The 72,089-nt window shown below is 40.9% G+C and overlaps 1 protein-coding gene across 4 annotated transcripts; it reads left to right on the forward strand.

Annotated features, from left to right (window-relative positions):
* Nucleotides 1-5,080: 5,080 nt before the first annotated feature.
* Nucleotides 5,081-42,276, forward strand: LOC148034102 (C2H2 and C2HC zinc fingers superfamily protein). Of its 4 annotated transcripts, none has more exons than XM_087682109.1 (6): nucleotides 5,081-5,467; nucleotides 5,550-5,611; nucleotides 15,296-15,371; nucleotides 40,974-41,054; nucleotides 41,758-41,883; nucleotides 42,031-42,276. In XM_087682109.1, exons 1-5 carry the CDS (start codon nucleotides 5,338-5,340, stop codon nucleotides 41,862-41,864), a joined length of 456 nt encoding a protein of 151 aa, XP_087538235.1. In that variant the 5' UTR covers nucleotides 5,081-5,337; the 3' UTR covers nucleotides 41,865-41,883; nucleotides 42,031-42,276. The 4 variants fall into 4 exon arrangements, with proteins under 4 accessions (XP_087538235.1, XP_087538234.1, XP_087538237.1 ...); XM_087682108.1 differs by having other exon boundaries at nucleotides 5,085-5,467; nucleotides 42,036-42,276; XM_087682111.1 differs by lacking the exon at nucleotides 40,974-41,054 and having other exon boundaries at nucleotides 5,092-5,467.
* The last annotated feature ends 29,813 nt before the right edge of the window (nucleotides 42,277-72,089 follow it).

The raw sequence follows: 72,089 nt of genomic DNA on the forward strand, positions 1-72,089 counted from the left end.
GGTATGGTCTTCAACATACCATCTCCAATGAAAAAAGAAATATTGCAAAGAAGATGGTATGGTCTTCAACAACGAGGCATGTCCGTTCGTGATTACTCTAACATATTCCTTAATCTTTCCATGTACATTAAAGGAATTGATGATTTGGCCAAGTTAAACAAATATATCTTTGGTCTAGATTCAACCCTCTCTTCGGAAGTAGGTGAAATGCAGCCCAAGACAATTAATGAAGCCATTTTATATGCTGAAAGGTATGGGCAGAAATATAGAAGAGATTCAATGGGCCTAATCAGCCTTCAAAGGTTGGAGCACATTTCAACAAGCAAAGGGATGTTTATAGGCAACAAAGCAAGGGAACTAGTAACTATAGCAGTAATTACAACAAGTTCCCTACATATCCAATGGTCTATGGATCAAAACCAAGTGGAGGAAATGGTTATAGACCAATGGTTGAAGCAAAACAGATCTTTGCAAGGGCTGAAAATGCACAAAAGGGATTTCAGAACAACACTTACAGTAAAGTTATTTCAAATGAACAATTTAAAGACATGAGGGTAAAAGGGTTATGCTTCAAGTGTGGAGAAAAGTGGACACAAGACCATAGACTGAAATGCAAATCCAAAAATAGCAAGCTTAACTTTGTCATCATTGATGAGCCAGATGAGGATGAAAGTGAAGAGGGGAATGTATTTCAGGTAGAAGCAAACCCTATAGTTGAAGAAATGCATTACGAAGATGAAGGAAATAATGATGAATTTTATGATATTTTGGATAATTTTTCTTTTGATCCACGTGGTTCTTTATGTGCAATTTCTCATGATACTTGGACCGGTTGTAAATGAGAAAACAACCTTAGACTTGAAGGGTTGATCAATGCCAGAAAAGTTTATCTTTTGATTGATATGAGTAGCACCCATAGCTTCATTAATACCAAATCTTTGCATGGGTTGAGATTGCTTCCTCAACAAATACAAGTGCCATTGAAGATTCAAGTTACTAATGGAGCTTATGAATCAAGTAATGAAGTATGCCTACACACTCCTATTACCACATGTGTTATGGAAGTGGACTTGATCCCTTTGAAAATGGGTCCCCTAGATATTGTCATTGGTTGCGATTGGTTGAAAACCATTGGAAAATTTTCTTTGGATTTGGAAAACATGCTCATAGAATTCCAATGGAATGGATAGCCTATGATATTGAAGGGCATTGGTCAAAAGCAAATGGAACTCATCTCTAGGAAGAAGATGGGTAAATAAATCAATGCACGGTCATGCATATTCACTCTTTTGCTTGCAAAAGTGGATGAAGAACAGTCACCAAATAAGCCATCATCTTCTTTAGAGCAAAAGGAACCAAGAATAGAAGAGCTATTGGAAGAATACAAAGATTTATTTCAGCAACCATCATCTTTGCCTCCAAAGAGAGAGGTAGACCACCCTATTGACTTGCTACCCAACACAAAACCCATCAATAAACCTCCCTATTGCCTATCAAAGTTTGAAAGGGAAGAAGTGGAAAGACGAATTAAATAGTTGTTGTAAATGGGTTTATTTCAACCAAGTCAATCTCTATTTGCTTCTCTTGTGCTCTTGGTAAAGAAGAAAGATGGATCTTTTCACATGTGCATTGATTATAGGGAGCTTAACAAGTCCACGGTGAAGAATAGATACCCGATTCCTCGCATTGATGACCTTTTGGATGAGCTCAAAGATGCAAAGATCTTCACTAAGATTGATCTTTGTTCGGGTTATCATCAAATTCGAATGAAGGGGATGAATATAAAACAGCCTGTAGGACTGAAAGAGGGTTATATTACTTCTTGGTTATGCCATTTGGGCTTTCAAATATGCCTGCTACTTTTCAAGCACTCATGAATAAGATATTCGCAGTCTTTCTTGTTCAAAACAGTCATTGTATTCTTTGATGATATCCTCATTTATAATAAATCCAAGGTTGAGCATTTGATGCATGTTCGAGAGGTCTTTGACACATTAAGAAAACATACATTCTTTGCCAAAATGTCAAAGTGTTCTTTCATGGAAGATGAAGTTGAATACTTGGGTCAAATTGTGGGAGAGCAAGGCATTCGTGTGGATCCTAACAAGGTGAAATGTGTCAAAGAGTGGCCTACTCCTATGAATTCTACTTCCTTAAGGGGTTTCCTTGGATTATCTTCCTTCTATAGAAGGTTTATAAAAAATTATGCTCATATGGTGGCTCCTTTGACCAATAGGCTGAAGAAAGAAGCTTTCTTTTGGGACTACATACCCGACAAGAGTTTCAATGAGTTGAAATCTCTATTAGTTTCAACACCTATTCTTGTATGCCCGGATTTCTCTAAGGAATTCATTATATGTGCGGATGCTAGTGGACGAGGAATTGGGGCTGTTTTGTATCAAGACCATGGAGTTATAGCCTATGAAAGTCGCAAGCTTGATAACAAGGAATGTCAACTACATGTCTATGAACAAGAAATGTGGCAATTTTGCATTCTATCAAAAAGTGGCATCACTATACATATGGCAACCATTGAAAGGTGAAAAGTGATCATCGTATGCTGAAAAACTTCGTTTTCCAAGCAAATTTATCCCCTAAACAAAAGAGGTGGTTAGCTACTCTTCAAAGCTATGATTTGGAAATATCCTACATGGCTGGAAAAGATAATCTTGTGGCGGATGCTTTATCACGTATGTGGGCATGTTCTTTATCTTCAATTTCAATCATACATAAGGATTGGATTCATGACATCCAAGAAGAATATTTGCTTGATGAGCAAGCATCAAAGATGATGATGGAATTTCAGCAAGGAAAATGAGAAGAATATCCCAATTTTAATTGTCACAATAGTCTTTTGGGATATCATGGTAGAGTCTACTTGACACCACAATCCTCTTTCAAATATCGTATTTTGCATGAGATGCATTCTTTACCTTTAGCGGGTCATCATGGGCTATTCAAAATATTTGACAACATCCATAAGAGCTTCCATTGGAAGGGCATTTGGTGGGATGTAAAGGATTATGTAATGCAATATCTTTCGTGTCAACAAAATAAAGACTCGTCTCTTCAACCTGGCAGCTTACTTTAGCCACTTCCTATTCCTCAAGGCAAGTGGACTGATATCTCTATGGATTTCATTGTGAGATTGCCTACAACTAAGCATGGGTGGAATAGCATTTATGTAGTAGTTGATCGGTTGAGTAAATCAATCCATTTCATCCCTAGAAAGGCCCAATTTACAGCAAAGCAAGTGGCTCAACAATTGATGGAATGTATTTTCAAGCTTGATGGTTTGCCAATGAAGATTGTATTCGATCGCGGCACTAAGTTTATGGGCAACTTTTGGAAGAGTTTGTTCTCTTCAATGGGGACTCTTTTGACTCCTAGTACCGCATGTCACCCGCAAACGGATGGGCAAACTGAAAGAGTTAACAAATGGTTAGAGGTTGATTTGAGGCACTTTTGCCATGATACACAAAATGTATGGGATCAATGGCTCCATCTTATGGAGTTTTGTTACAACAATACTCACCATATGAGCATTGGAATGTTTCCTTTGAAAGCCTTATATGGCTACAAAGTACAAGTATCCTCTGCATTGTTTCATAAAGTTGCAAATTCACAAGCACATGAGGAGTTAGAAAAGATGGAGGCCTTGATGAAGCAATGGAAGGATAACATTCGTAAAGCTCGAGACATTGAAGGTCTATGCGGATGAGAAAAGAAGACATGTGGAGTTTGAGGAAGATGAATGAGTATTTTCGAAGGTTCCTAAGTCACGTTATGCTTTTCTTAAAGGAGGACACAACAAACTTGCTCAAAGGTTTTATGGTCGTTATCGTATTGTGAAGCGAGTTGCAGATCTTGCTTATCAACTAGACTTACCTTCAAACACAAGAATCCATAATGTCTTTGATGTGTTTGAGCTTAAAAAGTATGTGGGACCTCAAATTCAAGTTCTTGAAGAACTACTTCCCTTGGATGAGGATGGTTTAATCATCTGTGAGTCCAAGAAGATTATTGGCAAGTGGGAGAAAGTTCTAAGGAATCATATTTTTGTTGAATACATTATCAAATAGAAGGGTTTGCCTATTGAAGAGTCTTCATGGCAACAAGCATCATATTTGGAACAATTTCCATGGCTTTACCAAGGGGACAATTTATAAACAGGGCAGTAAACAGCTTGCTATATTAATTTTCTGAGAGAAAGTAAATTGTCTTATTGACTTCAAAATTTGATTTTGAAGGCATGGCTGGATACTATATGTTGTCCTCTACATTTCAATATCTCACACATGGAAATCGGCCACTTCTAGCTCAAGATATGGCCAATGTTGTACTACAGCCAATTTTGGACAGTTTACAATAGTCTATTCCATTTATGTGGTCCATCTTCATCAACATGGAGCTTTATTTCAGCATGATTACAAATGCTTGAAGTTATCTTTGTAATCATCTTTATAATTTGTTTCCAATTCAGCTTTGAAGACAAAGCTCTTTTAGGTTGGGATGACTTGTAATAAAGCATAAGTCACCTTAGTCTAGAGTAGGCTAGGGTTAAGTATAAAAGGTGGAGATGTAATTTGTGAGGGATCTTTTTTGCCATTTCAAGCAATATATATGCTTTGAGGTTTCTTCCTCCCACCAACTAAGAAGGTGTGTGCTCTTATCCACCAAGATATGAGGTGCATACCATATCCCACCTTGACATAAGGTGAGTATTCATGTTATAGCTTACATCTATGATTCTCAGCCTTTCATGGCAATATTATTTCATGCCTAGGTACTTTGGCTATTGCTACCTTGCAAACATGGTGTATTTCTTGTATTTCTTTGCAAGAGTGATGCATTTCATGAATTTTTAATTATTTAATTTGTTATAAATATTGGTTGATTAGAGAGAGAGAGAGAGAGAGAGAGAGAGAGAGAATGAATAAAAAATTAAAAACGGAGAGGAAAAAAAAAGAGTGAAAAATAATAAATAGATTATTGAATGAAGTTGCTGTGCTATTGTTTGCCGCTTCGAGACAACAAAGTTGCTGCGAGACAATCTAATGTTCCGTATGCACCAAGCGCGAACAAAATGCTAATGTAGCCCAAACGAATCATTGTGGAGATAAGGGAGACCCAAAAACGTTACATGAGATGATACGCACAGACATGGCGGACTGATTTACTTTGTTCCACCGCTTCCTAACTTTCAAGGCAAGCGCTTTCGATTCGAATGTGAACACCTTGTTTCCGAGATTCCAATGCCACCACTTGCTCTCAGACGAGAAAAGTTGGGAAAAAGGCCGCACATTCCGTCAAGTTTACGCCCTCCGAGCCAGAGCCATGCCTGTGGCGAAGTATTACTGCGATTACTGCGACAAAATGTTCCAGGACACCGTCGTGGCTCGGCGTCGCCATTTGCAGGGTGCCATGCATCAACGCGCGAAGAGACTATGGTTCGAGTCATTCAAAGGTAATACACTTAAACGGTCTCCCCCTTTTGAAACGCTTCTTCCTGCTCTTGATTGTGCAGTTTTTCTGTCTGTTTTATGTAGAATCGGTTCGCTTTGAGGCAGAGGCTGCAACTAAAGCACTGTGTATGCAGTTTATGAGGAAGGTACCGCTACTTGTTCTTTTGATTCCTTGATGCTGAGCGGGTTTCACGTATAGTGCGTCATCTAGTTTGCGTTGAAGGGGTTAAGTGCATTGCGCGCCACTGTCTATTCATGCCAGTTTAGTAATTGGGTATCTTCAGAAAAATCGTGTCATGCAGAGTGTTACGATTCAAAGACCTGTCTATCAAAATCTTGTGTCGCAGAGAATATTATGATTGAAAGAAAGAAACAGTAGGCTTGTGAGAATGGGCAGTGGAGGTGGAGATGGAGTATGCTGTTTAGAGTTGAACGGCATCTATTCTTCCCACCTTACTTTGACATTCTTGATGGAACTCAATGAGCCCTTTGTGGTAATTTGTGATACCGACAATGTGGTTATTGGAGTAGTGTTGCACGGTAGGGCCATTCAGTGGCCTATGAGAGTTGGAAAGTTAAGTGGTCAGAGTCAAATTTACCACCTGAACAAGAAATTGTCTCCTATTGTGTAGATCTTGAAGAGATTGAGTTATAAAACTTCAATGGATAGGATTTTTTTGGATTATGATGCCCTACTCGTTCGCTCAATTGTCACGACTAATTTTGCATTCGTTGAAGGTGGTGGCAATTTCTTTCCTAGTTGAACTTTAATATAGGATATGTTTGGGAAAAAAATTGAGTGGCAATTTATTGAGCTAGGTAGCTCCATTTTGTGATGTTGACCTCTTTAATGGGGTCCAATTTCTTTGCTCCTTAAAGTGCTCTATGAGGCTGATCTTGATTTGGTCCACAGATGGATGATTACCAATAAGGTCTTTGTTTTGAGTTTGTGCTTAGGGATGGGTCAATATATTACTAAGATTGACTTTGTCTTTTTGTTGCAAGACAAAACATGCCTATTATTTGCCAAGAAGCATGTGATACGACCAATTATAGAGCATGGTGCACTAGTGAAGGTCCTATACTTGAGAAGTTATCTCCACATTTGTTTTGGTCCTCATGTTAGGGAACGTGTGTGGAGCAATGCATTCACTTGTATATATGGAAAGCTAGACTCTAGAGGATAAGGTCTCAAAGTGTCGCAAGTAGAAGATAGAAGGTACAAGAATAATGAAGATCACTAGTTGTACCAATCTAGGGAGGAGTGAAACTAGCGAACATAGCAGTGGAAATGATGAAGAATAGCTAGCCATTTTGTGAGGACTCAAAACGCAACAATCTAAAGTGTCTAGTAATGATGAGTGATGTGAAGAGCCCTCTAGAATGGAATTGCTTGTGAAGATATGCTAGGGCTTGCATTGAGGAAACATAGCATGTACGACCAAGATCGAAACACAGAGAGAAAAAACTTTGAAGTGAATGAATGCTGTAAATGAATGTAAGAGTGCATAGAATGCCCAAGGGCAGAGTAATGCAATGTTAGAGAGTGACGTCCACCAGAGATGGATTCCAAGTGCTGTGACTATCAATTGGAGTGTTAGAGTGCAGGAAATACCAAACGCTGTCCACCAAAGTGTCAGAGAATTGAGGTGATCATAGGAGAGGTGTTTGCTTATGTAGACGGCTTGTTGGACAACATAAAACGCAGGTATTGTAGTAGTCACATGGTGGGAGAGATGGCGGTAGCCTGTCGCCTAGCACCAAATGCTAAAAACGCGGGTTGATTAGGTGCTATGATGATGTAGCATGTGGAGACATCTAAACAGCGAGGCAAAAGCTGAAAATAGGCTGTCTAGGGTTGGATAGTGATGCGTTGCAATAGTTAGTGATGGTTGGATAGTAGATGATAGGTGGCTAATGGCTGAAATCTACACGGTAGAGTGAGAAGCTTGCACCAAAGGATGAGACTAAATGGTGGTTAGTACATCTATTTATAGATGTTGAAGGATGCCCCAAAAAATTAGGGTTTTGGAGGACCACTGAAACTCTCTTGAACCATGCATTAAATTTGCATTTTTTATTAATGAAGCATGTTTTGGGATTGTTTAAAAATGCTAATCAGCTGTAAAGTGTGTTTTAGCTCAATATCCCTTCTTAGCTCAAAATTGAGCCGAAAAGAGAAGGTTGACAATGTTTACCTCAAGGCATTCCACCCCAAAGTAGCCAAGGCATCGGAGAAAAAGTGCATGTCAGCTGCCCAATGGCCTACTAAGACTACAGAGGACACAAAGACTCAGACAGAGATAAGCAAAACTCAAATTCTAAATGCAAAGCGTAAAAGCTCAAAACTCAAACATAGAGAGAAAAAACTCTGAAGTGAATGAATGTTGTAAATGAATGGAAGAGTGTATAGAATGCCCAAGGGTAGAGCAATGCAATGTGGGAGAGTGACGTCCATTGGAGACGGATTCCAAGTGCTATGACTACCAGTCGGAGTGTCGGGTGCGGGAAACACTAAACGTTGATTACCAAAGTGTTAGGGAACTAAGGCGATAACAGGAGAGGTATTTGTTGATGTAGATGACCTGTTGGACAATAAAAATGTAGGTATTATAGCAGTCGCATGGTGGAAGAGATGGCAACAACCTATCACCTGGCACCAGATGTTGAAAACGCATGTTGATCAGGTGCTATGATGAGACAGTAGATGGAGATCTCCAAACAACAAGGTGATGGCTGAAGATAGGCCACCTAGAGTTGGATAGTGATTGGCTGCAGTCGGTGATGGTTGGATAGCAGATGGTGGGTGGTTGATGGCCGAAACCTACACAATAGTGTGAGAAACTTGCGCCAAAGGATGAGACTGAATGATGGGCAACTTGTCTATTTATAGATGTTGAAGAGTGTCCCAAAAAATTAGGGTTTTGGGGGACCACTGAAACTCTCTTGAACAATGCACCAAATTTTGTGTCTTTCATTAATTGAGCCTGTTTTGGGGCTGTTAAAAAATGCTAATCAGCTGTAAAGCATGTTTTAGCTCAACATTGCCTATTGGTAAGGAATCATTATTAGTTGGACAGCACATGAATTGAGATATTTGCATGGGTAGTGGTGTGGACAGCTATGGTACAGGGTTGAGGTTGAAGGTGTGATGGGGGGATGATGAAGAATGAATGAGAGAGTAAGTGCGAAGTGAAGATGGATAAATGCCCATGTCATATTTATAGGCACATGACTCCATGAGTTTTTGAACTCTCTTGGGTGGCACCTTGACTAAGTTGGGTTACATCGAGACACAATAAATGATACAAATAAAGTCTTCTTGGGGTTATAAATGGAAACAAAATAGGAATCAATGGAATACAATGAACTTAATGACTTTGGTATCTTAACACCTCCTCTCAGTCTTAAAAGGGTGCCTAGGAGGAGTTAAAGAGACATTCTCCACTTTGTAATCCAAGTATTTTGCTTTAAGGATACCTATAAGGAAATATAGTAGATAGGGTGTGCTGATGGCGATTGAAACTCACCCTCAGGGTAGGAGCCACTAGCTCCATGCTTCCATGCTAGTAGAAATGCGAAGGTGTAGGCAACGTGTCATGGTTGAAACATTCAAGGCCTCGACCTAGGTAGGATCTATAGATCTTGGATATCAATAGGTGAGATGGTAGCTCGATGTTGACCATTCCATCCAAGGGAAGATAAAGAAAGGGATTGCAGGATGAGTGGTGACCCCCTATGAAACTAGAGGGAGTTGACCCCCTTTTGAAGATTGAAAAACTAGAGGGCCTTGATTGTAGTCATTTCAATCAGCCAAGTTGTTGAATAAATAAAATATTCATCCTAAGCTAGGGGACATAATAGACATCGTCCAATGTAGCGAGATCAAGGTCAGTGTTAGGATAAAATTGGATGTAGCCTAGACCTTGTATCTTGACCAAGGAGTTATTCTTGTTAGTAGTCTAGATAGCTCATGTGTGAGTTTGAGCTATGCCAGGCATGGCTAGGTATTTTAGGCATTTTTTCTATGGTCATTATGATGTGTATTTGGGCATTTATTGTTGGCTGACGTGTTGCTATTTTTGGCAATGTTTTGTCGTTTATACACCGGGCTCCCTTCTTAGTTAGTCATATCATCACCACAAGTTTTGTTGGAGAGAGGGAGCTGGCACTAGTGCCTATGAGCCAATGACTCACTGTTGCACACATCATTCTCATGTTTGGTATATGGATTCCATTTCTTGAGCATTCTTTTGAGTTCTCTTCTTTGCAGTGTTCTTTTGTGTTTTTCACTTTTGTCCTTGTGTTCAATAGTTTATTATAGCATATGTTTATGCTTCCATTGCTGCATCCACTTTTGACATGGTATTAGATTTTAGGATCAGGGTTCTTGCTGCTATTTTCTACCATTTTAGGTTCGAGTTTTGGCTTTTTTGCTGCTGATTGGACTTGTTCGTGATTGCTGCAACTGATTTACAGCCCGGACGACCATCTTTTGATGATTGTCGATTTGTTTCCATTAGTGTTTTTCATACTGCTATTGGCGGTTTGAGTTTTTGGGATTGTTTCAGGGCTAGGGACTTGCTTCTTACCCTTCCACATCAGCATTTTGGTGTCTGCTGACTAAGGCGACTTGTTTCTTGGCTAGACAACTGCATTTATTGCAATTTATGTCTGCGTTTTTGTCATCAGCCTTTGTGTTTTGATTGCTTGTACTCTCTCTCTCCTCCTCTTCTTTTCTTTGTTTTCTATTTCTATTCTCTTCGATGGCTTCCCCACGTTGTTCCATTGATGACAAATTACGTGGCCCTAATTACCTAATCTGGAGTGGTTGCTATGAAGGCATGGTTTGTGCAAAAGCTCTGGAGTTTTCGAGTGTCCTTTGCGTCCTACTTTTCTTCTAGCTGATTTCTACAAGGACAATTGTGAAGAAGCTCTATTGACATGGGATAACGATGATGCATGTGCTTATTCGACTCTTCTTCATTTTATCTCCAAAGAAGTCCTTTCGACGGTCACTTGTTGCAGGACTGCTCTCGAGATTTGGGCGAAACTTTGGATGTTGTATGAGGTTCCTTCGCCTATGCGTGCACGGTGTTGTCACACTCTATGGATAACCCCAGCAGATGAAGTTTGAGCTGAAGGACACTAATGAGTCTTTCTTACTTCGTATTGCACAAGTATAGGTCAACTTTGACACGTGTAGTTCGCCCTTCCAAAGGCTCATCTTGTGGGGATTGCTCTACAAGCTCCCTTCGTAGTTTGATGGAGTGACCAATGCTTTCAGGGCTCAGATGTCATTGACACCTGTAAGTTTTCTATAGATAGCTTCAATGTTGCTTGAGCATGAGATGTCTTTATGATTACAAGGGAGACTTCCATCGTAGTCTAGTGGTTCTAGTAAGGCCTTTACAACCTTAGAGAGAGGTGATAGGAAGAAGATGTCGAAGGCCCAGTGTTATCACTGTGGTAAGAAGGGACATTTTTGCAAGGATTGCAAAGAGTTATTGGCTTTGAGGAAGAAGACCAAGAAGAACAAGAAGCTAGATTTGGACTCCTTTTTTGAGTCATTCTCTTCCTTAGACTTTGACTCGCATCCTCCGACCCTGGTGAAGGCCAAGGCTCAGAAATGATCATCTTCTTGAGATTGCGGGAAGGGCTTGGTAGCCCCTCTTGCTTTTTAGTGTAGGTGATGCGGTCATCTCTCATGACTCTTCATTGCTAGAGGGAGTGTGAGAGGATGGTGAGATGAGGGAGGTGTTGTCAAGAATGGTGCAGCAATGAAAGCATAGACAACATGCTGAAACAAACAACTGAAACACAAGACAAGAGAAAGAAAGAATGAATGAATGAACACAAATACAGATGAGAACTTAGCTGTATGCTCGGGAAACGGAATCCATATCGAACACGAGACAACAACATACAACAGTGAGTCACTAGCTGTGTGAGCACCCTGGCATCGGCTCCTCTCTCCCCAGAAGAATCCACAAATGATGGTTGAAGTACACAGAGGAGGAGGATCCCTAGCAATATATAGGCATAAAACGGAGGGATCAATAAATGCAGTCGGCCAGCATTAAATGCTCCCTAGCCCTAGACAACACTCCAGAAAATGCCAGATAAACCTATATAAAATGCTGTAGCCTCTACAACACAGACTCACACCTGAGCTGACTATTCTGCTAACACCCTCTCTCAGATTAGGGGTGATCTGATACAATACAATAGTACAATGATAGGAAATCATAAACTATACAACATAGAACCACCAGAAGAACCATGGATATCCAAGCACTGAGTGGCCAGCCCACCACCAAGATGCCTCGGAGAGTATCTGACGTCGATGTCGAGCATAATGGCACCACCTGAAAATAGAGAAGAATCATACCAGCTCTATGTGTTATGTCACTCAGGACATACAAGACCAATCTGCCAAACATGTCTTTGAACATGTGACCATGGAATCCCCGCCTTCGGCCAAAACCGCCAAAGTGTCCCCTCATGTGGGCTCCCTACGAAAGCTGCCCACTCTCTGTCAAGTAACCAGCCCATCATGAACTTGGATGTCAATCCTAGCTCCAGTATTTGTACCTACCAGACTTCGGTCAATGCGTCAGGGATGTCACTCTTTGGATCCTGTGCATCTGTATAGACATATAGATGAGGCATGGCTGCCCCATCTCACCACCCTTTCACACTCCCTCTCTGGCATTGGAGAGTTGTGAAGGATGTCCGCATCACCACCACTAGAAAGCAGCTGAGGAAGGGACCACTAAGCCCTTCCCACTATCCGAAGAAGAGGATTCCTTCTGCGCCTTGGACTTTGCCGTGGCGGGAGGATCGGAATCGGAAGCTGAGGCAGATGATGACTCGTCGGAGGAGTCCGCATCCTGCTTCATCTTCTACTTCTTTTTCTTCCTAGAAGGCGCTAACTCTTTGCAGTCCTTCCTTAAATGACCTTTCTTGCCACAGTGTTAACACTGGGTCTTCGAATTCTTCATCTTCGAACCCCTCTCTGAAGCTGCGAGAGTCTCACCTGAACCTCCATAATGTGACGGAAGCCGCCCCTGTAGTCGCAAAGTAGCCTCATGCTCAAGTAGCATGGAGAACATGTGAAGAAAACTGATAAGAGTTGATGGCTACCATTGAAGCTCGGGTTGAAGCTCTTCAAATCCGGGCTGAAGAGAATGCTGGGCAAGCTTCAATACCTTTGCTCCGATACCAGTTGAAAGGGAAGTGGAACCCAGGAGGAAGAAGCTTGGCGGTGAGAGCTATGGCGGATGGAGAGCAAGAGCCAAGAGAGTGAGAGACTCAAAAGTGGGAACTCCAACAACCACAATGTGTGGCCGAGCCTTCCTTTATTCAAACTGTCACTAAAAGAATAAATAATAAGTGATTGTGAAGGGTGCTGCCACTTGCAGTGTGGAGTGGCGGGTGCTGTCAGTGTAGTAATACACGGGCGGCTAGGCGGAGGTGTCTATACCCCCAACAAAGTGCTTGGGAGGGTGTCCCATGCGATGAAAATCCTTAGTGTTAGGTGGTGGACGACCTTCCCCATGGGTGCATTTGCACCACCTAGGTGTGAAAGCATAGAGGTTCCAAGGGGAAAGGAAGTGCCTAAATTTAAAGAATCCCCTAGTGTGGTGTGCGATGTCATATGTGAAGTGTTGAATGGAAATGTGAATGAGGGTGTAAATGTAGAGTGAGATGTAGTGGAAGAGAAGGGTGGGATTGGAAATCGTGGTGTTGACAGAATTTATGTGAATAAAGATGCATTGTTTTTAGGAGATTGAAAAGTAGATAATGATGGGAATAATGATTGAAGTGATGATGATGATGATGCAACGACTTTAGTCTGACTATTCGAAACAAAACTTGAAGAAAAATTGTACTTCTTGCTGGTTTCTTCCATAGGATTTCTAGTCTTATATGGAGGTTCCATCCATTGTAAAATCAATAGTCTTGTGCATTGGATCTAAAGGGGGATAGTCAATGATCATGGAGCAGAGCTTGAAGATAACTACACTATCTTGGCTGATCAGGTGGCAACACTTGTGGGTGAAGATCTCTCTGTGTAAGTGGCTGTAGACAGGCAATTGTTGGGCAACCCTTGAAGATAACTATACTATCTTGGCTGATCAGGTGGCAGCACTTGTGGGTGAAGATCTCTCCATGTAAGTGGCTGTAGACAGGCAATTGCTGGGCAACCCTTACAGATGAAGAAAACTGAAAATGCAGGTATGGATATAGGGCTGATAAAGAGGGTGTAACCTGCTGTAGACGGCTTGAATTTGCTTCCATAAAGTGGCTGATGGCTGGGATTGTTGCTCAGGTACTGGGGTGGCAGCAATAGTTGGAAACACACAATAACGATGAAGATGATCTGCTGTACCAGTCTGGGGAGGAGTAAAATCAGCAAATGCAGCAGTGGAATTGATGAATAGGTTATTAGGCTATGTGGACTCAAAACACAGAAATCTGGAATGTTTGGACTTGATGGCGATGTGAAGAGGACCTCTAGAATGAAATTGTTTTGCTGCTAAGGCATCACGATCAGCTGGACAGTACCAAGAATTGAGATATCCACCAGGATAGGGGTGTGAACAGCATTGATAGAGGGCTGAGGCTGAAGGTATGATGGGGGAATGATGAAGAATGAATGAAAGAGTAGATGTAAAGTGACGAATGCTCATGCACTATTTATAGGCACAATAGCATATGCCATGTCACACATGGGTGGTTACTTGTGTCATGATCCAGGTGATGAGCATCTTTGCTTGGCTTAATCTCGAAGGTTGGTGAGACTTGACACAAGCACAAAGACTTTTTCTTCCCTCACTTGCATGAACTTCCATGCGCTGCTCTTGCCTTTTGCTTTGACTTTAGTTTTCTTGTCTTTTAAACTTGTTTGCGGTTTGTCCTGTTGTTTTCCTGTGCATATATATTTGCTATCTGCTTCTCCTTTGCTTTCATTTACCTTGCCCATCATTGGATACCCTTCCTAGAAGGTTGAAACAAGCAAAATCTTCCACCTTGCACCAATTGACAGTGTGTGATCTGCTCTCCTTGCATTGTAGTGATGACCTTTGTGATGGGTGGACCTGTGCTCTGTTACCGTGAAAAGAAACACGAAACTCTCTCTTCCTCACTGGATGATTAAAGGGAACAAGTGAAGGAACAAACACTGACAATGTAAAAATTAATGTAAAATGATGTCCTATAAATAGACAAAACATGGAATGCCATTCAAGGTGCATCGTTGTGCCAAAAATAGGCTGCCCAAGGACTGAAATGGGTATGGACACACTATCTGAAATCCTTGTCATGTCTAAGCATCCTAGAAGATAGCGGATGAAGCTAGTTGGGTTTCAAATGCCTCTTCTCTATCAACACTTTGGGTCTATGGCTATGTTAGGAAAGTATAACCAGTTTTTAAATTTGGGTTTGTGAAACTAATGTTTTCTTGATCCCAAAGAGAAGGCATAGTGCCATGGCATTCGTTGCTGGTTTGGCTATCATACAGTTTTGCTCGAAATACTCTGTCTTTGATACTCATTGAAGTTTTATTAATACTCTCGAATAGACATGAAGGCTTAGACAATGCCAGTGTAAGTAATTTGATCAAGTTAGTAGACGGAGAGCCTGAATCTTCTGATTCACATTCTTGCCAAATTTCCTGCATATGGTATTAATAACTTTAAGTAACACTTGCCGGTCACTCTAAGAGAAATATGACCAGGGATAGAGTTTTCAAATATAGCTTCTATGAAAAGTGTGAAATAAGCTAAGTTTCTCTAATATGTACACAGTGTGTTATATAATGCCAGGGGTTTTGTCAATATGGCAAGCATTGCAAATATCAACATGTGCCCCCTTATCAATCTCAATTTCTAAATCAGTCAGGTGTGTATTGTCAAACACATGCATTCAAATTCTAAATTATCTGGATTCACTTGTATGTTCAAGTATTTTATGTTACAAGACATCAAGATATGCTGACATGATGAATTGTTTGCTGTAAAAACACACAAAACACCCATGCTCACCACTGAAAATCATATACTACGCACCCCAACCCCCGGTGTGACACCCTGCGGGCCCGTGCAGCTATTTTCCCTTGTCAAGAAAAGGGTGTTAGGGGGGCGGGGTGTGGTGGAAAAGAGAAAAAGAATCCTTCCCTGTCCCCCCTTTCTCAATCTCTATTTTCATATCAGCTAGGTATGTTTTGCCAAATGAATGTGTGCACGATGTACAGTGCACATGCTGCATTCACCTTGTGTGGTCAAGCATTTAATTTTGGACAGATGATTGAATACTGACATATTGGATGGATTGTCCCCCCCTCTGCCCTGCCCTTTCCTCTTCTCTCTTGCTTCCAATCCAGCTGTGGATGCTTTTATATGTATTGTAGCTTAAGTTGTGAGTCCTCAAGAAGCTAAAAGATTAAGGGAGCTGTTTTTATAAGTAGAGTGGAGATAAGAAATGCTGTGGCATAGTGAAACACGGCATTGGATACAAAAATCGATTGTGCTTATAACCGAATGCACGTGCAGATAGCTTTTGAAGACTTAGACATGGCAGCTATATGGTATGGTCAGCCCATCAAAGTTGCTATGAATGGATACACTGACTATTTTAGGGTATTATGTGTGCTCAATTGGCAAATGGATCACATTTTTGGGCCTTAGCTTATGCTGATTGTTTATTCTCTATGACTAATACCAACCCAAGGGATGAATAGTATAGCCCACTATTTGGACTAGAGACATGGTATTTAAGTAGTCACGGGATGAACAGCATCAATTAGTTTCTAAAAGGATCCTGAATCTCATTCGAGACTATGGTGAGTTTGTACATTTCGCAAATATCAATTGTCGGGCTTGAATCTATTGCATTATCTATGTTCTTAATTCTTATGTAAAGTGCAAATAGTCTGGTGTTTCAATCACGTGAGGTTGTTGCTTGGAATGAATGCTTTCATTATAAAAGCTCTAGGATTTCTCAAGGATGAGATCATTTTCTGATGGAGGATGCATGTAGGGCCTGAATATGCTATATACCAATTGACAGTAAAGGCAATGTTCAATGCTGAATGCTTTACTCAAAATTAGCTAGTGGCTTGACATGAAAATGAAGGCTTTTGGAATATCATTACAATACATAAGGATGTTTTCTTGGGCAAATTCAACAGTCGAATTCTTGGCAGTCCATCTTACACTTGCTTAATCCAAGATTGGAAAAGATCTGTTTGATGTCAAATGGTTGTGAAGACCACTTGCATGAAGTTGGAAAGCTTTTTTTGGTGCAGTATTTTAAGTGCCATGAGAGCTACACTAGGCTGCTCCCTGTCTCCTTCATAGTTCTTATATAGAATATGGGCTGCGCATGTACCATTGACCAATTCAGGGTAAAACAAGAACTATTTTCTGTTCATGGAATTCTTCGACCTGAATCTACATGCATATTGTATCCATCTGTGGGTCAATTAGTGTGATGTGGATGCTTTGTGGCATTTAGCAGAATAACCCTCAAATGCATGATGTGAATGCTTTGGGGCATTGCAGAATAACCCTCAATTGGACTGATTGGATAGACTTAGAGATTGGAAGAGGAAAATCACACTTGCTTGTTGTGCATTATCTTTATAAGCTATGTCTTTCATACAATGTGTAACCATACAATGCGTTTCATTGGCCTTGAAATACAAAACACATGAAATATGAAATGTCTAAAATGTTTTATTGGAGCATCATCAACGCCTAGAAACTTATTCTTCAACTATGTCAATAAACTACCTCAACTACCTCTCCAAATGGAGTCTTATAGAAGAGAAAAAAACCTACTGAAAAAAAGTAAGTACCATGTCCATCTTTCAAATTAGCATCTAAATGCACATACAACCAATTTAGCAAAGCTCAGGTAGCCAGGCAATGCCAAAGTGAAAATGCTAGAGCCTCTCAGTGCACGTGCATCTCAAGCAACATGTGTGAAAGTGATGTTGCACAAGACAATGCACATCCAACTAGCTTTGAAATCTCAAGCAACATGTGTGAAAGTGATGTTGCACAAGACAATGCACATCCAACTAGCTTTGAAATTTGACGAAGTACATAATTGTAGATTCGAATCAGCATAAAAGCAAAACATTTCAGGCTAGAGCCTCTCAGTGCACATCAAAGTGAATATGCTAGAGCCGCTTAGTGCACGTGCATCTCAAGCAACATGTGTGAAAGTGATGTTGCACAAGACAATGCACATCCAACTAGCTTTGAAATTTGACAAAGTACATAATTGTAGATTCGAATCAGCATAAAAGCAAAACATTTCAGGCCCTAAATGTTTTACCCTAAAAACATACTTTTTCACACTGGAATGTCTTACCCTTGGTTCGCAGTGCTTGCTAGGATTTTTGATAGTTCTTCAAGATAGAACATTGTGGCACATTGAATGCTTTGCATGCGGATACAACACCCTTTGACCAACTTCCACAGGAGCTTTGCATGCTGATGTGAGGGTCTCAAACAGATTGATTAGCGTGACTGTTGAGAAAGATGGCCCAGTACATGGAGTGATTTTGGACACAAGTGAAGCCTTAGAGATTCCCAAGCATGATGCCAAGCCCATGATGCACAACCGGATACCAGAGAGGTCATCAAGCCTCTTGACTTCCACCCTTAGCATGGCTTCAGTTAGTACAGACAAACCTGCACATTCTGAATTCTAGATCCGTAGGTACCAGAGAGTTCTGATGCCAACCACAGCCTCTACTGTATTCAGATGCTGGTACCTCTACCTTGGATGATGCCAGAGTCCATACATCAGACCTTGGTTTTGATCAAAAGGTCCTATTTGCGAACCTTGGCTGTAGATTTGGTGTATGACTATCAACCATGTTTCCAAACACCTTGATGGTAGGCACGAAGTTGTGGAATAAGGTGAGCAAGTATATGCACATGTTTTGGCAGTTTTGGTGGAATCTTGTACACAATTACTGATGTTATAGAATTAGGGGAGTGGATGGAGGCATGTCTGGATGGTCATCCACTGTTTGAAGTGGTTTCCTTAGAGGAACAAGAGGCAGATCCTGTAGTTAAATTGCTGACAAATGCTACAAAGGAGGGGCAAAAAGTGGAGAGGAACAATGGGAGACTTTTCAGTCAGTTTACCACCATGTATCTCTTCTAAATCATTTTTTTTGAACTAGGCTGACACCACATTCCAAAACCTTTGATAAGAAGTATGAAAATGATTCTTGATGGACACATTCTTTCAAACCTAGTGGCTGACATCACATTCCAAAACTTTGATAAGAAGTAAGAAAATGTTTCTTGATTAATCAATTGTCAGAATGTAGGTCTCTTTCTCTGAAATGCAAAATGGACAATCTTTCAAGCACATTGTTTGATATACCATTGAGCACACAGTACTCACGCTTTCAGCCTTCTTAATGATCTCATATTAAACTGGAATTATCATTCTCAAGATCTAAATGGAATAGTTGGCGTTGTAGAGCTTCCTACTTGGAGTATGCTTGGCTTTATATATGGATTAACATACTATATACCTCTTTTTACCAATATTTTCTTGAAATTATAGCAATTTAAGCTATTTTGGAGAATCTCATATATGCACTTATTGAAGGTTATTTTTGGTTTCAAGTGTCACTTGTTACCTATCCAAGTTGTTGATTTTAGTTAATGCCGAAGGCTTTCGGATTTTAGGTACTACATTAATGATTTTTTCAATGCCATGTGGGAAAGTTTCTCATGCTGGAAATTTGAGTGCATGAAATGTTTAAAATATTGTAGGATAGTGGTATTAAAATGCACGAAAGGATTCAGCATGTTTGACATTAGAGAGGATATAATGATTTTTTTTTTTGTAAGTAAAATGTGTGTGATTATATTACTAAAAAAAACTGATTACAACGGAGTGCTCATGCTCAATAGACTAACTGGAGCTAATGAAAGTCACAAATACATCATGTATATAAGCCTCTCAAGGCAGTTTGGGGGGGATGGGGGCAAGAACTCATGGAAGGGGATGTATCGTCATCTGGGGCTCCCTGCCTGCATCACGAAAAACAGGTCTTGGCTGCCCCAAGTGCTCATGAAATGACATCCGAGCTCCTAACGAGCCCTAGACACTCCCTGCATCTGATCCCATCGCCCGTGGAGGGAGTGGATGATGGAGGTCCAGAGCTCTGCTAAGGTCGCCTGTACTGAAAGTCTCTCTCCGCCGAAAGCCTCCTGACACTGCGCCTTCCAGATATGCCAACCAGCAAGACTCCCTATGATCTCCCATATTTCAGAGCGGTGTGCTGTGGGCTCCAATATTTGGCGGATGGGTTGAGTCTCCAAATCGACCACTGTGCACGACCTTGCCTCGATAATGAATATCGTGTCCTTCATCTTGGCCTCATACAGAAGGTGACGGCTTGGCTGATTGCCTGCTAGTAGAAAGCTCCCCATGAGATACATCCAAGGTTGGGTACTATACGGCGAAGGATGCGGCATGCATCTCTCCACACGAGCTGCGCCGCCTCACACAACCAAAGTCAGTGCTTTGGGGTTTTCAAAGGCTGCTGTGTACAACGGTTACAACCTCCCTCTTGCATCCGGGCAAGCCAACTTCCCACTGCCAAGCCTCCATGTGCCACCAGCCATAAGAAATACGATACCCTCCTCAGCCTCCAACTATCCCATAGTCGGCGCCAGAAGGTTCGTCGGAAAGGCTTCGTGATGCTGTGCTCCGCCCAATGCCTGCTACGTGACGTCGCTCAATCCATATCCTTTTGTATCAGTACGTGTCTGCCAATCGTGGCAGTGTACTCCAGGAACCTCGATGGCTTCTTGGCGACCGTAGTGGCGCTATAGCCACTCTCCCAAATCCCACTCTAGCTCATCAAGTGGCCTGCCCTTCCAAATCCAGAGGCGCCACTCCTTAAGCTCCTGCCAGAATACAAAAAGGGTTTAGCTGCCATGTCTTCCCCTGAAGGCTAATCACCCGGATCCTGCTCCATGAAAGGACAGCTATTCCCTCATCTTGCTGTTCTCTGTCAAGAGCTATACGCCCCTCCTCCTGTACGGTGAAGAGGGTCCCAGGTGGAGCGCCGCCCACTCTATCTGCCACCTGTGGGGGAATGCTTGCTGGTAAAAACCTAGCGACCCATACCTTCCCGGGCTCTATCAGCTCTCGTATCGGGGGAGCAAGCCACTCCTGAGGTATGGCTGCGTCTATCTTCCTTCTCCTCAGCTCCACTTCTCTCTGGTAGCCCGATACTCACTGCAGCACCTCCTCGTCCACCATCTTGTACACCTCCTACCAAGTCCTGATGGTACAAGCCGGGCCGGCCTCCCAACCAGCCCATTGGATGTGGGGGCGCTCGCCAATCTATGCGCCTTCCCGGTCTTTGACTTGAGGGCTCCAGATCACTGATTGACGATCTATCTCCTCCTGGCAACCTGGGGGGCCCTGGATTAGGGCCTTACGGAGCCCTTGCCACACGCGGAGCAAGCTGCGTAGGAAAGGTGATCTGGGTGGGGTGATTTGGGTTGACGTGAGGATCCATCTTAGGGACGGCCTTTCCTCACCGCCAAGCCTCGATCTACAATCTTGAAGACCCTCCTGCAATAGGAACTTCCATGTCTGCCCTCCTGGTGTGAGGCCGTGGACAATTAGCTTGCCCAAGAGGGCCATACTTTGATACTCGTGGTCTATGATCTCCAGGCCTCCCTCTGACCGATGCCGTATGATGGTCGTCCATGCCACCTTGGCCTTGGAACCCTTGGAGGTGTCTTACCTGGACCAAAGGAAGTTCCGCACTAGGTGGCAAAGTTGTACTATGCAGGATGAAGAGAAGTACCAACATGAGGCGATGTACGAGGCCGTCGCTAGGACCTGGTTAACCACCAGGGCTCGGCCTATTAGTGAGAGGCGAGCCGTGCTTTAGTAGATCAGCTTCCTCAGAATAGAATCGAGGACTGGAAGAAACTGTTTGGCGGGAGTGATGTCGAGTCCCACATGGAACCCTTGGTAATGGACGGTCTGCCCTCTGCTCACTCATCTAAATCCCAGGTGGTGCCCCACTTTGTGCTAAAGTCCGGGTCTGTGAGGAAACCAACTAACTTTTACCAGTTGATTTTAGCTCCCGCTGCAGAAGAGATCACCTCAAAAGCCAGCCTCACTCTCTCCAGCATCAACTCATCATCCTCTATGTAGAGTGCTGTATCATCTGCATACTCTGAGTCTAATAACCCAGTCTCCTCTCTCACGAGAAGTCGGAGGTTGTATAATCCGCTCACACGTGACCTAAGAAAGTGTGACATCGCCTCTGCAAAGAGTAGAAACAAGTACAGGGCCAGGGGTAAGCCCTATCGGACCGATCTCTCCAGTCGAAACTTCTCCCCTTACCTACCATCTATGAGAACCCTACTGGTGGCCGATCTGTAAAGTGCGGAGACCCCGCGAATCCAAGCTTGGGGGAAGCCCAACCTCACCATGGTGCCCTCTAGAAAATCCCAGTCCACCTTGTCATAAGCTTTCTTGAAATCCAAGAGTAGTACGGCCAGTCTTTGCTCACTGTGTTGAGCCCACTTTGTCTCCTCAAAAAAGGTGAATACATTGTCTAGGATGCTCCTATCCTAGACAAAGCCTGTTTGTGTGTCATGGATGATGTCTGGAAGCACGGGGCATAGTCGGCTACCAATCATCTTTGCCAGTGCCTTATAGGCCATTGACAATAAGGTGATCGATTGGTCTCCACTGGGAAAGCTCCAACTGGTCTCCCTCTTTGGGGAGAGGACTGATAAGGCCTGCCGAAAGATTCCCTGGCATCTGTCCTGAAGTGAAAATCTCCTGGAAGGCCAATTGGTAGGGGGTCCTTCACCACCTCCCAGTAGGTAGTGAAGAAGGCCTTAGAGAGGCCATCCTCTCCCAGGCATTTCTGCCCGTCCTGTGTATGGAAGGCCTCCTCTAGTTCCTTCTCTATGAAGGGGGACTAGGAGGGAGTGTCCCATCTCCTCTGTGACGAGGGACGGGATGTGATCCCAGACTTGCTATCTACATCGCTGTCCTCTAGCTGAGGCTGTCTCCTGCTGCTGGAAAATGTATTTGTAGTAGTCGATTGCAATCTCCATAACCTCGTCTGGGCTAGAACGAGTCCTCCCATACTGATCTTGAAGGCTATGTATCTGCTCTCGTGAGGTGTAAGGCTGGTGCACCTGGAAGAATTCCCTGCACATCGTGTCCCCCTTCCGTGCCCAGAAAACTGCTGAGGTGCGGAAAGAGAGCTCCGAGTGCCTGTTCTCTAGGCCATCAATGGTTGCTCGCACGTGCACCTCTTGTGCTTGGAGGGTGGGATCCCCTGCTGCCTCCTGCAATAATTCTGTGTGGCTGCAAGGTCCTGCTGGAGTGCTCTCTCCTCCTCCTAGCTCTGCTGCCTGGCTTGTATGGCTGCCTCTTGGCAGATACTACTCAACTCGGCTAGGACCTTTGCAACCTCTTTTGCGATCCGGTCCCTCTTGCCCCACTCCTTGGTTCAAATCTGCTCTATTTGTCTCGTCATCTCCTCCCTCCTATAGATTGAGTCAGGTTTTCGACAGGATCGTGTGTCTAGCGCAGATGCTGGGGGATCAAGTGTGAGGAGAACTAGGCAATGGCTGGACAATGTGGTGCCCACCAACTGCCCAATCTGGCCTCCATGAGAGCCTCCCCACTCTCCCACATAGAACCTGTCCGACCGCTCCAGTAGAACTCCATCTAGCCGCCTGTATCCCCAAGAGAAGTCCAATGATCTCTCCCTCTTGTGGAAGCTAGGGTCTCTCCAGGCATCGCGTGCTCCTACTACTAGTAGAAAGACCTCCCATGCCTCTTGCTCCTCCCCAATTATGCCTTCGTAGTTTTTGCCTTTGCTCTACTGGTCCTCCAAAGCCTCCAAGTTGAAGTCTTCTCCAATGATCCAGGAGTCCACCTCTGGGAGTCCATCAATGATCTCCACCCAGAACTTGCTGCATGCCCTAACCTCCATAGGGGCATAGACATTGAGGACTGCAAGGCACGAGTCCCCAATATCCAGTCTGATCCATAGAACCCTCCCTGCCACTATCGTCTTGTGATCTCGTACGTAGGCGGTGAGACTTAGGCCAATAGAGGTGCATACGCCTCCACTCCTGTTGTGGGCACCTATGGCGTGCTCCCAATAAGTGTGCGAGCTGCTCGAGAGTATCTTTCCTACCCGCTGGGCCTGGGTCGGGAGTGAGCTTGTGCTCTTGTAGAAGTAAGATGTTGATCCGTCCGGCAAGGGCAGGTTGCAACTCCTACCGAACAATCAACTTCCTAGAACCACGCACCCCACTATAGTGGAGACTGTTCACATTCCAGGATGCAAGGTGTAAGCTCATGGGGAAACCTGTGATTGACCAAACATGCATCTATTCAGTGTGGAGGTTGGTGATGAGGAGGAGAAACTATGGGGGATGCAAGTACACGCTTTGTCGTAGGTTTGGACGGCGAACTTTAGTCCCCCATGGTGGCCCTCGGCCGGAGCATAGGGGTGATAGATGCTCCAGGTGATACTATCAATGTATCTATCAGCCATGTTGAGAGTTGTGACTCTGTACACTGGTAGAAACGGGCCGCCTGTGCCAATGGCCACTCGATCACATCGTGCGGAGCTCTCCACTGTGGAGGGGCTTGAAAGATAATGCTTAAGTGTGGGACCTCGGTACTAGGCCACCAGTTGATGTCCATCATGCAATCAAGCCACTGTTGTGCAAACAGTGCTAGTTCTTCTTGTCCCATCCACTGGGAGATGTGGTCTACCACGTGACTCTTCAACTCCTCCTCTATCTGTGTCCTCGTCCAATCTCCCGAGTGAGAGGTTTGAAAGAAAAAAAGTGTACTTTGGTCCATCCGGTGGTGCTAGTAGATGGACCTTGCCTCTCCTTGACTTACGAACCACGAAGATCCCCACCTCTAGAGGTAGTGGAAACTCTCTGTGCTCCGCAACTCTCAGGCAGGACCATGGGCCATTGCGAAAGAACTCCTGTGGCAAGAGCTGTGCCTGTCTTGGGAAAGTGTGATGGGCGGTAGGGGCAGATGAGCTAGTGGTGGCTGTGTGGGAGAGGGAAGACTGCTGGTACAAGGAGAATGTAGGCGCGTGTGGCTCATCACCTCCTGTGGGAGGAGGGGGGTGGGTCTTGGGGGGATCGCCTGAACTGGGTGTGGATCACGGGGGTGCTCAGCAGGGGAGGTGGGTGTGGGGGCTGTGGGATCTCAGGTGAGGTAGTTTGTGGCGCGGTGGTGGATGTGGGGGACTGCGGTCTTCCTGGGTGGGGCGGGCAAGGGGGGGGGTTGCGAAGTGCTTTATCGAGGGGGCATCGCTCGCCCCACCTACTCCTTGTTGTCGAGGCTGCGTTTGAGGAGTTGGCTGCGGCTCCCCTTGTTGTCTCCCTCTTTGTCGTCTCTGGACTTGTATGAAGCCGTCAATGTCCACCTGTGGGCTTGTTGACGGAGCCGCCTTGGCTCCGAAACACGTACAATCTGCTGCTTGATTCCCAAAGTCGTGGCAGCGTAGGCACTGCCTTGGTTGCCCGGTCACAATGACCTGTTGCCTAAAGGAGTGACGTCCTACCTTAATCTCCAGGAACTTTGGTATACTCTTTGTGTCTGACTGGGGGGGGGGGGGGGGCACTCGCAAGGTGTTTGACTGGGGGGGCACTTACAAAATGCACCGGCGTCTGACCAGAGGTTTCCATTGCGCGACCCTATCGAGGACCTACCAATCACGCTATAGTGGAGGGAGCAATGGTGGGGGGGGGGGGGGGGGAATGCTCTTTTCTTGGTAGTGGGGTAGTCACTGGTCTCCACGGATGGCTGGAACACGACAGAATATGTGAGTGGGGGTTGCCGGACGTGGGCCTTGTGGCTATGGAGATGGGAGCACCACACGCGGTGGGGGGGCAATTACAAGCTTTGGACCGCACAGGAAGTCTTGGTGGCCAGCAAGGCGGGGGGGGGGGGATTGTGCAACGCGTTAGGGTGGAGGGGAGGGGGCGGTAGAGGAAGAGCTGGCGGAGGAGGGGGCTGCTGATGGGAGTTGGCGGAGGAGGGCGAGTGGATGGAGGGGGAGGGAAGGTTGGGCGGAGGGAGGAGGGGAGGTGAATGCTATGGGAGGCGGGGGAGGCTTTGGGTGGGCACAATGGTAGCACTGGATGGGTGCGACGAAAACAGAGGCGTGGCGGGTTCAAGCTATCTGGAAATTTCTCAACGTTATGTTGTTGGATTCTAGAGAGGATATAATGATGAGTGTGTGATTTTGACCTTGATAGTGCATAATCATCACATGGACCTCTAAGAGAGGCTCTATGACAATACCCTACGGAAGAAAGGAAAGATGAGCGAGGGCAGAGAATAATGTTGTGGGGTGGTGACATTAAAATTCATGAAAGGGTTTAGAATGTTGTTTAGTAGTGACATTAGAGATCCCTCTTCATTGGGCTACTCATGTGGTCACCATACTCATGCCTAGTTAGTCCATACCCACATTTGAATGCACTATGCACACTTCCCACATGCATGGTGGGCACTCTGGGATTAATTCCCAGGTGTGCTTCAATCCCCCACCCTACCCACCCTATGCCCCTTGCCCACATTATCCTTCTTATAGCATTACTACTCATGTTGCTATGGCCAAGAATGCCTTCATGGATAAAACTCGTTTCAATGGGTCACATTTCACCGCTTGATCGAACTTCATGCAACAAGTGCTTGAATCTCAAGGACTTTGGAACCTAGTAGTTGTTCTTGAGCCTATGCTGGACCCTCCATTGCCTCACTTTAAGCACACCCATCAAGGGAGAGCCCGCAATGCCACAGTCAATGTTGAGTTTATGGAAGGTTCCAACAATGGGTGGCAATATTTATGAGCTCCTTGGCCATAGGTGATAGCTCTAGGGGTTGACTAGAGAGGGCTGCTGTCACGGGGACGTGAAATTTTGAGATGCTTTAATCTTGCTAGTAACATTTGATTAAGTTATTAATCAAATGTGCAAGGTTGTTTAGCACATGTGATGCCCATGGCAATTATTTCATGGGAATAGGCCAAGGACCCTGAGGATGCAGTGGGTGTTTTAAAGGCAAAAGTTGTGTTAAGTTATGCCAATTGGGTTTTGGTGGTTAGTTGGTGCCAGGTTGGACCCTAGGACAATTGTTTGGCCATTAAGTGTCAGTGGTGACACTAGGGACTAGCATTAATTAATTAATTAATGCTAGTCTAAGGGTCAACAGATGTTGGGAACCACTCCAAGTTGCAAATGGCCTAGCTAATTTCATTACAGATGGGCATGTTTAATTTTGGGTAGGGTCAAAAGGGCTGAAATTAATTTTCACAATTAATTAATTTTGAAAAATTAATTTAATGGTTGGAAATGCATTAGGAAGGCTGCCACTTGGCAAAACTTTCCCATGAAACTAGGGAGAAGGCTGTTGGAGGGTGGTGGAAGCTGAATTGCAGCCATTCTGAGCTTGGTGGAGGGAGAGGAGGTGATCAAATTTGGCTTTGAGAGGCGACGACGACTGATCGCGCGCTGCGACAGGACAGGGGGCAGTAGGTTCTCTCTTCCGCCTCAAGAGAGGCGGCGGTAGAAGAGGAGGGCTCGTGAGCGGAGCTAGTGGAGTTGGTGTTTTACCCCCCTTTTGAAGCTGTTGGTGCCATCAGATTTGTCATTAGAGCTACGAATCAAAAGATACATTTCAGCTGGTTTTCTCTCTCTCTACAGCATTCTCTCATCTCCTCCAGTCTATGCTCAAGCATTCTCAGTAATTCTCAGCCATTGGTAGCAGAGTACAGCCAAATTTGGTGGACAACAGAGAGTTTACTGCTGTAAACCCTAAATTACAGTAGTAATTAGGGTTTAGCAACCACCTTGGGACTCGTGCCATCAGTCAAAGGCATTGTACATTGAATCAGCACTGCAAATTCGTGGAATTGTGAGGATTTCAGATGCTAGCCCATCTATTGTGAAATTGGGGCAACATTTGACCAGTTGGGGTTCCATTAGAGCAAGTCTTGGTTGAAAATCAAGGGGCAATTTGCCCGAATGCTTTGCTGATTATTGGAACAGCAAGAGGCTTTTGAATCAGCCCGGAGATCGTGAAATTTCGGCTTGTAATTTATCCATTAGTAATTAAAATTAAAGAAATACCGAAAGGGGCGCGAGTTTTGGGGCCAACAGGGTGTCCACTGTCCAAGTTTATGAAGGTAAAGTGAGCATTTCAATTTATGTTCATTTGCTGATTGTTGTAATTAAGTGCTTAATCAGATTAAACCACCCTATCTGAGAAGATAAGCTGGTTGCAGCTGCAATGGTATCCAGCCATCTCTTTAATGTTGGGGCCAATAGGGTGTCCATTGTCCAAGATTAAGTGGTAAGATTTGCATTTTCAGTTTATGTGAATTTATTGCTTGCTGTAATTAATGAATAATCAGGTCATTATCATCCTTGCCAAGAAGGAAGACTGGTTTCAGTGCTGTCAGATTTGTTTTAGCCTCCATCATAGTGTTAGAGATTAGTTACTCGTTGGACTAGCATTTCTCAGGTTACCATTGGTGTAATTAGTTTTCTCAGAGGGGATTATTTCATTATTCTTGTCAGTCAGTGGGGCATTTTCAGCAGACACAATGCACGTGCAATTTGTCATGCAAGCGGTGATGCCATGTGGCAGTTGGAGGACCTATTGCTGATTATTTTATTCATTTGTGCAGCAGTTGGCGGGTTTTCGACTAGGTAAGCTAGTTTTCCTGGCCAATTGCATTATTTCCTCCTATTTAGGCTTGGTTGGTAGCCTGTTCTCCACACTTGCTTTTCAGGTGCTAGTGGGAGAGATTTGGCTCGAGGAGATACGTCTACAGCCCTCTATATCTGCCCTCTTCATTTCAGCATTCATTGACTACAGATTTTTGTGTTTTTCTGTTTCTTTTCTCTCTCACTTTCTCTCGTGTTCGCTTTCCTTTTAGTCTTGTCCATATGCTTCCGCATTCATTGCAGAGCAACGTAGAGGTGCTGATTGATCGTGGGCAGACCTGATCAAGAGGATTCTTCATGACAAAAGTTCGAGTTTTCAGCCTTTGGAGGTTGTGGTGAACAGGTTGTGCATAGAGGAGCGAAGTTGCTGTTTTTTGTAGGTCCTTGCTATTTGTGAAGGAGGAAAGACTGCGTTTTTTAGTCTTTTGTTGTAGATTTTGAGTTTTCATCGCCCCCGGTGGGGGAAGGGGGGGGGGGGGGGATCCCTTGAGGATGAGCGGAGGAAGCCTTAACAGGCATTGACACTGTGCACAGAGTCAAAGGGGGCTGCCTTTGTTTTGTTGCAGGTTATCTTATTTACAGCGCCGATCAAAATTGATGCGAAGTTTTAAGCTATTATGGACCCTAAGGTTCTCTGTTGCTAGCTCTTCCTTCAGACCAAAAGTTTGATGGGAAGAATTATCGCATATGGCGTGTAATGATGCCTACCGTCATGGAGTCTTATGATCTGGTGGAGCTCGTGACTGAGGCTATAGACTGCCCTACAACTCGTGATGTCTCCAAGTTTTCTTCAGATGAGAAAGGCCAGTTGATGAAGGTACATGCGCACTGGGATAAGCTGAATGCTCGCATTCGTTCTTTCCTCTTTCTCTCTTGCACTCTAGTCGTCATTGCTTAGACCGAGCACTTGACCATGGCTTGAGACATATGGTTGAAGCTTAATCAGATGTACAATCGGATGATTGTGATGAGACAAGTGTCTTCGGAGGTTCAGATGAGGATTTTGAGTCCTAGTAGGTGTTGGTGGGAGAGATTTGGTTGGAGGAGATACGCCTACAACCCTGTATATTTGCCCTCTTAATTTCAGCATTCATTGACTGCAGATTTCTGCATTCTTTTGTCTCTTTTCTCTCTCCCTCTCTCTCGTGTTTACTTTTCTTTCAGTGTTGTCCATATGCTTCTGCATTCATTGCACTTTGATACATAGCAATGAGGAACGATAGAAATGTTTAGAAACAAAATGTCAAAAATGTGTTTCATAAGTTTCTTTTAAGAGGGGGTAAAATAAGAAACACCAGGTTTTTTTATAAAGGGATTTTAAAATAATTTTTAGCGAAAGAGATTTTACACCTATGGAACTCTCTCTTAAACAAAGAAAGGCCAATCAAGCTTGAATGATAATGCATGAGAGTCAATTGCAAATAATATGGTGGTGTGTGTTGGTGTGAGGTCCCCTCTCCCCCTTCCCCACTTTGGGGGTATAGGTATGCTTTGGTGTTTAAGCTAGTTGCACCTATATGAGTTGGTGATGCGCTCAAGCGAAGCATCCTATAAGTGATCTCTCTACTCTGCAATGAACCCTCACACATGTGATGTCACAAGGGTGTAGTCCAAATGCATGCTTTCTATGTTGTATGTTTCTGTCAAATAACACAATGATTCCTTATTAATATATTATGTCCCTTTGCACTATGCCATTTTTGTGCATATTTTCAAGTTTCCACTTGGAAGACTTCTAAAGGTCCATAACACTTGGTATTAGAGCAACTCTATCATGGAGCTATCTGGCTTGATAGGAAAGCAAGCTCACTATTGTGGAGCCAATCCTAAAGACGGGGAGTGATTCGAGAGAGTTCAGTGGAAACCCTAATTTTTGGGACACCCTTCCACATCTATAAATAGGCAGGCTGCCCCCCATTCAGCCTTATTCCGTCTGTGCAGATTTCTCACTCCACGTGCAGATTTCAACCATCAGTCTCCTCCCACGTGGCTGTCCAACCCTCGAGACTGTTGCCACTCCATCCGTGCTTGCTCCTGCTGCTAGCGCCTTCATCCATGCTAACGCCAACTGCTAGCGACATCATCATCTGCTGCGATCTGATCATCCAGTCATCGCCAACCACATCAAACACTATTTCAGCCTGCTGTTTACAGCAAACTGGGCGCACTTTCCAGCCTCCGATCGACGGTACACTGCTGCGTTTACCAGTTTCCAGCCTCCAGACTGCTGCGTTTTGGTGACCAGCCTGCTATCATTCACTATTCAGCACTCCTACACTCCGACTAGTGGTCACAAACTTGGGATCCGTCTCCGGTGGATGTCACACTCCGACATTGCTCTGCCCTTGAGCACACTGTACACTCTTACATTCATTTACATCATTCATTCACTTCAGAGTTGTGTTCTCTCTCTCCCTTCTTCTGTTTGTGTTGGAGTTTCTGTGTTTGAGTTTTGAGTTTTGCGTTTAGGGTTTGAGTTTTACCCTCTATGTTTGTGTCTGTCTCTTTGTGTCTCTGTCGTGGTCGTGCACTCTGTGTGTCCTCAGTGCAAACCCTAGCAGTTTTCTTCACATGGGTCCTATCCCAAGACACATCAATCAATGAACTATTCCCACCACTCAAATGTAAGATCAAAATGCTAAAGTTGAAAGTGGAATTCAAGGAGTAACCCTCGCTAACAATGGCAAAGGCCTTCCAAGAATGGGAGGCCTCATGTGGAATAAGGCAAGGAACTGGTTGGACTTCCAACCCCTATACAATGTCTCACAAGTTATGTTAGTCTAAGACATGTCTCACCAAATTTGATCAATGTGATTTGACCCACTAAAACAAGTCTTGTCAATGAATGCATGCTTGGTTAATAAGGACAAAGAACTTTTAGGTGTCAAAGGTAAGAGGATAAGGAGGATAGAAAGGGAAAAAGGATGAAGAGGCACAAGTTGAATAAGGATTTCCATAAGGTGCCGATGGAGGAGGCCTTGAAACCTGATAACCTTGACCAACTATTGGTTGTGGCACTAGAATATAACGAAAAGGTCCACTAGGAATAGCCATTTGGGCAAACTGTGGTACCGACTGGTCTGGAAGTGCTTGAGAGGATATCCCATGCAAGAAGAAGTCCGAAAGTGTATGATGTGCGGAACTAGCCTCCCCAATCAATGCATTTGCACGATCTAGATGTGAAAACACAGAGTTCTAACAAGAAAGGATGTGCCTAAGTTTGTAGAATCCCCTAGTGTGATGTGAGATTGCACATGTGGTGTAGTGAGTGAAGTAAATGCAAGTGTAAATGATGAGTGAGATGCAATAGAAGAGAATGGTAGGATGGATCGAACTAAAAGTTGGGGTGTAGATGGAATCAAAGTAAATGGCAATTCATTTTAAGGAAATTAAAAATTAAATAATGTTGTGTGAGATGAAGATGCATCAACTTTAGATAGACCTTGAGATGCAAAACTTGAAGGAAAACTTACAAAAGGGATTACTGGTTTTTTCTTGTAAGCACCTCTTCTTGTGTTTACATACAAAAATCGGTCCTCTTTGAAACTTAACAATTGAATGAACATTTTGAAGAATTCCTTCTTTGTCTTGATTATCACCAAAATCTTGTCCAAAATGTTGAAACAATAGAAGCTGATATAGAAATATAAGCACGCATATCAAACACACGAATAGATAGAGGAAAAGAAAGTGTAAGTTTATACTCTATGCTGGTTTCTCCAATAGGATGGCCGATCCCAAGTGGAGATTCTCTCCTTCCTACAACACCAATAGATCTGTACACTGAACCTGAAGGGAAATAATCAATATTACCTTCAAGTTGTTGTAAGGCTTGTTGCATGATGATCGAGTCAAACATAGCCCATGAAATCTCGTATGGTTTGTAGACTCCATGGTAGTCTGACATCTCTCCACCAATGTTGAAACCTCAGAGAGCAAGCTATGAAGCCCACTCCTACTCAAATTCTTCACATCGGCTACTTTGGAGGCTAAAGCAACAATGATGTATTCAAAGTCATCTTACCTCTAAGATCTTGTTTTTAATGTCGCGCTTTCCGATCCAAAGCCTATTTTCTCAGAGCACCTAGCTCTAATACCATGTAAAGAAATACTCCAGCACAAAATACGAACACAATTGTACAACAAAGTAGAGTCTAATATAAGAACTCAATAGGATTAGGCTAACTCAAAGACAATGAACATTGAAGATGAACCAATAAATGATGAATGAATAAATGCAATGCTCAATGCAACAAACACAATATGCAAGGTAAATACTGAATCTTGAACTCTCGTATCTCTAGGGGACTGAGACAGAGGATATGAGCTGGAGAGTGTATCATACTCTATACAGATTCCGAAACACAATAGATAGCCTCCAAAATTGTCTAGAAGCAGCAAACACTGATCTAGAGAGTTTGGATCAGTATTGAACAAGACTGGGACGACACAGGTCGAACAGTGGGCAACAGGCTGAAAACAGTCATCAAGAGGATGCAAGTGACTACTACTGCAGCAAAACACTGCAGTTTTGATAACGTGGTAGGCTGTACTGAAGCAATTCCACAATGAATGCAGCAATCAAGTGGCAACAGCTGAATGAAAATGAAGGCCATAGCAACAAAGAAAAGTGTTTCTTTGAGTTTGAAACTTACAAAATGTTTCTTAAAGTAAGAAATGTTTTTGACAAAAACTGGTGAGTTTTTTATTCTTTTTCTTTTTTGAGGGAAAATCCAAAATCATGGTTTTTTCACAAAATTTGCTAGGTAATGTTAAATATGATAATGGTGAGGAGTAATGAACTCATGAGGATTCACGATTTTGGATGATAGACTTACTTTTTTGGGATTTTGTTTAGTTATTGGACTCTATCAATCTAGTATCTATTCTTATCTTGAGAGTTTATTATTATATGACTTTAGTCTCATTTATGAGTTATTTATGATATATTATGATTCATTTTGGATTTTTTCATTTTGTCAGTTTGTTTTAGAATGAGAATCATGATATTACAACTTAACTCAATCCATATTGTACATGGGCTATTTACATGTTTATCTTAATTTCTTTGTGTGGTATGTATAAATCATAATGTTTGAGATCTGAACCATAGTATAGCATGTCTAAAGACTAACTTTGGCATAAGTCAATAATGGATCGTGGAGCTCCGCTATCACTTCTAAAAAAAAAAAACAAAATGAAGAAATGTATTTTTGCCTAGGTCCTTTAGGGATGAAGTCATTTAAAATTAATTCGAAAGTGAGATGATGCATTTCTTAGTCTCATAAGATCATGTGAAATGTAAACAAGTGTATATGCAAGTGCATGCCATGCATATGCTTATCATGAAGAAGAGCTTCAAAAAGAGGTGCTATAGTAAATCCACAAGTTTGCTTGTCTTGAAAAAAAATTGTGAGAGGAGGAAAATTGAGTGATTTGATGATGAAGCAATGGAGATGATTGTTATTAACTTGAGAGCTATCATCAAGTATGGAAAACTTCATTGAAAATAAGAGGAAGAGAGCTGTTTTTATTGGAAAGGAACGCACAAGTGCAATAAGGGAAATTAGGGAAGCACAAATTAAGTGTCCAGCCACATGTTATGTAGTAGAACAAGTGGAGGGACTCTTGCAAGCTCGATGACAAGTGTCATCTCTTCTTTATGGCTTTTCATCTTTGGCTGAAAATTGTTAGTAATAGTAGAAACAAGCAAATTTAGTAAGAATTTTCTAGACCCAAGCTTAGCTTTTGTAGAATGCCATCCCTATTACTTAAGATTAGCATTTTTAGGCCAATCTAAAATTTAGGACCCCCTCAATATGGGTAATAGGTATCCTGTGAAAGCTCTTATTGAGCACGCTACAAAAGTTATTCTAGAAACTTGCTCTAGGATTTCTGTGCAAAGATATATCCATTCTAAAGTTTTGAGCCTACATATGTACATTTCAGTTCTAAACTTTCAGCCTCCTTACACACATTGCATAACTTCTCTTGATCATGCCATTTTGTTGATTGTAATTGTAGTTTTTTGGTGGATGTTATTGGGATGTACAGGTCCTTTATTCACCTCCGTGTATTATACACGTGTATTATTATGTTGTACATGTGAATGCACCCTTATGTGCCCGAAGTATAGATACATTTTATTCTTTGTGTACCCACACATTGTTGGTATACCCAAATCATATTGTATTCTCTCTCTGTCACTCTCACTCACCTGCACACTTCCTCTATTGCAAATCTTCACGCTTCCTTTATCTGCGTGCTCACAAGTATAGGTTGTGCACGCTTTCCGAGACCACAGGCATTAGTCTCCAGTTGCAAGCTCGACAGCGAGAAGCTACCGGCTAGATTGCAGACAAAATAGGCAGAACAAGTCACGTGCAGAAGATCAACAAACAGGTGGTGTAGAGAACCAACGAGCAATTGTGTAGAAGACTTGTGCAGCATAGGTCGTGCTGAAGACCAATGGCACCAGTGGGTAGGTGACAGGTCTCTATGTGACGGGGCAAGACAGGCAGACAGGTCGTGATGGTAGTGGTGGGCTGCATGGACGCGACATGACGGGGCAGCGCCCCCCCCTTCTTAAAAAAAAAAAATCTGAAATTCCATCGCATTTTACTTCTTACCTTCCGGGCGTTTACATGCATAAGCAGAGATCATAAATCTTTGCAAACTTGCTTTAGGAAATTTGGGGCTTTTTCCTAGATTTGATGCCGTTTATGCTTGATAGTGACATTTGTGTCAGAAATTGTAGACATTGTGCATGTTGACCTGAGTTAAATTGGGGATTTTGCCAAATTTGTTGGAATTTTGCTCATTCGGGTAAAATTTCTTGACATTGGACTTGGAAAAATTGGGGCTTTTCATGTATTGAAGAAAATTTGCTGATTTTGTACAGATTTTGGTAAATTTCTGCAATAATTGCTCATGTGGTGGCTGGTTTATGTAAAAATAGCAGAGGTTTATTGCTGTTTGGGCAAGAACAGCAGTGTATTTGCTGGTTCAGCTTATGCTCTTGCAGTTCAGTGCATTTATACTTGTGTCTTTGATAAAAATGGTTGCAACTTCTTTCAGTTCTGACATAAAGAATTTGATGGAAATCAAATGGTTTGATGGTCAGGGTTTTGACCTTTGGAAAGACTGTATGTCGGGTATATTGTTCTTAAAAGATTGTGAGGATGCTTTGCAAGAAGATAAACCCGCACAAATGTCTGATGCAGATTGAGCCAGAGTCAACAAAAAGGTTGTGGCTTATATAAAGATGGGTGTCATTGATGACATTTTGACAGACATTAAGGCCTTAGATACTGGTGATGCAATATGGGAGAAGTTGAAAACTACCTATGAGATCACCACACGTGTTAATCAGGTGCATTTAATGTGCAAGTTGGTGAATATGCGACTGGATGAGTCCAAGCTTGTAGCTGAGCACTTGAGTCCATTTATTGGTATTTTAAATCAGTTCAAGGATGCTAATTTGGATTTTGATGATAAGTTGAGAGTGATCTTTCTGATCGTGACACTGCGCGATTCTTAGGAGACCTTGGTAGTTTTTCTTAGTAATAACCCCAATCTCTCATATGATGGTGTGAGGGGTTCAATCTTGAATGAAGAAATTAGACGTAAGTCTAGTGGAGAAGACATCAATTCAGTTTACAGTGTTAGAGGTAGGGCTGAAAAGAAAAATGCAAATGTTGGATAGAGAAGCAGAAGCAAGAGCAAAGGAAAGGAAAAGAATGATGTTACATGCTATCAGCGTGGTCGGAAGGGCCACAAGAAACTTGATTGTAGGTACTACAAGAAGGAACAAGAGAGAGAGAAGAATGCAGGAGACAAAAAGAAGAAAGAGGATAAGATAAATGTATCTAAGGCAGCCAAAGGCAAGGAAAAGGCCAATGTGATCTCTAGTATAGTCATAGAGGAGCTCTCGGGTGTAGAGACTGATGTACTATGTGCAGTAGATTATGATGCCCTTGTATGTCACATGCAAGATATGCAGATTACCAAGGCTGATGTGATTGATGCACTTTTGTCAGTTGATGATGGTGTCACTCAGACTTGGATTGTAGACTTTGGTGTCTCTTTCCATGTAACTCCTTGCTTGGAGTGTTTTGCTATGTTCAATGCAGGCAATTATGGAAAAGTATATCTTGGAAATAACCATGCTTGCAGCATTGATGGGATTGACACTGTACACTTGTCTTTGGATAATGGGCAAGAGCTTGTGTTGAAAGATGTTAGATATGTGCCTGGCATCAAGAAGAGTTTACTATTTGTTGGACAACTTGACTTGCATGGTTACACTACACTGTTTGGTGGTGGTTTGTGGAAATTGAAAAAGGGTTCCATGTTGATTGCAAAAGGGACCAAGAAGGGCACTTTGTATTGTCTGCATTGTAAAGCTTTGAATGGCAAGTTTCTTGCAGTTGCTGAAATTGGTTATCATCTGGAGTTGTGGCACAAGAGATCAAGCCATATGAGCCATACAGGACTTGATTCCTTACATTTTTGAAGAGGGTTGATGGAAAAGGCTCTGAATTTGAATTTTGTAATGACTGTCAGTTTGGAAAGAAAATGAAAAATTCCTTTTACTTTGGTGTCTCCCATAAGTCCAATGTCTTGGACTTAGTGCTTTCTGATGTATGTAGTATGCCTGTGAAATCGTTGGGTGGTGCTGCATGTTTTATCTCTTTTATTGATGATTGTTCCAAGAAGATTTGGGTTTATCTGTTGAAAAAGAAAAGTGAAGTGTTTACTGTTTTTAGAACTTTTCATGCATTTGTGACCATTCAGATAGGCAAAAAGCTGAAATGCTTGAGGACTGATAATGGGGGTGCAAGAGGGAGCTTACAGCTCCTTATAGCCCTTCTTCAAATGGGGTGGTTGAAAGATACAATAGGACTTTATGTGAAAGAGTGCGGTGTATGTTGTCCACTACTAATCTCTCTCGTGAATTTTGGGGAGAGGCACTTAAAACCGTGGTTCACATTTGCAACCGCTCTCCAAACAGGTCCTTAAATAATGGCACCCATGAGGAGGTTTGGTCTAGCAAATCGGCCTTATATGACCATTTATGGATATTCGGTTGTGATGCTTTTGTGTATGTTAGATGAGTTGAGGAGTAAACTTGACCCGAAATTCACCAAAGGCATTTTCATGGGCTATGGTGATGAGGGTGAATTTGGCTATAGAGTGTGGTTACCACAGTCCAAGAATATTGTTCGTAGTTGTAATGTCGTGTTTAATGAGGCAAAGTTGCTGAAAAGTACTTTAGCCTTTGATGAAGACATGAAAAAGGTCAAATTTCAGAATTTGCAGCCACCTATTACTTCAAATGATGAGCCTCATGATGTTGTACCACAGACTGAAACTGATAATCAGCCGGTTAGCAAATAGAAGCACAAGGAGGTCATGGACAGCAAGATAGACTTGCTGACTATGAAAATACAGGTGATGGTAATGAAAACTAAGGTGTTGTATAGTATGAACAACATGCTAAAAATGGCTTACAGCAGCCAATAAATGCTGAAAATAACATACCTCCTGATGTAGACCCGATTCTTGAGAATGCATATCATTGGGTACGTAGGTCTACACGCTTAAGAAGGCAGCCACATAGGTATGACTCCTCTTTGCACTATGTGATGCTTACAGATGAGGGTGAGCCTCTTATATATAAAGAGGCCAAGTCATGCAAATTCAGTAGTAAGTGAGAGCTAGCTATGCATGAAGAGATTAAATCTTTGTATGCTAATGATACTTGGGATCTTGTTCCGTTGCCCAAAGAAAGAAAGCCTCTTTCAAACAAATGGGTTTACAAAGTAAAGACAGTTGATAGGAAACTCAAGTACAAGGTAAGACTGGTTGCCAAAGGGTATGCACAAAAAGAAAGGATTGGCTTCCAAGAGGTCTTCTCACCTGTTGTGAAGATGACCACTCTACGTGTGCTTTTTTCTCTCATTGCTATATTGGATTTAGAGCTGTACCAAATGGATGTGAAAACAACTTTTCTGCATGGTGACATTGATGAGGAAATTTACTTAGAAAAGAGCAGTTGGTGTGTAAACTAAAACGCAGCTTGTATGGGCTGAAGCAAGCACCACGGCAGTGGTACAAAAAGTTTGACACTTTTATGCTCTCTCATGGGTTTACATGCAGCCATGCAGATCGTTGTTTGTACATGAAAAAGGATACATATAGCAACCCCATCATACTTGTTTTATATGTGGATGATATGTTGCTAGCTTGAAAAAGAAAGACTAGCTTGGATGCTCTCAAAGATTAGTTGAAATCAGCTTTCTCTATGAAAGATTTAGAGAATGCAGAGCATATATTGGGCATGAGGATTCGCAGAGATAGAACACAAAAATTGCTGTTCTTATCTCAAGAGAAGTACATTGAAAAGGTATTGGACAGATCTAACATGGTTGAAGTTGAGCCTCTTGGAGTGTTGTTACCTCCATATCTTAAGCTTAGCAAAGCCAACAACCCAAAAGATGACATGGAAGCCAAAGCTATGAAGGGAGTTCCTTATGCATCAGCTTGTGGCTTTCTTATGTATGCTATGGTTGCTACTCGTCCAGACATTGCTCATGCAGTGGGAGTTGTCAGCAGGTTTATGTCAAATCCTAGAAAACCACATTGGGAGGCTGTCAAGTGTATTCTTTGATATCTAAGGGGTACACAAAGAAAGTGTATTTGCTATGGACAGGGTGCACTTAGTCTGCAGGGTTATTGTGATGCAGACATGGTAGGTGACTTGGACACTCACAGGTTCACTAGTGGATATGTCTTTACAGTTGTTGGTGGGGCCGTTTCTTGGTGCTCCAGGTTGTAGAACATCGTAGCACTGAGTACTACCAAAGCTGAATACATATCAGCTACTAAAGCTTCTAAGGAAGCTATATGGTTGAGCAGACTTGCAGAGGAGCTCGGCATGTCTATAAGTACTCCAGTGTTGGGATATGATAGTCAGAGTGTTGTGTACCTGGCTAAGAATGCCATGTATCATTTATGCACAAAACATATAGATGTGCAATATCACTTTATCAGATAGATTTTGGAAGGTGGTCTAATCACATTAACCAAGATCAAAACACAGGACAACCTTGCAGATGTTCTCACTAAAAGTCTAAGCAAGGCTCAACATGAGCATTGCATACGATTAGTGGGAGTTGGTTAAAGGTTCACTTTGGACCTTTAAGTGGGAGGCTGTTGGGATGTAAAGGTCCTTTATTCACCTCCGTGTATCGTACATGTGTATTATTATGTTGTACATGAGAATGCACTCTTACGTGCCCTAAGTATAAATACATTTTATTCTTTGTGTAACACCCAAATCATATCGTACTCTCTTTGGCACTCTCACTCACCTGCACACTTCCTGTGTTGCAAATATTCACGCTTCCTATATCTGCACGCTCACAGATGTAGCCCACACTCCAAGGCATTATAATCTTTTTCAGCATGTGAGTCTTACTTGACTTCTTGTCACAATCACTAGAGTCGTATAGGTGGAAGTGTGCACTATATTTCTTCTAACCCACACACACTCCAAGGCATTATAATCTTTTTCAGCATGTGAGTCTTACGTGACTTCTTGTCACAATCACTAGAGTCATATAGGTGGAAGTGTGCACTATATTTCTTCTAACCCACAGCATGGGTCCACGATACCTGGTGATTGCTCATCAGTGGCCAGCCCTAAGGCTAAGCCCTAAGGCTATCTATTATTACAAAGGAAATGAATTCAATAGGTAAGAAAAAAATGCAAATTTAAGTAAAAAGTATAGAAGTTCTTTTTGGTTGTGTGGTGACAAAACAACACCTCAGTATTCAGCTGTCTTCAAAAGCAAAACTTGAGACGTGGGCGATGGAAAGATAATCATTTGCAACAGCCAGTGACTGAAGGGCATTAGAGATGGGAAGTGCTGCTGCTTGTAGCAGATAACCCAAATCAAACCTTCCTTTACCCTGCATACTCCAGATGCATCCACTCGTTTTTGGGTTTTTAGCTAACCTGTAGAGAAGTGCAATGTGTGTAAGAGTTGAATGTGCTTTGTGAAGCCTTTTGGCCCAAATCTTTTTCATCTGTCTCAATGTTGAAAGACAGCAACTGTGGACATTTCCAACCAGCATTGGGGAAGGACTCAAACTGGAGTTTATTGCGAAAGGGGTGATGTGTGTCCATATCCACAGGATGCAATACCTGATATCCCTGCCAGAGCCAAAATACTCTGGTAGGGTACATGAATACATAAACCCGATAGCAGAGCCAAAAAATGCTGAATGAGCATGCAGCTCTAAGTGAGCTGCCAGTGATTAGAACATCACTTCTAATCACCCACACCAGACAGCAAGTCATAAACTCATATGCCATGTCAGAAAGCAGAACCCAGGTTATTGCATAAGCAAAGTGACTCGAACCTGGACTCCCTACATAGGGATGGATTGAGGAAACTTTTCAAGATCTGAGCATAGGGATGGATCGAGCATAGATCCATACTGGTGAATGCCTTTGAGTTAACATGATGGCACTTTTTTTGCAATTCCCAATGCCATCTCAATGAAGTTTAGGAAATCTGAAGCACAAATTGACTTTGAGATGTCTAGCTGAAACGAGGAGGGTATATCATGATGAGTATGTGGGGCTACATGGATCCCTTAGCTGACAGTTGTTTCTGGTAAATCTTTTCAGATTGGATGAACCTTTGGAGAAGAACTAACAGTTTGAAAAGTGATGAGGCACCATGGATCCTTAGCTGCTCACTTGTTGTTGGTAAGTCCATTGAGATGGGGTGAACCTGGAGAAGAACTAAGAGTTTTGAAAAGTGAAGATTTGCTGGGACACACATGCAACCCATAGCTATATACATTGATACTACGTATGCATACATGTACACAGATATGCAGCTCACTTATTCATGCAGATGTTCACACTTACTCATGTGTGCATAGAAAGATGTCTGTTATATTTTGGCTAAGGATATTTGACAGACTTTTGGTCGTGGTATTTAAAGGGTGAGAGAAAAAGATGAAAACGTAGAGCATAGGCGGACATAAACCTTGTACACTGGTATTCAATTTTTATGTTGCTCTTGGGTAGGTGTGACTGTATTGAGATCTTGAGTGTACTTCTATATAGGGATCTTGAATGCAATCAGGAGTACAAACCTATAAAAAGATTCAGTGATTAAAGGTGATTTTTACTGGGTTTGTTTTTAGTAAAATCTTGTTGGGGGGAAAAAAGGGAAAACATTTGATTGCACTTAATTGTGCAACCCATTTGAAGGTAGTTAGACTTGTATTCAAAGAAGCATTTTGACATTGACTATACTTGAGACCTGCAAATTATGGAACCTCGTTTTGTTGATGTAGTCTATTTGCTCGATTAATATTGTTCTCAGTCCAGTGATTCTTTAAGATCAAGGTTTGTTTCATTTTTTAGGGTGTATGTTGACATTTGCTTTTGCTTGCTACAGATTTTAAAACTGAGCAACTTTCTGCTACCTTATTAAGCTTGCCACCTTCCCTAAGGCCTCCTCCAGAAAGTGGATATCCCTCTCTCCCTCTAGTTGATTGGGGCTAAACTTCTTTCTTATTGCAAGGTTGTATGCACATCTCTCTCTCTCACATTGCATTGACTCTGCAGCCCACCATTGCTTTCTCTCAATGTAAGCTTTGAGATATGAGGTTTTCGAATGCAAGGATCCTAACATGTGATTGTTGGGATTTTTTGGATTGCGATGTCGAAGGGCAGGCATATTTGGCATGCAAGCACTTTTACTACGTACACCTTTGAGCATTTGGAATGGATGCAGATGTAAAAGATGTTTATACACCTACCCATGCAGAAAACTTACACCTTATATTTTGAAACAAAAAAGCTTTTTCATCATCACCAATTGTGTTATGTAGTCCAAGAAAAAGAATTGGACTAGTAATTTGAGTGAATGTATTTCCTTTTTATTTCTATCAATCTTTCTTGGTCTCTTTCTTTATCTCCATCTCTAGTAAATATTGAATCATTAACAAAAGTGATACAAAACATATCAGTTGGATAATATTAGCAAAGTTCGAGGTTTTAGAAACTTTTTTTCTTAGATCACATTGGTTGCTTCAATAGGAATATACAAGCACAAATATAAAAGTGGAAATGGGACAAGTGTTGTTAAAGTTGGTAGAGAGAGAGACAGAGAGAGAGAGAGAGAGGTATTATTTACGAAAAAAGAGAGAGTTGTATTAACGTCTACAAAAGGCCAATCGAGATATGAAACAAAGATAACATCTAAAGTTCAAAGGAACTATCATATTCTCTGAATAAAACTAAAAACATTGTAATCTAAAATGAAACACATCACATTAGGAAACAATAAATAATTGGAAATACTAAATATAATAGTAGGAATCTAATACATGGGATTGACAAGGGGATAAAATATCCCAAGATATCTCTCATGAGTTAGTCCAACACAAATGGGCTTAAGTGTCAAGGTAGAGTAGTGCGATGATGTGCCAATGTTATGTATATCCTCTAGTGGTGCCTTGAATAGGGATGTCGATTGGCATGTTGTGGGCGGTGTGCTCTATATCGCTCCATGGCTTTGTTTAGGGTGGCTCCTTGTGAAATTGCTAGTCAATTGGGGTATACTTTGGGGGGATTTTTAAAGCCATAAATTTGAAAAAGTCAATAAGGGTGTAGTGTTGCGAATCACCAAAACATGTCCAAATGTATCTCGAAACAATCAGTGGAAGCACTCTTTGATCCCATATGTAGTGCTCAGTCTTTGGTTCAAGGTAGCAAAGCTGGCAAATCAAGCTCTTTGGGGTAAGGGAATGTGTTCCATTACGATCAATCTCTATTTGTAATAACTAGTGCGAAGATGTATAGAGTTGACCAATGGCACAATGTACATGGGATTGGTGTGTATCCATGCATCTAGTCTACATCACAAAACCATCGGGGGAGACATGTAGAAGATGCTATTGGTACAAAGCCCTCTTTGTTCCTTAATCTTGGGTAGGCACTAATGTCTAATTGAGCTCCTCTCGTTTAATCTCTAAGGAAGGGGAATCCAAGCTATACTATGAAGGTGGAAGGTGATTCATATGTAATCTATATAATGGCAACCATGTGTTTGTATGAGCATATGAGCACTCATTGTCACCCCCTAGTGTTAGTTGTGAGGAAAATAGGTGGTAGCCAAGGTATGGAGTGTGGAAGCATGTTGTGTCATGAACTCCAAGGGTAATTGTGGATGCATGTCCTAAAAGGCTTGATATAGGTAGTCTAGGTAGGTGCTTGTAGTCTTTGGTAAAATGATACTAGGGGAATTGCTAGGAATCTCTCTATCACGGGGTCAAATCAAATTGGCAAGTGATGCTAAAATGGAGATGGGCATGGTTTGCAACTATTGCAATGGGATATGGATAGATGGTAAAAGATTGCATATCTAGGATGATAGATTAGATCCTAATCGGTAATCCACTTTGCTTGCTCCAAGCCTCTAGGTAGGTCATGTTGAGGGACCTCCTCTTGATTATCTAGATGCACGCTTATGTGAAAAGCATGTGAGAGTATCCAATCCTAACCATTTAGCCAAGCCGTTAAGAACGGTGAATCCATGTGTACCTCCTAGAGCCAAGAGATGGTCTCAATAGTGTGTGCACTTTGTGATATCATGCTGAGTCACATCTCCTTTAATGCTAGCTCTTTGAACATGGATCCTTACTCTCACAGAATGGCACATGTCTTTGTGACGTGAATGCGTTATAAGTTCGAACTAATAGAACATCACCCATTCTAGAGTAATGCACAATATCCTTGTATAGTGATAGGTAGGGTGATTTCTCCAATGCAACATATGCAGAGCATGTTGGGGCAAAGTAACATACTACAATGTATATGTCATGAGGTGATCTTTATGTGGTAAGGTTCAAATCAAGTGAACCTCCATGGCGTGCACAATGTGATGTAGCTTCTCCTTTGCTAGCTCTCTATACATAGGATCCTCACTCATGGAATGGCATGTCTTTGTGATGTGCGCGCACTATAAGTTCTAACTAATAGAACATCCCCCATTCTAGAACATTACAATATCCTTGAATAGTGATAGGTAGGGTGATTCCTTCCCCTATACAACATATGTAGAGCCTATTGGGGCAAAGTAACATACTACAATGTATATGTCATGGGGTGATCTTTATGTGTCAAGGTCCACATTAAGTGAACCTTCTCATCTATCCTCATGGTGTGCACAATGTGATGTAGCTTTTCCTTATATGGATCTATCATCTCTCCTAACCCTCAAAGTCTAACTTCATGGTCATGTCATAGGATGGTCGATCATCTCCCATTTGTAACCTCTTATATTTGGTAGATGGGTGCTTATCTTTGGTGGGTTTTTGTGTACAAGATGACATCCCTATCTGTGAAATTCTCTTGAAACAGGCTTATGTTAATCCTCATGGCTCCATTGTAGTCCACACAATGAATCTTAAGTGTCTCATGATAGGCCACACCCCATAATTGGCATCTCTTTGTAATTATGAATCCATCATCTTTATAAACCACCAATTTTTTGGCTTTGTGGATCTCCATGATCCATGGCATGCATTCTCGTCAATGGGCTACTTGTGATGGCATGAGGTTATCCTCTAGGACACACACACATGTGCGCGTGCGTCACACACACACACACACACACACACACACACACACACACACACACACACACACACACATCTATGAATGTCTTGATGGTTGTTGATACAATGCTCATTGATAGAATAGTGGATCTAATTACTATTATATAACCAAAGAGTATTATTATCATGCTAGCTTGTGCAACTATTTTTGCATTATTCAAAATGAAAAGTCACACAATTCTTGATTGAGAAATTAATAATTATTGAAGAGCCTCTCTAAGTCAAACATATGTATAGAGAAAGGCAAACAAGAGAAGTGTAGCCCCAAGGAGCTAGTGAATGGAAGGGAGATGTGTATGAGAGAGAGAGAGAGAGAGAGAGAGAGAGAGAGAGAGAGAGAGAGAGAGAGAGAGAGAGAGAGAGAGAGAGAGAGAGAGAGAGAGAGAGAGAGAGAGAGAGAGAGAGAGAGAGAGAGAGAGAGAGAGAGAGAGAGAGAGAGAGAGAGAGAGAGAGAGAGAGAGAGAGAGAGAGAGAGAGAGAGATGAGGGGGTTGCACTAAAGAATTTGTTAATTGGTATGGTTAAAAGATTAGTTGCATTACATTATTCAAATAAAAAAAGGGAAAGAAAAGCAAGGTCAAGCTTTTTTTTCTCTTATTTTATTTGGAAGGGGGTAACCCTAAGGTCACCTTCCCAATGCTCTCAAGCTCCTTTTCCATGGCCTTTTCCCATTGGAGATGCTTTAACTCTTTGGCTTAGAATGATTTTGAGCATCTTTGAATTTTGTGTGGACCATCATGAGGCGTCCATTAACACCCATGACTCCATCCCTCATAGCACCAGCCCCTTTGCACGTAGTGCCACAAATAGGCATTCACAACCTCATTTTCATTGATCACATATCGTCATCATCTTGAATTCACCTAGGACATGCAGCATGTGCCTATTCATGATCTTTATTGTGTTATCCTTATGTCATCCTCAACAAGCCACTCTATTATCCTGGTGTCCACAATCAACACTAGCTACAAAGGGGGACTTGGTTTAATGTTGATTTTTTTTTTGGTTCTTTCTTTCTTTTTCTCCATAGTACAAGAGCTATTGCATAAATTTTCACTATAGAGGCATAACTTTGTCTTCCATGGATGCATTTGGGATGCGACTTTATATTTCATTTTCCATTGTAACCCCATGTTGCACTTCTAATTGCAAATGTGAGGATTTAGATAATTTTTGAAGGTGACTCTTATTAGAGTTTGAATTATTTTGAGCTTGTGATTACCATATTCAAATCCCTCTCAACTTTCACATGTGCTTTGCAAGGCGACAACATCCATATAGTCACCTTGCACAATCTCCCAAGATTACAAGATGAAGTGTCCATGTTGAGGCTTTAAGGTGACAACTCCTAAACGTTAGTCCAAAGGAGTGAGGTAATTATTTCAAATCCACCCAAACTAGTGTCAAATGAGTATCTTTATCTTTCCCTTTTCTTCTTTTTTCTCCTTCTCTTCCTTCCTTCAAGCCTTGATCGACAAGATTGATGAACTGTAAAGGAGAGAGGTAGACCTTGGTAATCGGGTTGTGTGTAGTGAAAGAGGGTAGAGATAGTAAAGTCGTGATAGTTGAAGATCAGTGATTGTGAATTACAAAGGGTGGGAAAGGCATAAGTGTGAAGTCAAGAAGATGAGATGATTTATGTGGAATGCTATAAGGGTCCTGTAGCAAGGATAAGGATTTAGTCATGTTAGAGTTTGTCATGTTGTTCTAGAGAATGGATTGGTTGGAGAGGGTGATTTCATGAGAGTCAGTTATTTGTGTAAGCCCTCACAATATGCTTATGATTGTGAATATGCAATCATTAAAAATGAGTATGATACTTTTCTACTCTCTCTTTGTCTCCCTTTATCTCTCTCTTCTCTACACCTTGACACCTTCCCTATACACAAGGGAAGGTGGATGAATAGTAAAGGGGAGGATAGTGGTGCCTTACTTGCCCTCGGTTACTAAGGGGAAAGGTTCTTTTCAGTGCTCTTTTGTCATTTCAACTAAGGGAGGGGTAATTCCATCTTTTAACTCACCATTTTCCTTTTTGTCCACCCGATTCTTATTAAGTGCACCTACCTTGCACTATACTAGTGCACATGCACTATTGACTTGTCCCATCTACCTTAGTGCACACACATTGTGCACTTGCCCATCCTATTACATGTGCATAGTGCACTAGTACACCCTAGTACACCACATCCATGAACACATACCCTTGTTGTTAGAGCACATGCACCCACACAGCTGCATGCCACAATACACATAGCCTTGCTTCTTCATGCACACATCTCCTTGTTAAGTTACCCTCATACCTTGTATTCACAATGCAAGTGCACCACACACCTATAGTGCACTTACATGCCCTAGTGCACATGTTTTGTACACACCATCCTTGAACCTATTAGAGTTTCCATTCTCTCACATCCTTGGCATCCACCCTGTTCACAAGGGAGGGTCAAGGGAATGTAGGAGGGAGGGACTTGAGGACGTTATGGCACCTTGCGGTGTACTTGTGTAAAACCATGAATCCATTCTAGGTTGATTGCACATATCCCTGTGAATAGGACATATTGTTGCATTCTAGTGCACAATTGCATAACCCTAGTACACATAGTGCTTTGGCACTCCCCTAGTGTACACAAAGTGTACTAGCCTAGTGCACATGCACAATGCACTAGTCCCTCATGCACAAATAGTATCCTAGTAGTGCGCACATGCATGGTGCACTAGTTCCATCTTAGCTCCCTAACTCTAGCATAGTTCACCCTAGTGCATTACACCCTGATTTGCTTTCCACTAGGGCACACATGCACTATGTAGCCCCTTAGTGCACATGCACAATGCACTAGTCTTGCTATAGGGGTTATCCACTCCTCTACTTTTATATGTCCTTGGTGATTAGTGGGATATTTGATTGATCCCTTACCAAGTCTTGCCAACAACGAGTTGGCCACATGTCTCCCGATGTAGAGGGCATATGAATTATCTAGGAGTCTTTGTTATACTAAGTCAAATCAGTAGAATATTGACAATTGACAGATTGGCAAGTTTCTAGTTTGACAAGTTTGCATTCATATATTGATAGGTTAAGTAGTCGTTGGGTTGATGAGTTGGATAATTTTCTTATATAAATTAGTTAACAAGTTTCTCTCAATAGATAGATGAGTTAACAAGTTCAAGTCTCTTTCATCAATGCATTGTCAAGCTCAACTTTCAATAAGTCAATCGATTTAGTGCAGATAGATTGACAAGTTTGGGTGTTGATTAGCTGATAAGTTGCCCCCATGATTTAACGAGTTGATGAATTTTCTAAATGTTGATGAGTTTTCTTGTTGGTAAGTTGACTAGTTGACAAGTTCTCACCATTGACTAGCTTATGGATTAATGAGTTAAAAAGATGAGTTGCTGATCATGGCATTCAAGCAACACCAAGATGAATCAGCTAAACTCATTAACGCATTCAAACAACCACGACTATATCAACAAAACTTTCTATGTGTGCATTATGGGGGTGTCCATATCTCATTTGAGTGCTCCTAGTTTTTTGGAGTTTGTACGAACTGTGGATGTATCGGACATGATGTAGCCTATTGTTGTACTCCCACATGCTTGCCTTATATTTCAACAGCAACCTGAGAGGGATGTAGAAGATGCGGGAGAGGAGAGCACACACAATGTAGCACGTCAACAATGTTATGACAGACTTATTGCACTTTCATATATATATATGAATAAAGAATATGGGCGATCACTGTACACAAGTAGGCCCAAGGGCCTTTTACCCCAACAACCTCCCACTAAAAGGCCAATGGGCCAGGGAGTGAAAAAACAGAACAAAAGAAAAGTGACAGAGTGAGGAATCATGACATCTCACCCAATGCCCAATCGGAAAGCGAGCTGTGCAATAAGTGGCGGGAACCTCTCCTTGAGTCCATGACATCCAGGAGATAAGCGATCCCATAGCTCTAGACAATAGAGTAATCCATGATTGCTTCCCATGACACGGGCAGACCCAAGGGGATTTTACCCCAACACAACCCATACTCGTAGCAAAAGAGGATGCAATACATTCCTAGGCCTCCATAGCTAGCCTTGACAAATTGCGCTCAAACAAAAACCAACTACAAAAAGAGCTAAACTTGTTCCCTTGGGCAATTTTTTGACCCTTAGTCTCCATAGTCACTTATCCTTCGAGCATCACTCCCATCCACTATATGGAGGAGGTGATTGAAGAAGAGGATTCAAACCTCTATGTGACCTATGATGAGGATGGTGATGTAGTCCTTATGGATTATTGATCCATACTAATCATGGTGCTAGAGAGAGAAAGAGGAAGAGCTCCAACTCAGTTTAAAGATTGCAACTCTAGTCATATCGAACCCTCCAAGCATGGTCAATGTGACCAAATGATGCCCTTAGTGGGGGATAATACACATGTATTTAGATTTACCTAGGAGGAAAGCTAGCACAAGCAAGGCAATTATCATGATAGTGCTCCTCACATGTACCTTGACTGTCCTAGGAGAAAAGCTAGCACAAGTAATGCAATTATCATGATAGTGCTCCTCACACTCTTTGGAGGAGACATGATCCATGACAAGGACACCATATCGATACCTATCAATGCCATCACAAAGGCTCAAAGCAAGAAGATTGGTGTTAGTATCTTGGGATTGTCACTACTCATGGGTCTGTCATAAAGGAAAAAATACAAGAGGAGAAGAATGAGAGCAACTAAGAAACTTTTATTGCAAAGCCATGGGGTTATCATCAAACTGACTAACAAAGTCGCATCTAGCACCAAGAGTGCCACTAAGAATCCTCACATTGATAAGGTTGTAGCTTCAAGGGCAAGACAATATCCCAATGCTGCAATTTTTGAAATAATTGACAAGGTCAAGAAATGGGTGAAAGAAACCCAAGAAGCTGAGGACAAACTCTACACTTGACATAAGTGCTATTGGTTTGTCAAGAAATGTGTTGTTATCTTACCCGAGACAGGGACCTCAAGTTGAAAAAGCCTCCAATCCAATTGGATTTGGGATGAGACAAAGTCACATGATCCAAGGGTGAAATCTTAACTAGCCACACCATGGGTTTCAATCTAGAGATTGTGGGACCCAGCCTCATCACTACATTGGCTTTTACGAGTGTAACAATGTTGTTTGGATTATTGCTGTGTAGCATCCCTAACCTCTAAAAAGCATTTGAATGATGGACAGAGGACATGGTGGGATCACAATAACAATTATTCCACATAATTCAAGGGGACAAGCTAAGCATTGAAGCAACTAATCTTTCATTGAGAGCCTTTGGAATCAACACTTTTTGGGAAGGAGTTAAGTGCCACACCATCCTCCCTATGCAAACTCTAGGAGACTTACCAATGACTAAAAGTTTGACCACTAAGTGTATCCAAATATTGGTTGATTAAAATTTAGAAATTGGCTTCACAATGAATTTTGTGGTTATGACAGGAGTGGATTACAACTTGCTTTTAGGCCGCCCTTGTATTTAGAATGCGAAACTGATTGAGGATTGGGATAACAAACTAGTCTTCTTGGGGAATAGTAAGAGTTAGTAAGGGTGGAAATGGAAGGTTGGAAAACCATGCCTATGGACTCTGACACCATATCAAATGTGCTTAGAGGTACTAAAAATTGCATTACCATTGCAAAGCCCTTGAATAGATTACTAGATGCATATTCTTGCCACACTTGATCTACCCTTTTTGGAGGAAGAAGAGTACAGAAAAGTAAGTAAAAGAGTTGAGCAGGCAAAGTAAAGATCACTACAAATTTAATTGAGCCTAGCATTGTTGAACTAATGATACCTATCCTCATGATGAACATGGGACCATCCCTCCCAAATGCCATAGGGTTCAATGCCCCTACCAACCTGTGGGAGTTGATAAAAATTTTCACTTAGTGGCCATGGTGTCTAAAGGACAACCTAGAGGCTAACCTCTTGATCTTCAAAAAATTGCTTCAACGATGTGAATGGAAATGGATAAGGTTTCATTAAATATTATTTGATTATCATGTTGGATTGGCTGCATCTTTGATGGAAATCAATGAGTGTGAAGAAGAAGAAGAAGAAGAAAGTAACCCTAAGAAAGACATTACTAGTGAGAAAAGTGAGATGAAGAGGACAATGAGCCAAGAAAACGATGAATTAAGAGGTTATGACTATGAATGCAGAACCATAGATCAAATCGCAATAGATCTTAAACCTCAAAAAATGGATGGACTTCTTGTAGATGTAGAAGTTTCAGAGTGAAAATGGAGTTGGAATTTCTTGAGGTGGTCAATCCAAAAGCATAGGGTTTCAACCCTTAGACCTCATCCTAGATCTTGCCATCCTTGAAATTGAAGAAGTGTAAGACAAAAAAAAAAACTCAATTTAATAATTAGACATGAAGAGCTCGGAGTTGGATGATAGCAAGGACTTTGATCCTGGACTCCCACATCCAACTCCATCTGAACAATTTGGATGGCATAAAATTGCTAGTACATTTAAGGTGGAGAAGTTTAAGGGAGACTTGAAAGAGTAGAGATCTTGATTTTGATAACCAAAAAAAAGCAATAGGATCTACCAAAGATATTCAATCAATTCAAGAAGGGAGACCACATAGTCCTTTTATTGGGAGTAAAGTAAGAATGAAAATCTAGCAAATTGATCAAGGGAACCATAAGGGCCAAGGAAGTGAGCCTCATCAAGGAAGGAGAGCCTCTTAAACCCGTAATGCTACTAACAACTTGCTGGAGGAAAATGAACAAAAGCTCATCTCACTTATCAATTTCCAAGATATATTTGCATGGAATCACACAGACCTTAAAGGAGTACCATTGCACATACTCACCCATATTATCCTAAGATATCCAAATGTCAAACCCATGAAATGAAAACCCTATCCAATGGATATTAGATATGCACAAATTGTATGAGAAGAATTGAACAAGCCTCTCGAAGTAGGATTCATCTACAAAATAAAGCATACGGATCGGGTGTCACTGATTGTGGTGGTACTCCGAAAAAACAGAAAAAATTGAGTGTGTGTAAATCAAAAGAAAGTAAATATAGCTACTACGAGATACCTCTACTTATTTCCCTTCATAGAACATATGATCGAGGCAAGGAGGTTTATAACTTCCTTGATGGCTTGTCCATACCTTGTATCAAAGGGAGTTTTGGGAATGTCTTCTTTTTTTATCCATATTTGATAGTATCTAGACCTCGAGTTGATCGAGGCTTCCCATGGTGAATTGTTGGTATCCGTGATCCAATATTTTCTTGTGTTCATTCAACTCAATAGCTTCAAGGATGGACTTTTATTACAGACTTTTAGCAATTGGAGAAGCTCTGAGAATCAATTGAATTTCATGGTCAACTTCTCTTGGAGATGGAAGTTTAGTTAACTCTTCTAGGGAAATATATGTATACACCTTCCTTTATCCATGAAGGTTCTGCTTCTAATTCATTTTTTTGACCAATTTTATTGAGTTTGATTAAGCACACATGCAATGCTTTTCTTAGCCCTTGCACTATTTGTGAAGCTTTAGCCAATTGGATTTTTAGTTTTTTAGCCTTCCCTCAAGTTGTCACTTCTTTCCTTCTTGGTTTTAGAATGAGACTTCATGTCTTTCATAATGGATGTGAGCACCATTGGGGACTAGCTAGTCCATTCCTAGCAAGACAAAACCTCATGCTTGTAGGCTCATTGCCTAGATTAAACTTCACATTCCTAGTTTGCTGTGATAGCACAAATTCCTTTCCATTTAACTCTATCAAAAGTTTAGATGCTAGTGCAACCTCTTTGCCTAGTTTCTGTGCACATTCTAGAGAAATAAAGGAAAGAGAACCTTTGCAATCTATCAAAATTTGGAAGGGCTTACCTTGATGGTTCACCATTGTCTGAATCACCAAGAAATGGTGGTTTGGTCCCTTCTTTTCAAGATCAATGTGAATCATCACTGTTTCTATTTTGATCTCCACTGTGGGTTCTTCTTCTTCCTCTCTTGTTGCACCTCTATTTTGGCCATAAAATTGTCCATGTTGAGGAGGTTGGTTTAAGTTTAAGTACTATATTTTATAATGGCCTAGTTTATTGTAGTGGAAACACTTTTGAGTGCCATTATTTCAATTTTATGGAATGAAGGTGCCAATTATATTAATCTTGGCCTTCTTTCTTGTATCAAATTGATATTTCCTTGCACTCTTTTGTTGAATCCACAAGGTCCTTTATTGGGTGATTCTTGATCCAAAAATCTTGTGTTTCTTGGCTTTGCTTGGATGCTAAGCAGTTTATCTCTCATTAAAGTATCATGTCGATACTTGGGACACATAGCTTAAAATTGAGTATCCAAGGGAGGATTTAAGCCTCCACAAAACTTAGCCACTTGTTGAGCGACATCCATAGGTGGAGGGTACTTTGTGAGAGTCACAAATCAGGAGTAATATGCTTCCAAGCTCAACCTTAACTGGGGAAGTTCGAAGAACTCATTTATATTCAAAGCACGATAGGAAATCGAAAGATACCTTCCATGCATAGCTTCCTTTGTGGGTTCCAAAGTACTAATAGCCTCCAAGACTCTAGAGTCAATGCATCATTACTTCCACTAGAGATGTGCATTCCTTATTAGTTTCATTACAACTCAGAAATACTCCTCCATGGATTCAATCCAAACTTCAACATCTGTCTCTACATCATTATCCTTCCCATCAAAATTAGGAGGTTTTGTTTGCTTGAGAAGGGATTGTTCCTCTTGTAGTTTGATAGGATTAATGTTAGACAAAATAGCCTCTTTTAAAATACACAAAGTACTAGTTCAATATATATAATTGAGCTTTGATATTAGTTTCTCATGTTTTTAAAGTAAGATTTTAAAAACTTATTAACCTTGCATAAGCAGAAGACAAAGAGACATCTTCTATTTCAAATTTTCCAATGGCTAGAGGTATTACATCATGTTGAGGGTTCTATTATGAAGATTCACTCATGAAAATTTGATTGAGTGATAACATGGGGATTCGAAAAAAACTTCTAAGATTTTATATTTAAAAAGAAGATTTGGATAACCTTCTCTACAATAATTTTGGCAACAAGAGTGGCCTAGAATAACGACTCTATCAACTTGAATCACTTTAGTTACTTCGTCATAAATATAATGATTTAGAAGAATATGTTGTCCTCTAGTGAAAATAATAGGATTAAACCTAGATTCCTCAAAAATAAATATCTTGACAGCTTATAGATTTTCCATTCACTGTATCTCTTTAAGGTCGGTTTGAATATATAGTGAAGATGATCAACATTGATGAAGCAATATATGTCATTTCACATAGATGCTTTCGTGATATAATGAAGAAGGATCATAGAGTTGATTTAAGGTGTGTACTAATCTCTCCATCCAAGATCTAGGGAATGTATAGCCCATGTAAAGATAACTCAGAATACAAGAAAACCCTTGCAAGCTTCATGATTTTGATACAAATTCATTAAGCATTAGTGGAAAAATAAATCATAAAGAATTTCTTCTTGATTGATCCTTTTCTAGCTTTAACAATTTGCAAACAATATATAGCTTCATTTTTAATTCTTCCTTCTGTATAGATACTAAGTGTTGCATGTCTATCTAACCGATTTTGATAGTACATATTTTTGGTAGTCCAATAATCAAGGTAATTGCATTCAAAACTTCCTAGAATGGTTGAACTATCAAGGCAACCAAATCTTCCTAGCATGGAAAGCCCTACCTCAACCCCACAAGGATTGACCTGAAATGGGACCTAAACTAATACTACAATCTCCTATCATCATTTTCTAGCCTTAGTTTTTGAGGTGACTACATTGCTATCATCCCTCCGATTGAAGTGAACCATTGTCATGCTTGGTTCAAGACAATGAAAAAGAAGGGCAACCACCTAAAATGGCACTTGTTGGGATCTAGGACAACACACTAGGATAGTTAGTGTTCAGCCACCTAAAATGCACATTGATCCCTCTATCTATAAGGTGTAGTCTTGACTCCAACCACCTAAAATGGCACTTGTTGGGACACACTAGGATAGTTAAGGGCAACCACCTAGAATGCAAATTGATCCCTCTATCTATAAGGTGTAGTGTCGACTCCAACCACCTAAAATGGCACTTGTTGGGATATAGGATGACACACTAGGATAGTTAGTGTTCAACCCTTCCTAGCTTATCCTAATCTAGCATTTGAGTCTTTATGGAGGCCTCTCGGCTAATCGCGGCCACCTTGCCATAGGAAAGACCCATCAAGGGATCTAACCAATTGCCTCCCTCAAGGAATATATATATTTTTCTAATTATGCTAACACAATTTAGTTTGACATATTAAAACAACTTCATTAATTCATTAAATAGCGTTTCTTCACATAACTTAAGAATAGACATGCATATAAGAACAAATAATCCTATTGGAAAAATAAAACATTCTTTCAATTTTATTATCTTTATTCTTACTCTAATAACTATTCTAGTTCATATCTAGACTCTACCCAAAGGCCAAAATAAACCCACCAAGTCCGTCCTTAGCTAGTGTGGCCTTCTTGGAGATCCACCTAGGCTCATAGGGGGTAAGCTAGTCCTAGCATGCTTAAGAAATTATAGCTAGATCCCCCTTGGGTCCTTGACACCTCCAAGAATACAACAAGTCTCTATGGAGAGGCCTCCCATGTTCAGTACTAGTCCACTCCAGAAGCTCTTTCTTTATACTTGCAACTGAGTTGGATAAGTAGTCCTTCAGATTTTCACCTCCTAAAGTACTTGTAGTAGGGTTTTGGGAAGCTTCTATAATTACTAGTCGATCTAGAAGGTCCTTTGTTTTGGCTTTGATTCAGAGCTCTTGTTGAGACTTGGGATTGTTGATTCTAGTTGGTAGGACTCCACTATTATTGAGTTTCCATTGGAGGAATTATTTGAGGCCACTGTTGCTGTGGTTGAACCATCATTTGAGGCATTGTCGTCTGTGGTGACCACAGTGGATTAGGTGCATTATACTACGACACTGTTTGCAGCTGGGGATAGGGGTAGGAAACTATCCCTGGGACTGCATTTGGTGGGTATACCATTCCTGGTATGGGAGGAGGTAAGACTCCTCTTCCTGGAGTCATTGACAGCCTTGCTTCAACTTCATCATACAATCTTGCACCTTTCACTCCAGCTTGCAGATTGACTGGTCTTCTCAATTCCATGAACTTGCGAACTTCTGATTGTAGGCCCGTGAGAAGCACTCCTTTCTGGATGCCTTTATCCAAATGATGGTTAGTCCACCTCTTCAGGATGGATTCCATTCGCGAGACATAAGCTTCTACTCTTTCTCGAGAGGACTGACTTAAGTTCATGAACTCCTCTTGCATCCACTCTTCAAAACCTTCACGCCTAAATTTAGTGAGGAAGGCCAATGTCCTATGTACCAAAAGTTCCTGCTGCTTGTCTCTCATACCACTGAAACGCCATGCTCTTGAAAATGGTGGAGAATATTGCTAACCAATGCTTAGGGGTTTTGGCATTGTTAGCCACACATGTTACCATAAATTCTGCTACATGAAGATCAGGGTCTTCATTGTACTCTCCCTTAAAAACTGGCAAATGGGACTACGTTTGCTGGCCTGTCATCAATATTTCCAAGACGAATCTGACTAGGAAGGGGACCTTGAGTTGCCATGGGGACTTCTGTAAAGAGTGCCTTTAGGGCGTCAAAGGAGGCTTCTGCTGCAAGCTCGTTCTCAGATTTGATTTTTTCCTTCTCTCTTCTCACGTACCTCTGGACTCATTCTAACGCCTGCCTCTTGATTGCGTCATTCATCAGGAGTTTAGCTCCAACCAGTTGGTCTGTACTCAATAGGATAGTTTCAGAGAGGGCTTCAGTCTCTAAGGGATTCTCTGGCCAATATCTATTCTACTTTTCTCTTTTCAACATCTCTGAATTCGGCTTTCAAGCGACTACAGAGGGGAAGGTATTCCATTCTGAAAGTATCAAAACTCATTCTTCTTAGGATTGTTGTTGTGTCATTATAATAATGCCAGCTTTTTTGAGGGTTTCAATAGTGTATGTTGTGAAAAACACTCTGTCTACCAACTTCCAATGGGTTGCTAATTGGACAAACAGAAGATTGTCAGTGCACCAAGCATCCCACATATCTTGCTGTTGAGCATCCACCAACAGATTCCAACTCTTTTCCTTCTTGTCTTCGTGAACCTCCACAGACCACGACTCCTGAAGCTTCTTCACAATCTCTCACTTGATGATGTCTGGAAACTTCTCAATGAATGCCAAATCTTCCATGGATGGTCATTCTCTCTGTTTCTGCTCTTCAGTTTGTTCCCAAGCAGTTTGCCACCAAGATGCAAATTTCTGTTGCTTCAACAGGAAGAGGAAACATTCCACCACATAGAGCATGCATCATGACAGTGATATGTTTCCGCCATTGTGGGATGAACTTCTTGTGGAAAGTGGCTTTGATTATGAGAAATTACAACTCTTCAGTGGAAGAAGGAACTTTGCAAACATCTATTGGATTCTCCTCTTCTTGGCAATGCCATTTCCTTCATTTTCAGCCTCTTCTGATGCTTGTTGATGGCAAGTTTCCCCGGCTGCACACCAAAAACATGGAGCCCTAAGAGGAACACCAAGGAAAAGGGAATTATCTTGCAAGAAATTCTATCTTGTAACATCAACAATATTTTTTTTCATTCTTTTGACCATCAAAACAAAGGAAACAACAAATCTTCACGTAGCATCATAGTAGATTTCTCCCACGGATTTGATAGAATCAACCATAATCTTCAACATCTTCATAGAATTATTCAATAGAACAAAGAATACAAAAGAATACACCATCTTTGAATGGAAATCCATCATATATTATTCATCTTCAATGTCTTCATAGTTCTCTCTCTCAATCTCTCATATACAGTTACACTGTTTTGATAGAATTGACCATCTCTGACTCTCTCTCTCTTTCTCTCTCTCTCTCTCTCTCTCTCTCTCTCTCTCTCTCTCTCTCTCTCTCTCTATCAATGGTACATCATATCATCACTACAATAATCTGTTAATAACTCTCAATAATCCTTCTTAGGTCGTGGATGCACCTCCCAAGAGGTATGTCTGATATGAAGAGTCACGAGAGCCACTACAGTGTTTTTTCATAGCTCACTGCTATCACTGCCACTTAGTCTTCTCTTCAGTCTTCAGCAGCTGCTTCTTCCACTTGTTTTAGCTCTTCTGAACTTAGATTCATCCTTTCCAAAAGTTAGAAAACTTTCCCAAAGTCACACATAATTTCAACTGAACACTTACAGAAGGTCTATAAAACAGTTACAGTATAGTACTAGAGCAGCTACAGTATAGTTACAGTACAGAGACAGAGCAGAGACAGAGGCTCTATAGAAGGTCTACATACGGTTACAGAAGGTCATCAGAACCTCATAACTCATAATCAAACCATTCCAAACTATCAAAACTATTCAATAGGCTTCCAAAAGATCTCAATCTTCATCAATCATCAATCCATGCTTCATATAGAAGAAAATCAGAACAAAACAGAAGCTATACAGGAGGTATACAGAACCAATCAGAAGCTCAATAGAACATCATAGAGCTTCATATCTCCACTAAGAATTATCATGAACTTCCAAAACATAATCAATATCATCCAAAACACTCTCAAACACTTTCATTATCAACCATACATCACTCTAAATCCATCAAAAATCAATCATTCAGATCTCAAAAATAATAAAAATCAGTCAAAAATTCAGTCTTTTTCCACTCTCAACAATTTTCTTGTTGAAATTCCACGAGATCATTAAGGATTAGAAGAGACATATATATGTTATGTTTGGAAAGAAAGAAGGTGAATAGATTGAACATGTCAATAATACATAGCATAATGCCACTCATGTGCATTACAAAGGTATTCTTATGGAAGGAAAGAGAAAAGGCTAGGGCTGAAACATCCTACATGCGCATGGCTACATGAGAGAGAGAGAGAGAGATCATGTGGGATATGGGGGGTTTCACTAAACAATTTGCTAATGGGTATGGTTAAAAGATAAGTTGCTTTACATTATTCGAATTTAAAAAAGGGGGAACAAAAAAGGTTGAACTTTTTTGTGACTTGTTGGGTAACCCTAAGGTCACATCTACCTTTGAATCTTGTGTGGACCATCATCAAGCATCCACTAACACCCATGACCTCCCCCTTCATAGTACTAGCTCCTCTACATGTAGTGCCACAAATAGGCCTTTGTAACCTCATTTTCGTTGATTGCTCATTGTCATCATCTTGAATTCACTTGAGGCCTACAGAATGTGCCTATGAAATCTTCATTATTGTTATTCTAACATCATCCTCAACATGCCATTGTGCTATCTTGCTATCCACAATCAACATCAACTACACACGGGTCTTTGCTTGATATTGATTTTTTTAAAAGTTCTCTCTTTATTTTTCTCCATAGTACAAGAGGTATAACATAAATTTTCACCTATAGAGGCACAACTTTGTATTCCATGGATGCAGCCATGCTATAACTTTATATTTCATTTTCCTTGTGGTGCTATATTGTAACCCCATGTTGCACTTCTAATTGCAAACATTAGGATTCTGCTAATTTTGGAAGGTGATTCTTATTAAATTTTCAATTCTTTTGAGCTTGTGATTACCATATTCAAATCCCTTGGAACTTCCATATGTGCTTTGCAAGGCAACAACATCTAGACAGTCACCTTTCACAATCTCCCAAGGTTACAATCTGAAGCATCCATGCCAAGGCTTTATGGTGGCAACTCTTAAATGGTAGTCCAAAGTAGTGAGGTAATTATTTCAAATCCATCCAAATCGGTGTCAAACCAATATCTTTATCTTTCCCTTTTCCTTTTTTTTTTTTCATTCTTTGTCTTCCTTGAAGGCTTGATCGCAACAAGATTGATGAATTGTAAAAGAGAGAGGTAGACCTTAGTAATTGGAATGCATGTAATGAAAAGGGGGTCAATACAATAAAGACTTGCTAGTTGAAGTTTAGTGATTGTGAATTCCAAAGGGTGAGAAAGGCATAAGTGTGAAGTCAACTACATGATGCGATTTATGTGGAATGCCATAAGAGCCACATAGCAAGGATAATGACTTAGTCATCTTGCATTTTTTCATGTTGTTCTAGAGAACGGATTAGTTTGAGAGGATGATTCCCTGAGAGTCAATTATTTGTGCAAGCCCTCACAATATGGTTATGATTGCCAACATGTAGTCATTAAGAATCAGTATGGTGGTCTTTTCTTCTCTCTCTCTCTCTCTCTCTCTATGCCTTAACATCTTCCCTATATGCAAGGGAAGGTTGAGGATGAGTAAAGGGGAGGATAGTGTTGCCTTATTTGCACTCAATTACTAACGGAAAATGTAAATTTTAATGCTCTTTTATCATTGGAATTAAGGGTGGGGGTTGTTCCACCATTTAATTCACCATTTTCTTTTTTCTCCACTCGATTCTTGTTAAGTGCATCTACCTTACACTACACTAGTGCACATGCACTATACACTAGTTCCATCTACCTTAGCGCACACACATTGTGCACTTGCCCATCCTATTGCATGTGAATAGTGCACTAGTACACCCTAGTGCACCACATCCATGAACACATATATTTGTTCTTAGAGCACATGCACCCACACACCCGCATGTCACAATGCACATAGCCTTGCACCTTCATGCACAATCTCACTGTTAAGTTACCCTCATACCTTGTATTCACCATAATGCACTAGCACATGTGCATTGTGCACTTATAGTTCACTAACATACCCTAGTGCATATGTTTGGTGCACACCATCCTTGCACCTATTAGAGTCCCCCCTATTCTCACATCCTTGGAATTCACCTTATTCACAAGGGAGAGTCAAGGGAAAGTAGGAGGGATGGACTCAAGAGGGAAGTGGCACCTTGCAGTATACTTGTGTGAAATCATTAATCCATGCTAGGCTCACCACACATATCCTTGCAAATAGGACACGACAATGCACTCCCTCAAGTTTGTACAAACCGTGTATTGGACATGATGTAGCCTATTGTTGCACTCCCAAACACTTGTCTTATGCAAACCCTTTCAACAACCCATATACTACTTGCAACATCAAAATAGGACATAAAACTATCCTAGGCCTTCGTAGCTAGCATTGATAGCTCTCCTCGAACAAAACTGACTACACAAAGAACTAAAAATTTTCCCTTGGGAATTGCCTTGGCCCCTAGTCTCCACAATCACTCATCTTTTGAGCATCACTCCCATCTATTACATAGAGGAGGCGACAAAAGAAGAGGATTTGAACATGTACATGACCTAGGATGAGGATGATAATGTAGTCCTTATGGACTATGGATCCATACTAGTCATGGTGCTAGAGCGAGAAAGAGGGAGTGCTCCAACTCAATTCAAAGACTGTAACTTCAATCATACAAAACCTTCCAAGCATAGTCAACCTAAACAACAATGCCCTAAGTGTATTGGGGATAAAGGCATATGTGCCTATGCCACCCTGCATTTACTATACATGCGGTGACTATCCACTTGTACGCATTGTAGGCACCCATAATTATCACTTTATTCTTTATTCTTTTAGTGAATACTCAATAAGGAAAGGTTGGCCATACATTGTGACTATTGGAGTTCCCACATATGGTCTCTCTCTCTCTTGCTCTCTTGCTCCATCCACCATAGCTTTTGCTTTGCTCTTACTTCTACTTGTGTACTTCCACTCGAGCATTCAAGGAGCTTCTTCATCCTTTGCTTTAGGCCGAATTCAAAGCTTTAGCTCAATGTTTCATCATAGCCATTGTTTTTTCCTCCCAAGGTATGCATTGAGTCTTCCCGACTTGTTCAAGCTTACTTCTAGCTTGCCAAGGAGCTTCCTAGGGCTTAGCTGAGTTTTTTTGAGTACTTATTGAGCTAAAAAGCACCCACTCTATCCATTTTGAGTCGATATAGAGTATGCTACAGAAGTCATGGATAGCTATGATAACATGATAGAACTTTTGTATTTTGTCCATGACTTGCATATGAGATTAGATTAATATGTTCTATGGCTAGAAACGAAGAGTTTGACAAGAGCTACAAATTTGAGTACTCACAAAGTTTATTTTGTGTAGTTTTAAGTTCTCTATTTTACACACATCTGCCTATTGTGCCTACATGGTATTTTGGGTATACTACATGTCTACGATGATATCTAACATTGATTATGAGCTTGAATATGGTTATGATATGCTTTTACACTTGCATTTAAGCTACATTTGATGTACTTCGACCTTGGACAGTTGCTTTGAGCTTTCATGTTTACTTACTTACAAGTATTGAAGCTTCATTGGACACTTATGCTCTTGAATCTATCTGTGATGTGCTTAGGCTTCTTGGATGTTTTGATGTACATGTATTAAGCTTTTCTTTCTCACTTTTCATTTCAAATTTTCTTCATGTGGGAGACGCTTGTACTTACTTGGTAGAGCTTGGTTCTTTGAGATAATGGGACTCTTGGTTTGTGTATATACTCTCATATATTCTATTGGATGAAGTTGCTCTTGCTTGTGGGCTGATTTGATTCCATATGATTTGGACACTAGCACTTACCTCTATCCATAGCTTGTTAGTAATATATATGCTAATGGGATGTATGGTTTTAATTGACACTTTGAGGTCATGACAGTCTTTGGTACTGGTGGTCTATGCTTAGTCACAACTGGTTTCATTCTTTGTACCTTGATTTCTACTCAGATATCCCTGGTAGTGGGAGATTTCTTTCTTAGCTATTTACCCATAGTTGGATGGACATATATTGTTATCTTTATTTTAGCATTATTGTAGTTATAGTTTTCAGCCTTGTCTTGGAGAGCAGGCATTGTACTTTGGCAGTTTATTGCTTGCAATTGGTGGAGAGAGCTCTATACTTTGGTATTCCCTCTTATTTTTCCCTTGTTTTGGCTGAGTCTTGGAGACTAATTTATAGTCATTTATGGCAACTCATTCTCTTAGACTTTGCATTGGCATACTATCATTACAACTAGGTCTTTGAATGATAGTGCTATTTTTAATATTGAAAAGCCTAATGACATAAATTTTACCTATTGAAAGACACAAATATAGCAAGTACTAGTTCAAAAGAAGCAAGTTAGGCCATTCAAAACCAAGAGTATAAAGAACAAAGCCATGGATCCAGATGATTGGGATGAGTTGGATGAGCTATGTGAATCCATCCTTATAATCCTATTATCTAAACAAGTTAACTTCAATGTTGTAGCACCTAAGGATAATACCTGGAAATTATGGGAAAAGTTATATAATCTTTATGATAAGCAAGTCTTGCATCATAGATGTATTGGTTGAAACAGCTTATGGACCTTTGCATGAAGGAAGGGACTAGTGTATGTACCTATTTGAATGAATTTCATATGATTTTTAGCTAGTTGACTTTGCAAGGCATTGAGTTCAAGGATAACATATCTCCCTTGTTTTTGCTTATGAAACTTTTTTGAGTTATGGGGGACACTTTCCTTACAACCATGTGTGTTAATATGCCTAAGGATGGTTTGAAACTATAGGATATCGAGGTTGCTTTATTCACAAAGTAGATAAACAAAAAGAATGTGGATGTAGCCTAGAATTCTCATGCATTGACTATTAAGAGAAAATATTATGGCAAGAGTGGTAATGATTGCCATGGTAGAGACTCACTGAGGTCTCAATCTTGCGAGTAATCTTATTATAAGTCCCATGGTTGTAAGTCCTCTCTGACATGTCATTATTGTGTGAAAAAAGAGTCATATTTAGTTGTAGTACCATAGGATATGCGATGATAGGTGCAAAGAGAAATACAAGAAAAGTGCAAGAAAACTTTGATGTTCACAACATTGTCCCTAGTAAGTCTAGTGTAAACATTAAAGAGATAAATGTGGCACAATTAGAGTCAAATGATGAGTACATCTTAGCAACTTCCTCTCTTAGTGCTTCTCATTTGATTGATACTTTGTCTAGATATTCTCAATGTTGGCTTATTGATTTCAGGGCTTCCTTTCGTGTTACCCCACATAGGGATTGGCTTTAGTCCTATCACAACATAACATGTTTTGTGAGATTGGAAATTAACTTGGCATTGGATATTATTAGCATTGGAGATATATGACTATAGTTTCCTTCAAATAGCTCTTTTACTTTACATAATGTATGTCATTTATTAGCATTAACCAAAATCCTTGTAATCTTTTGAAGAGTTTGCATAGAAGATTACCCGTCGGAATTTGGTCTTTACTCAAGGTACCAAGGATGGGAATCTCTATCCCTTGTTTGTATTTGGGTCTTTTGACCATGTTTGGTTGTGATTAGCTGATGTACCACATGTTTCTTTATGGCATCATCACCTTGGGCACATGCCCTTAAAGGGAATGAAAATGCTTACTTGTTTATAGTATCTTCCACTTCTTGATTACAAATGTTTTGACTCTTGTGACCATTGTCTTTATGGTAGGTAGACCCATAGTTTTCATAAGAAGTCTGGCATTATGTACATGATTGAGCCTCTAGCTCTTGTGCATTTTGTATGGCTACACCTGGCCGGCAACAATGGGATGCCATGAAGGATATCATGAGGTAACTAAAAGACACTAAAAATACATGCCTTTGCTATGGTGGCCAGGATACTATGGTCATGAGTCACATTAACTCTAACTATGTAGGACATACAAATAGTAGGACATCCACCTCTGGGTATGCCTTCATCTTTGCTAGAGGTGATATTTCTTGGATGTCTAGGATGAAAAAATACATGGTTTATTTGCTCTTGAGGTAGAGCATATTGCGGCCGTTGAGGCTTATAAGGAGGCCCTATGGTTAGGTCATAGACCTTGGTATTATTGTTACTCCCACACTGCATTCGGATTGTATGAGTGTTATTTAGTTGGTCAATGATATGGTCTTTCATATGAAGACAAAGCACATTGAGGTGTGCTATCACTTCATAGAGGACATGTCTATTGAGATTTTCAAGATCTCAATTGACAAGAATCTTATAAATTTTCTCTCTAAAAGTCTCTTAACGGAATGTTTTGCCTTCCTTAGGAAGATGATGGGCATAGGATGAGGTTATATCTATTCTTCATCATGCTGTACTTTATGCACATTTATACTTTGCCACTTGTCTTGTTCTCTCCTCACTCAAGGCACATTTTTCTTTAAGTGGAAGGTTGTTAGGGGTAAAGGCACCTATGCCTACACTGGTTGTATTTACTACACACACTATGACCACACACCTATACACTACATATGGTGGGCACCCATCACTATCACTTTATTCTTTATTCTTTTAGTGACTATTGAGTAAGGAAAGGCCGACATTGTGACTATTAGAGTTTCCACATACAATGTGTCTCTCTCTTGCTCCATCTATCATAGCTCTTACTTTACTCTTGCTTTGATTTTTGTACTTCCACTCGGGCTCTACCTTTCAAACTGGAGGATAATACACATGTACTCTAACTATCCTAGGAGGAAAGCTAGCACAAGTGACACAATTGTTATGATAGTGCCCCTCATGTGCACCCCAATTGTGCTAGGAGGAAAGCCAGCACAAATAAGGCAATTATCTTGATATTTCCCCTCACACTCTTTGGAGAAGAGATGATCCATGACAAGGACACCATACCAATACTTGTCAATGCTATTGCAAGGGCTCAAAGCAAGAAGATTAGTGCTAGTATATTGGGACTGTCACTGCTCATGGATCTCTCATAGGGAAGAAGAATAGAAGAGGAGAAGAAAAAAAGTAACTAAGAAACTTTAATTGCAAAGCCATGGGGCTATCATTGATTTGACTATCAAAGTTGCATCCACCACTAGGGGTGCCACTACCAATCCTTAGATTGATAAGGTTTCACTACCAAGAGCAAGAGAGTATCCCAATGCTAAGCAATGGTTGGAAATAATTGACAAGGTCAAGAAATGGGTTGAAGATACTCAAGAAGCTAGGAAAGAGCCAAACTCTACACTAGACATAAGTGTTATTGGGTTGTCAAGCAACATGTTGTTATCTTACCCAAGACAAGGACCTAAAGTTAGAAAAGCCTCCAATCCACTTGGACTTGGGACAATACAAATTCACATGATGCAAGGGTGAAATGATAACCATCCAAACCATTGGTTTCAATCTAAAGATGTGGAACTCGGCCTCATCACAACATTGGCTTCAACTAGTGTAATAATGTTGCTTGGATTATTACTGTGTAGTATCCCTACCCCCTAGAAAGTAATTGAATGATGATAGATAGAGGATTTGGTGGGATTGTAAGAAAAATCATTGCTTGCAATTCAAGGGTACAAGGTGATCATTGAAGAAACCAATCCTTCACTAAGAGCACTTGGAATCAACACTTTTTGAGAAGGAGTTGAGTGTCACGCCATCCTCCCTATGAAAGCTCTAGGAGACTTGTCAAGGACTAAAAGTTTGACCACTAAGTGTATTCCGATCAAAATTTAGATATTGGCTTCATGATTTTGTGGTTATGAAAGGAGTGGATTATGACTTGGTTCTAGGCCACCCTTGGATTTAGAACGTTAGACTCATTAAGGATTGGGGTAACAAACTAGTCTACTTAAGGAATAGGTAAGAGGTAGTAAGAGTGGAAATGGAAGCTTGGAAAACCATGCATATAGACCTCAATGCCACATATCAAATGTGCTTAGAGGTGCTAAAAATTGCACTACCACTACAAAGTCCTTGAATAGATATATTCCTTGCCCTAACTATGAACAAGATGGAATGCACATTCTCCCCACACTTGACCTACCCTTTTCAAAGGAGGAAGAGTATAGAAAAGCAATTGAAAGAGTTAATTAGGTGAAGTAAAGATCACTACAAATTCAATCAAGCCTAGCCTGGTTGAACTAATGGTACCTATCCACATGACGAACCTAGGACCATCCCTCCCAAATGTCATAGGGTTTAATGCCCCTAACAACCATTGGGAGTTGAGAAAAAATTTCACTCATTGGTCGTGATGTCTAAAGGAAAACCTTGAGGCTAACCTATTGATCTTTGAAGAATTTCTTCAACTACATGAATGGAAATGGAGAAGGTTGCATCGAATGTTATTTGATTATCATGTCAGATTGGTTGCATCTTTGATGGAAATCAATGACCTAGAAGAGGCAAAAGAAGAAGTAAGGAACCCTAAACAAGACGTTTTTAACAAGAAAAGTGAAGATGAAGAGGACAATGAGTTAAGAGAATGATGATTCAAGAGGTTATGAATCTTATGGTAGAACCATAGAGCAAATCACAACAAATCCTAAACCTCGAAAAGTGGATGGACTGCTTGTACATCCAAAAGTTGTCTAATTGAAGTTGAAGCTAGAATAATTGGAACAACTTGAGGTGCTCAATCCAAGAAAATGGGGTTCAAAGGAGATAACCATTCAACTGTGTCCACGAATTCCCATACAATTGGTTGAAAATTATGAAGCAAAGGTGAACTTGATTATTTTGGAAATGGGACCCATAGATATTGCGCTCAAGTGTGATTGGCTAATGACCTTAGACAAGATTGCTATGGATTTCTCATAATTATACATGGAGTTTACTACTGATAAACAACTTATCCATTTACAAGGAATCCCTAGTACATTAGATTTTTAGCTTATCACCATAAAGCAAGTCAAGAAGTATAAGGGGCACTCTCAGATTTTCATTTTACACCTAAATAAAGCAGTTGAGAATCAATCCAATAATCTAGTTGAGCATCCATCTTTGAATTCTCTACTTGAGGAGTACAAGGATTTATTCGAATTTCTTACTTCATCACCTCCCAAGAGATTAGTGGATCACCCTATAGATTTGGAGCTACATTCAAAGCCAATCACAAATAATCCACCCTACAGATTGTCTAAATGTGAGCATGAAGAAGTGGCCAAGTAAATCAAGGAGCTTCTAGAGATGGGGTTCATGGAGTCTAGTTCTTCACCTTATGCATCTCCAGTCTTGTTAGTGAATAACAAAGATGGATCCTTCAAGATATGTATTGACTATAGGGATCTAAAAAAGATCACAATGAAGAACAAGTATCCAATTCCTAGAGTAGATTATTTGCATGATAATCTCAAGGGGGCTGGGTTCTTAAATCAAAAGTGGCTTGAGATCTGGATATCATCAAATGTGTATGTGAGAGGGTGATGAAGTTAAAATAGCCTTTAGGACTGATCATGGGTTGTACCATTTCTTGGTGATGCCATTTGGGCTTACAATGCTCCAGTTACCTTTCAAAATCTATCTGTTGAATAAGATTCTACAACCTTTTCTCTTTCAGTTTGTTCTTATTTTTTTGATGGCATACTAATTTACAGCAAGATACTACAAGATCATTTGATACATATGAGGAAGGTTTTTGATGTATTGAGGCATCACACACTCTTTACTAGGGAGAAGAAGTGTTCTTTCATGCACACTAAAGTGGTGTACTTAGGCCATATTGTTAGTAAGAAAAGAATATAAGCTGATATTAAGAAGGTGCCGTATCAGAGATTTGCCGATATCTACCTTCACTACTTCACTTTGAGGATTTCTTGGTCTATTGTTATTTAATCACAAATTGATTAAGCATTATGTGGATGTAGAAACTCCTTTGATTGAAGAAGGAAACCTTCTTTTGGGATAAACTTGCCGATTCTAGCTTTAGCCAATTAAAGGAACTTACTTCTACTCCTATTTTGGTATGTTTGGATTTTTCTAAAGAGTTTACCATATAGTGTGATGCTAGTGGCCGTGTCAATAGGGGCTATACTGGTTATTTCCTTTGAGAATCACAATCTTATAAATAAGAAAATGGCTATGAATCTCTATGACCAAGAGATGTTGGCTATTCTTGTGTGATAAAGAAGTGTCACCATGATTTATATGGCTGATGATTTGGAGTTCAAAGTGATCACAAGGTCCTAAAGTACTTTCTTACTCAGTCAAATCTCACTACTAAGAAGCACAGATGGGTAGCTACTTTGCACAATTATGATTTTGACATCAGTCACACAAGGGATAGGGACAATGTGGTAGTTGATTCTCTTTCCAGAATGTGGGCATATCAAGTTTCAATTACTATGACTGAGGTACATAGTGACTGGATTGAGGAGTTATAGGAGGCCTACCTTTTGGATGATGAGCTCATCCATGTATTTTAGAAATTACAGTAAGGTCTCATGGATGAAAACTCACATTATCTACTTAAAAATGACATAATCTAGCTTAAGGATAAGATTGTTATTCATTCTACTTCTTCTTTCAAGCTGAAAATTATAGAGTTGCATTTTTTGCCTATAGCTAGATATTTTGGAGTGTTTAAGACCTATGATAAGATTAAAAAAAGGCCATTAGAAATGATTGTGGAGAGATGTTAGAGATTATATCATGAAGTATATGTCTTTTAAATAGAATAAGGATAGCACCCATAAGCTAGCTGGTTGTTGCAGCCATTGCCTATCTCTGAAGGCAAATGGACACATATTACCATGAATTTCATTACTAGCTTAACTACTACCAAAAAGGGATGGAATAGTATCTATGTAGTCGTGGATAGACTCACCAATGTAACCCATTTTATTCCTATAAAAAGACACAAGTTATTGCTTCACAGGTGGCTAGTCAATTTATGGATCGGACCTTTAGGTATCACTGGTGATTGTGCATGATAGGTATACCAAGTTTATGAGTAACTTTTGGCATGCTGTATTCAGCTCCATGGGTACTAAGTTGGCTCCTTCTATATCCTATCATCAATTAGTAAATTTGTGCTTTCTTCCTCTCTCTCCTCCCCATGTAGTAATCTCTCTCTCCTCCCCCCTCTCTCTATCAATTAGTAAATTTGTGCTTTCTTCCTCTCTTACACTCACCCTCTCTCTTGCGGGGGGTCTCTCTCTCTCTCTCTCTCTCTCTCTCTCTCTCTCTCTCTCTCTCTCTCTCTCTCTCTCTCTCTCAAATAGCAACTTCTCTCTTTCTACCCCTCTTACACACACACACACACACAGACACACACACACACACACTCTCTCTCTCTCTCTCTCTCTCTCTCTCTCTCTCTCTCTCTCTCAACTATCTCACTTTTATGTGCATGATTTGCTATTACATCGTGATATATTACTTCCATTGTGCACACATAAGAAAAAATACATCACACATGTTTTCACTACTTTCAATTGAGCATTATTGTGTGGACTTACTACACTAGGATATGACATCAAATAGTTTGTTACACTTACTACAATAACATGCGATATCTTTTGTTTTTCACATTGTTTGAATAGTTAATATCGAGATAACAATATTACCTCATTATTACTCAGTCCATTGTGCATATATACATTCACATGCATGCGTGTATCTACACTCCACCCTTCCCTAGATATTTTGCATGTGCTTTATTTACATATCTTGTAGTACTACAATCGATTGAATGCATATACACAATCTCCTTCACTTGCACACTCCGCTCTCTTTCTCCTCTCCCCTCTCATCCTCAGTTCATTGTGCTTGTAAATAAACACAATCAAATAATTTTGAAAGTACATATTCATCATGATCATGCACATCAAATATCAATCAAGTTTCATTGCTAGAGAGTGGAATTTTGTAATCCCTAACAAAGTCTAGGATTGAAAGATAAAAGCATGCTAGCTCGATCAAATAGAGAAGCATGTGCTCCAGGAGGACTATATCCATGGGGTTTCCCTCAAATGGGGTGGGCACATAAAGGCATTTGGTGGGTGCCTTTGCATCTTCTTCATTCTATTATCCACAAATAGTGTCGTTGTTGGGTTGAAGTGCGGCCAATTAATGTCATCAAAACATTTCAAGAAAAGGGGCTTTGTGTAACTCCTTTCGGAAGAAGTGGTTGTAGGAGTTGCTTTGCACTTGCCTTGTCCATTTTGAAATACAAACGTTGGTGCTTACTTTGATGACTTCACACATTCACTTCGAACCTGTTGGAGTAGCTCACTTGAGTTATCTTCCTTCATGGAGCTCTAGATGGAAATGTTAAAAAATACAGATATTTTCTTCAAAAATCTTAGAATCCCTAGCTGCAAAATCACCAACACTTGTCCACTTCCAGGGGCTTCATCAATAATGATACCCTTCTGGTTTGGCCTCCTATGTAGAAGCAACCAATTCATATCAAACACAATTAATTTTTGGGTTGTGGGAGGTAGCTACATATGCATGTGGAAGGGTGAGCACCCATGTATTGGTCTACAAAACATCTCTACAGTAGTTTAACAACATTGGATCTCATACTGACCTCTTAGCGAGGATCCTGATATATTTTGTACCCACTCATTTAAGTGCAATATACTCCTAAGATTGCAACTCATTTTACTTATCATGCCTCTTGAACCTTGTGTCTCTTGTGTTTGTTTTTTCCTTGAGTATTTTTTGTACAAACCTTTCTCATTGGAGGGGTATTCATCTTCTAGGTAGTTTAGGAAAATAGGGCACCTTCGATGTACCTTCTCATCCCACTCTTGCTCTATCTAGTAATCCTCATGCATGCATTGATCATCCTATAGTTCTACCTAGTCCTCACATTCTCCCAAAAAAGTTTGTATACCCAGTCACCATTACATTTTTGGAATGAACTAGCAAGATAGCATGGCAAACATGCTACAAAAGAAGGATATTGTGAACTATCTATACAAAAGCCTCCATGCTGCCAATTTTGATGACTTTTGTTACTCTATATCTTAATCTAGCTTGAAATCATGGAAGACAGTCTAAAACATTTGGTCTCTATATTTTATATTTATCTCCTATGTGTATTGGAAGAATAAATCATGTTCCACTCGAATGTTATAATAGTTCACCCAACTCAAGAGAAATCTCCTTCCACCATCTTGTAACATGACCCATAAGGTCTCTTGTCTTACCCAACTTCGAAACGGTGCATTTCCATCTACTCGAATCAAAGTTATGGCATTTAATACCAATTCATCAAACTTATGATACACATAATTTAGACAAACAAGAATAACCTACGTTTAGGCATACCCATCAACATTCAAACTTTCTTGTCATGA

Source organism: Lygodium microphyllum, chromosome 7 (assembly GCF_053477565.2).
Source record: "Lygodium microphyllum isolate KBCC chromosome 7, Lygodium_microphyllum_v1.1.10, whole genome shotgun sequence".
Taxonomy (NCBI): domain Eukaryota; kingdom Viridiplantae; phylum Streptophyta; class Polypodiopsida; order Schizaeales; family Lygodiaceae; genus Lygodium; species Lygodium microphyllum.

Coding starts and splice junctions, on each gene's coding strand:
- LOC148034102 (XM_087682109.1), top strand. CDS start 5,338: ATGCCTGTGGCGAAGTATTACTGCGATTACTGCGACAAAATGTTCCAG. Junction 5,612..15,295: donor GTATGCAGTTTATGAGGAAG/GTACCGCTACTT, acceptor ATATAATGCCAG/GGGTTTTGTCAATATGGCAA. Junction 41,055..41,757: donor TAGCTGCTCACTTGTTGTTG/GTAAGTCCATTG, acceptor TGCTTGCTACAG/ATTTTAAAACTGAGCAACTT.